Source organism: Nuphar pumila, chromosome 13 (genome assembly GCF_984573655.1).
Source record: "Nuphar pumila chromosome 13, dmNupPumi1.hap1.1, whole genome shotgun sequence".
Lineage (NCBI taxonomy): Eukaryota > Viridiplantae > Streptophyta > Magnoliopsida > Nymphaeales > Nymphaeaceae > Nuphar > Nuphar pumila.
Window position 1 is genome coordinate 93,285,776 of NC_143261.1, and position 59,710 is coordinate 93,345,485.

General features: G+C 36.2%; 1 protein-coding gene across 1 annotated transcript; it reads left to right on the top strand.

Annotated features, from left to right (window-relative positions):
- Positions 1-12,211: 12,211 nt before the first annotated feature.
- On the top strand, positions 12,212-27,548 carry LOC149819227 (protein phosphatase EYA-like). Its single transcript, XM_089984975.1, has 6 exons — positions 12,212-12,381; positions 13,843-14,139; positions 14,239-14,406; positions 23,598-23,691; positions 26,665-26,856; positions 26,981-27,548. Exons 1-6 carry the CDS (start codon positions 12,349-12,351, stop codon positions 27,235-27,237), a joined length of 1,041 nt encoding a protein of 346 aa, XP_089841101.1. The 5' UTR covers positions 12,212-12,348; the 3' UTR covers positions 27,238-27,548.
- The last annotated feature ends 32,162 nt before the right edge of the window (positions 27,549-59,710 follow it).

The window sequence follows — 59,710 nt, forward strand, 5'->3', positions numbered from 1 at the left end:
ACAGAATGAAACCGAAACTTTAACTTTATACTAAAGTGATAAAAAAAACTTTATTATATCATAGAACATCCAAATACAAACTTCCACTAAACCTGCATATCATAAAATGATAAAACACCCATTCGAGCAGTATGCTCGTGAAAGACCTTTGGTGACAAACCTTTGGTAAGCGGATCAACGATCATAGAGTTTATGCCAATATATTTTATCAATATCTGATCATTCTGCACTCTTTCTTTAATAACACAAAACTTAATGTCAATATGCTTTGACTTCGATGAGCTCCTATTATTATTGGAATATAGCACTGCCAAATTACTGACACAAAATAACTCTAGTGGTCTTTCAATATTATCCAAATTTTGCAGTCTTGTGATAAAATTACGTAACCGTATTTCATGATTTGATGCCTTATAACAAGCTACAAATTATGTTGTCATAGTGGAACAAGCAATGAGTGTCTGCTTAGCACTCCTCCAGTAAATATCTCTCCCAGCCAACAGAAAAATATAACTTGACGAGGATCTGTGACTGTCTTAGTGTCCTGCAAAGTCAAAATCAGAATACCGAATGATCTTCAGCTGATCTGACTTCCTGTATGTGAGCATGTAACCTTTTGTTCTTTATAAATACCGCATAACCTGTTTGGCTGCTTTCTAATTATCCATAACTGAGTTACTAAGATATCCGCCTAACGTCCTAACAATGTACGGTAAATTCAAACACGTACACACTTGAGCATACAAAAGACTCTCCACAACAGATGCATAGAGAATCTGTTCCATATCCTTAATTTCAGACTGGTGTTTGGGGCCCTGAGCGAGACTAAACTTGTCTCCCTTAACAACAAGAGTATCACCTGATTTGCAATCTTTTATACCAAACATATCGAGAATCTTTTTGATCTAGCTCTTTTATGATAATTCAAAAATACCCCAAGAACAGTCTTGATGTATTTGGATCCCTAATACAAAAGAGGCATCACCAAGATCTTTTATTTCAAATTTCTTTGTCAGAAATCTCTTTGTTTCGTGCAGTATGCCTATATCATTACTAATAAGCAATATGTCATTGATATATAAAACCGAAAAAATATATTTACTCCCACTGAACTTATGATATATGCATTCATCAACCACATTTATCTCAAAACTAAATGAGAAGATAACTTGATAAAATTTATGATACCACTGACGGGAAGCCTGCTTAAGTCCATGAATGGATTTCTTTAATTTGTAAATCATTTTTTTTGCATTGTTTGAGACAAAATATTCTGATTGGATCATATATATTGTCTCATCAATGTCACCATTAAGGAATGTAGTCTTTACATCCATCTGATGCAACTCCAAATCATAATGAGCTACAAGTGCCATCATAATCCTAAAAGATTCTTTTATAGAAATCAGAGAGAAAGTTTTTGTATAGTCAATGTCTTTCCTTTGAGTAAACCCTTTTGCAATAAGATGTGCCTTATATCTTTCTATATTAGCCTTTGAATCCCTTTTGGTTTTAAATATTCATTTGCAATCAATGGGTTTCACACCTTCAGGTAATGGGACAAGATCCCACATGTTATTGTCGCTTATGGATTTAATTTCCTCATGCATTGCATCAATCCAATTTTGAGAGTTAAAACTTTGTGTGGCTTGATGAAAGTTGATTAAATCATATTTTCTTAAGCCAGTATCACCCTCATATTTTTGTAGAAAGACAATATAATCATTTGAAATTGCTCTTCTCCTCTCTCTAGTGGATTTCCTTAATGACACTTGTTCTTGAGGTTGTTGAGTTTGTACTCTAGGAGTAAAAGCTTGATTTTGGATAAAAAAATCTAAAGCATTGCCTTGATTCAGATTTGTGGGAACGATATCAGTAATAGAAATCTGATCATTGTCAACCACAATTGTAAGAACAAAAAGAAACTCTTCTTCAAAAGCAATGTCTTTTACTTTATCACTCTCCCCAAACTCAGCACTCTAAAAGAAATAAGCGTTTTTCGTTTCAAAAAAAGACTTATTCATAGGGTCATAAAACTTATAGCCCATGGACCTTTCAAAATACCCAACAAAATAGCAGATAATCATTTTAGAATTCAATTTTTTTCATGGGCCTAGCCTCAACTGAATATCCCCAAATATGAAAATGCTTCAAACTATAATTTTTGCTTATCCATAATTCATATGAGGTCTTAGTTACTACTTTAGATGGTAGCCTATTTAATAGATAAGTTATAGTCGTTAATGTCTCTATCTAGAGGGACTCTGGTAAGGTAGAATGAAAAATCAAATTCCTTACCATATTCTTAAGGGTATTGTTTCGTCTCTCAGCAACACCATTTATGCTAGAAGTACCTAGCACGGTATACTGAGGGACAATCACACTTTTCTCTAGGAATTTAGAAAAAGGTCGTGAACGTTGTTCACCTGGTCCATCATATCTACTATAGTACTTACAACCACGGTCAGATCTAACAGACTTAATTCTTTTGCCAAGTTGGTTTTCAACTTCAGCCTTTAAAGATTTGAACACATTAAAGAAGTGAGACTTTTCATGAATTAAATATAGGTACCTATAATGAGAATAATTTTTTATGAATGTAATAAAATATTGTTGACCATTCCAAGAAGCCGTAGGGAATGACCTACAAATATCTATATGAATTAGTTCTAAGATGTTTGTTCTCCTTTCGGCACTCAATTTCTTTATGTTAATTTATTTTCTTTTTATACACTTAACACAAACCTGAAAGTCAATGAAATCAAGGGAATCAAGAATTTCACTTGTCACAAGCCTTTCAATTCTTTGTTTAGAAATATAACCTAAGCGCTTGTGTCATAATATAACTGAATTCTTATTTGTTAATTTTTGTTTTGTACCATGAAAACTTAAATGCAATGATTTATTATATAAGGCAACAATATTAAGCAAATAGAGGTTATTAATTATAGATAAAGAACCAGTCTCAATAAGATTTTAATAAAGAAATAATTTAAATTCATTATTTCTAAATAAATAAGTATAACCATATTTGTTTAAAGTGAAAATAAAAACCAAATTCTGCCTAAAAGATAACACAATAATGTTTCTTTCAAATCTAAATAATTTTCAGTCTTTAAAAGTAACCTAAATGTCCATATTATCTCAACTTGAACTGATTTGCCATCGCCCACATAGATTAATATTTTAACATCAATTGGCGGTCAGCAACTTAGGTAACTCTGCATTGATATACTTATGTGAGTGGTAACACCATAATCCATCCACCAAGTGTGTTCGGCCACAGAAGTTAAATTAACCTCAGAACAAACCAAAGTAAGGAGCGTACATTTCTTCTCACGCTAAGCATGATACTTGGTACAATCCTTCTTCATGTGACAGTCCCTTTTGCATAAGAAACAACTAGACTTTGGGTCGTAATATCTTTTATGTTTCTTCTGCGATTAAGGGTCTATTGCAGCTTCCTTAATCATTTTATTTTTCTTAAACTTGTCATTAGAGGCTACTGCCAAATGATCACTTTCTTTCTTCTCTTGCATCATCCTATCATCTTCTTGCACACAGTGTGAATGAGCTCATTAAGAATTCATATATCCTTCTAGCAGTTATAACTGACCTCAAACTGACCATATTGTGTAGGAAGGGGTATCAAAACTAAGTGCATGATCTAGTCTTTAAACAACTTTAACTTTAATTCCTTTAGTTTCGAAGCAAGATGGGACATCTCCATAATGAACTCCCTAATATTTCTTTTACCTTTATATCTCATATAAACAAAATTCAAAAGGAGAGTGTTTGTCTCAGCCTTTTCATTTTTAGCAAAATATTTTTCTATTTCTTCAAGAAAACCTTTGGCATTAACCTCTTCGGACATAGTACCTCTGAAGGATTCAGGAATTTCACGTTTCATGATCATGAGACTCATGCAATTAGATCTATCTCATAACTCGAAGTTTCTTTTATCTTCAGTGGAACTTCTATCCGTAAGAGCAAGTGGTTGATCTTCTCGTAGTGCAATATCCAAATCCATGCATCTAAGAGCAATCATAACGTTCACTTTCTAGTTTTTAAGATTAGAACCACTCAAAACAGAGATTGAATTAATATTTGCAGATATCGTAGAAGCATAGGTATTAATTGAATTAAGAACAAGACAAACTCACAATTAACATATATTTTTACATGCATTAACATAAAATAACATATTTAAACTGTGGTAAACCCCATCACAAGATACCCAACACAACATTAACATTTAGTCTTTGGAAAGAAATGTCAACTTGTAAGTAGTACTCTCAAAACAATAATCAAACACGAACAATTAGTCTTGACAAACAACGCGCCTTTTCTTTGGACCGACTCATTATCCACATAGAAAACCGTACAATTGTCTCATATTTATTACTGAAAATATGTATTTGGATTTGGCCAAATGTAATCTTCATTTGGGCCGATCACTATTTGCATGAACCTCAAATACGTAAACATCATAATATTAAAAAATGAGTTAATCTATACAATAGAGGTTACTTTGATAACATATTGATTCAATCAATTCAATTTAGAATATCGGACCCTTAATTTTGAAAAGAACACCATGGTTTAAATACGCCATACATGCATATGAACAAAAAGAAAAGCATAATCATAATCTGTATAGGGCCAAAAAATAACTGAAGATGGCCCTCCGAAGGGACCCTTAATGCACACCAAATAGCCTTAATAAAATCCTCATAATTTTTTTTTATTTATTATTATGGCTAGTGCACGGGTCTGACCAATCGAACCTGGCCGAACCCACCTGCGGGTCCAGAACTGGTCTGACCCGAATCAGGTCAGACCCAGTAACCCATAACCGAGTGCAAGCCTGCGCAGTGGATCTGGTCTTGACCAAGCCCGATCTGCACAAAGTCGCACCTGACTCGGTTGAGCCCCTTAACCGAATGGGGCTAAACCGGGTCATCAGGCCTTTCACCCCTTAATGCGACCTTAGTCGGTTCGACCAGTTGAATGCCAAACTGACTCTAGTTCGATTGGCTGAAGGTCAAACTGACCTACAACAGATGTCCGAAATGACCTATTCCGGTTGAGCAAACTGAAGAAGGGTGCCAAATCGGCCCAAATCTGATGGATGAATCGCCCTAGCTCGGTAGAGCTGGCTGAAGGGGCGCTGAATCGGCCTTGGATCATTGGCTGAATCGCTCGAGCACAGATGAACAAACTGGCCCACCCGACGACCAAACCGTCCAGCCCGACTAAGTCAACTAATGGGCGCCAGATCAGTCTAAATCTCAGTATCGGCTCAGACCCAAGTCACCCTTGTGTAACGCTGAATCGATGAAGATTGCAATGACTCGGGTCATCAGATCGGTCTGGAAACCGAACTGGTCCTAACTATATGAGGTCAGAACATAGATGATCACAGGGTTGTCGCCAACCTTGAGGCACTCAGTGACGGTGGCAAGCGTGAGCCGGATGCCCCACACAGCATCGTCGATCACGGCCAGCCCTGGAAAGTCATTAGCAGTGGCCTGAGGGTGAGTTGTATGCCCCAAGTCACCGTTGGTCATCGACTGGTCGGCCGAGACCCAGTCGATCTGGCAAATAGAGTGCGAGCAACATCGTCGGAAGGCGATCTGAATGTTAACACATCTCCCTATGGTCGACGATTCAAAAGGAATGGGAAACCCCTTTCATCCAGCCATCAGAAATGCGCTCTCCCGCCATCCAACAAGGCCAAAAGAAATCGGGGAAGGGCTGAACGACCCTTTCATCTAATTATCAACAAAAGAGAAAGGTCTGACGACCCTTCTCGTCCGACCAACAACAAAAGAAAAAGGCCCAACAACCCTTCTCGTCCGACCAACAACAAAAGAAAAGGGCCCAACGACCCTTCTTGTCCGACAAATTGAATAGGGGAAGCCCCTTTGTGCCGGTTGTGGGGATCCAGCGTTCAGACGAGGGAGGGACGAACGGCCTTTCCGCTCGTCTGAAAACCCCTAAGGGGAGGGTCGATCGGCCGTCCCAGCGTCCAGTCACATCTGGACAGTGTGAGAAGGGCCGATCAGCCCTCCTTCGCCCGTGCCCCGGCCACGATCAAGATAGATCAATGCCACAAACGAAAAGATATGAAATATATTTAATAAAATCAAATCTTTCAACGATTCAACGGGAAACAAGTCACTTTGATACCATTTGGTGGAATTTAAATTTACCGAAAAACTAAAAGAACCATCAAATATGTTTGAACTAAATCGTTGAAACCAAAACATAAATCGAATCTTAATGTGAAAGTATACCTGAATTCATTGGTGCTCTGGTAGATCGTTGACGGGTATGATCTTTCAGAACTTGTATATGTGGTCATTTTCCTTTCTTTAAACCTTATGAGAGAAATTGATTTCTCTTATTGTTGATAGGGAGCTTGAAGAGAAGACCACTATATAAGGTTTGAAGACCATAACCTCATTGTAACTACCTGGGAGTCTATTTTCAATTCAGCCTATTATAGAATTAAAAATTGATAGAAAATCGCATAAGATGTCTCTTCACATAACAATACCACACCATATGAGATACCAGATGGCCCAACCGAATTAGATCACATAAAGAGGATCTAAACCTAAGACAACCTATAACATGTTTTCCAACCGATAAAAGATTTGAATTTAAAGATAAGGCTTTCCGGAGTCGAAACCTGCACCGGTTATCGCCCCAGCTTGCCTATCCAAAAACAAATAACAGCTTAAAAAAAATTATCAGCATTCATCTTGTTCATGTGGCTTCTGCATTTAATAACTTTTTTTTGAAAAGAAAACCATATTCTCATTATACTGTGAATGAACTGTTATGTCCTCATGCATCCCTGGAACATTTGCAAGTATGCTCTGTATCCAATGACTGTGAACTGGTATATTTTGCACATGAGCCCAACGAGACTGGACCCGGATTTGCCTACCGTGCCTAACAGGCCCACTGGGTCCAGCATGACTTCAGGATGTCCTAACTGTTCCATATACAAATTAATGTAGTGGAGGCCATATCCATATCATGGTGTGCATCTGAACCACTCGGTCATCTAGGTCCAGTTCATGTTGCGCTGGACTTGAGCCAAGATTCAGCCCATGGTCGGCTTGAGGACAAGGATGTGGACCGTCCCAGATGGTCACAGACCAGAAGAAGCCTCATTCAACAACCCACAAGGTGTGCCTAATTGTGGATGTGTTGGTTCAGACTCATCAATCATAGACCTTGGGCCGACCTGAAAATTGGAACCCATCTCATAAGGACTCAAACAGGTCAGAATACTCGTCTCATGCTTGATTCGGCACTGTCTGACTTTTGAAGAGTTGGTCTGGTCATAAATCTGGATCCAATTCAGATCTCACAACGGAGTCTCCAAGTCCAGTGATGATCCGAATCCTTGCAGTACTGAATGAAAATGTAAAATCCATCCATTTTCATCTGAAAAATGGGTTGATTTGACGCGACTACGCCCGTATCTATATGTTCCTGATTCTGATCCAAATGAAGCTAGATCTGACACGACTACGCCCGTATCTATAATATGGGTTGGATTCTATCTGGACCTGGGTCGGAACTCCGACCAATTTGCATCTATGTTTGGTTTTCCCAATGGGCATGAATCTTGACCCAGACTTCCAATCCAACAAGACTTGCTAGAACCACATAGTTGACTCCACAGGCTTATTGGGTTGAGCAGGTCGGGCCCATGTTTTAGTTGTATGAAGGCCCGAATTTTTATAAAAGGGTCCTAAAGTTCCGACTCAATTTGATCCTATATCCACTTTTACCAAGTTTGGGTCTCTTCAGGGTAGCCCTAGTGGGTGGGAGGTTTCACATTGGGCCCACATTTTCTGTCATTTCCAAGTACTTACCATGGAATCTCAAAAACATCCAGAGACAAAAGGTTTTAGAAAAACCTTGTTGGGGCCCTCTAAGAATAGTGAACCTCAACAGCTTATTCCCCTGAAAGATCTGGACCTAATTCTAATACCATTTATCTTTTGTGCCCGCTTTTGGAAGTGGTAAAAAATTTCACAGAAAAATAAAATATTAGGATGAAACATTTTTCATACAAACAGCACGAATGGAATGGCTAAGAAAAAAGTTCACTATCATTTTCTTGCCTCTTTATACATAGAGGATCTTTGTGTGTATGATTGGAAAAAATTGTAGGACCTGAAAAATTGTTATGTGAACAACACTAATGCCGTCCAGATCCCATTAAAACTCCGAAGTTAAGTATGCTTGGGTGAGAGTAGTACTGACATGAATGAGTCCTTGGGAAATCCTTCTATTGCACCCATTTTAAAAAAAATCTCAAAAAGAAAATTTGTCATATGAAAAAATCATTTAATTGTTTGACATAGCATCAGAAACAATATCGTGGCGGGTTGCGAATCGGCCAATTCATATTGTATTTGCACAAAATCAATTAGATATGGGCTAATTCAACCCTCAGCCGATTCTTAATATTTTAATATCTTTTAAAACTTTTCATGCACAAACTCCTGTCACTTTTTTTCTCACTTCCAGACGTGAAATTCATGATTTCATACTGTTTGCTAACTGACTGATGCTTTAAATCCAGCGGCCTAAATCAAGACTGACCACCCCTAAGGAGTTAGCTTAGTTGGAGCGAGCCTGGGCTGGCATACCACCAGTTAGGATTCGATTCCCACGGGTGCCACTCTCTTGCATAAGCCAAAGCCCAGCATAGGCCATAGGGGTAAGGGTCCTAGCCATGGAGTTTACACTCCGGAGGATAGTGACCAAGTCTCCATACCCCGGGTTGCGGTTTTCTCATGTAAAATATAGAAAAAAAAAACAAGACTGACCAGTTTTTTTGGCTTCACACTTCACAAGTACTCAAACACTCACATGCACATGTGCGTGACCTTTTATTTTTTCTCTTCTTTTCTTCTTTTGCGTTGACAGAAAAGCTAAGATCATAAAACCTAACCAAATTATAAGACCTCAGATAAGATGGTATGGATCTACTTTGGCTCTACCTAATAGAAGCTTAAATTTTCCAAAATTTGAGTAGTTTTTTTCATAAATCAGACCCTATAATATGATCTACAATCATTATTTAGTGAAAAACAAGTTTTAGATCATGTGATTATAGCATACATGTGTGTTTTTAAGACCTTCAAAAATCAATGTCTCGCAATGTACTAAAATTTCACGACTTAAAAATACCAACTTTGGTGTCCAAAAAACATGTTCTAAAATTGGATTCATATCAAATAAACTGTGTTAAGTACATCTATAAGATCTGATTGAGAAGATGCAGCTTAAAGCTATGATTTTTAGTAGGTGGGAATAGGTGCTCCAGGAGCATTACTCTATTACTCCACCTACACTAATAGGACTATGCTTGTTTGATAGGAGTTGTCACCTTGTGTTAAAATCCCAATGGTATTGTTGCACAACTGGTGGGGTCTGCCTAACCCCGGCTTTTCTATAAAAAAAAAAACTATATGTTCAAAATGATTTGGAGATAAGGTCTCTACTATAATTCAACAATAAAATCTAAAATCATGAGCAACATACACATATACACGCACACATGCACAAAGTTTGTTGACGAATGATTAAGAGATTCATCATCCATTGTATGTGATTGTTCAATGAATCCACCTTAGTTGGAAGGGATAGCTCATTTCAAAATGCTTGGGGCAATCCATGATTGTACAAGAGAGCTCACTTCAAAAATGCTTGCAGTGATTCAATGATTGGGGAAAGTGCAAACCAATTAATGTTGGGGACTTGACCCTAACATATTTTTTATGAGAGAGAGAGAGCTAGACATTTTTTTTTTATGTTCAGCTCTATATATATATATATATATATATATATATATATATATATATATATATAGAGAGAGAGAGAGAGAGAGAGAGAGAGAGAGAGAGAGAGCCTCATGGTGTGTCTGACCACAGTTTTGGTATTGGTTTACATGGTGCCTACTGCACAAGAGGGACTGTTTTGGAAGACTTCAAACTGTTATTATATTGCATTGGGAATTAAATTTCTACATGATCCCATGGGGGCTTCAATGCAGTGCTACATGACAACCCAAAAAAAAAAAATAGGAGTGTGTGGGCCCCATTCCCAATACCACTAGGAAGATGCCTTGTAAGAAAAGTGAGGTGCTATGTTATATTCAATGCATTAATTCATGTCTCTATTCTACCTCTTGGCTAGATGAATTTACTAAAATAAGCCTAGATACTTGAGAGGGAGTGGTTGTCAACAATTGTGGTTGTTTTTGTGCACATAAATATCTATTTTAGCCATGAATATGTCAACTTTTTCAAGCTTGTTGTATCATGAAGGACCCCACTTGTTTTACTTGTGAATTAAGGAAATAATAAGTGAAAGAGACCAACATAAGGTTGATAATAACCTAGGTTAAATGACGTAGTGTGGGTTAATTCTTTATGTATTAAGAAACTATAAAGACAAAAAAGAAGAGGCCTTTCGACCTTAACTTTGAATTAATAAAGTATAAACAAAATAAAAAATGCCCAGAGTCATATAGGATTGTTCCATATGGCAGATAAGGTGAGGATGGGCTTTGGAAAGCAAACCACCTAACCCTATCATTCTCTATCCTAGAAATCGTGTGGACCAAATTCGGTGATGCAAATCCAACAACTTGGTATTGATAAGTTTGAAGGCACAAACTTCTAGCTCAATCATGCTGACTTAAAAGCCTTGATCAAACCTTAGAGCTGAAAAATGATTAGGAATATGGGTTTGGGCATAGGGATATGGATCGCCATGTTCATGAGGGTATGAAGTGTTTGGACATAGGTGTGCATCTTGTGATATCTCACTAGAGGTGAATATTATATGTGGTCAATTTCAACCAATAATTAATGCTTGGTCACTTGTAGATGTGGGAAGCAAACATTTCAAAGAAATACATGTATACGAACCACAAATATAGTTTAGATGGTGTGGGTCGAGGTGGATACCAAGCCACTCACATCAAACTTGACCTCATCCCACAAAAATTTTGTGAAACATCATAAGTTTAAGTCCATCAAGTCTTTTGTTTTGGGTTTCTAAGCAATCCGGTGATAGCCCTTGTGAGATTCGAACCCGAGATCCCTTGATTAAGATAGTGTGAAACAACCATCTAGCTCTTTATTTTTTATTTTTTTTTAAAAGCAAGCTGGGGTTAGACAGACACCTACCAGATATCTCTTAAGCCCCATGTGGCAGAGGGATTCGAACCTGGGCCTTCAGCTTGGCACAGGACCCCGCTTACCACATGAAACTAAGTAACCAACTTACCAATAATAGGGTGACTATCACTCAAAAGAATTCGGAACTACCAATATCACATTTTTTGTTTTGAGATACTCTTGCCAAGGGATTATGTTGTGTGCTTTTAATCCATATTAGTTTTCTTGGAGTCAATGAAATAAGATTGCCAAAAACAAATAAAATTCTTAAAAAAAAAAAGAAACATTCGAAATTTAAAATAGAATTTTGATAAAAATGAAACCAATAAGAAGCCATTAAATTATATCACAGCTATTTCATTTTTCTAAATTTTGGTTTATATATATCATTTATACCTAGAACCTATGGCAGAGATCCATACTCCTAAAAAATTATGAAGTCCATTATTGTCTTTGATTGCCACAAGCTCATTACTCACTCTCTCCTTTTTTTTTTCTGGACAGCACTAAAGGTCAAATCTGAAGATCCCAAATCGGCCTTTTTTAATGGAAAATAATATTTTGATTTTTTATTCAGTGTGACAGTATCTGCAATAGCTGCTACAGTATGTATCTCTAGCAAAATAAGTCCAACAACAATACTGTGCCAGCTGTACATTTATAAACCTTTTCTTCCAAAATCTCCCAACATGCTCCTCATTTTATACAACTTGCAACATAATACTATGGGAACTTGATTTTAAGATGCTCCTTTGTGTGAACTTCCTATTTATTCAGAAGAATCCATAACAGCACATCCCCAAAATCACGAAGTCCATTCCTGTACAGTCACTGGTTGTTTCTGTAATTTTGGGCTCTCCTCATGTATCGGGATTCGGGGGTGTGCCCACATTGAGAAAAGGACCAAATTGCCCTCAGAGCAAACCCACCCCCTCCCCCTCTCCTGCAACATGTCTCAGCAAGAAAACCGCGGCTGTCCGTGCATATTCGTTTGTGGGGAGCGTCTATAAAGCACCCCTGACGCCCACTCCAACGCGGCCCTTTTGCTGAGCCTCTCCTCTTTCCTTTTCTGAGCCCATTCCTTTCGTCTTTGTAGCGATTGGGTGTCCAAAACCACTAAAGAAAAATGGCTCAAATCTCGGAACAGAAACTGCCAGAGGTAAATATCCTTCATAATTTCGATCACCCACTTCCTTTTTTCGGTTAATTAGTCTATTATTGAGTCTCTCTCAATCGATGACATCAAAGAAAGCTCTCTTTCTCTTAGGTTAACAAGATCAGTAAAGATGGGGACTTTTTTTTTCTCTTTTTCCTGTGTTTTCTTTGAAGTTTGTTTCATCATTCATGGTCTGTGATGTTTTGGTTGAGAATTTGTGGGGTATCTGATATTTGTTTTGATCAAGGATTTTGGTTGTTGAATTTTATGTGTTTTGGTGGTTGGATGTATGTGTGTAGCAGTGTAGATGCGTTTAGCTTAGTTAGGAATTGTGATTTTTTTTCTCTTTTCTTTTTGGTGGTTCTTAGTTTTTTGTATTGTTGGGATTTTGGTATTTGTCCTTTAATGGAAGATCCTTGGAACCAATGTGCTTTGATAATGGTGGTGATGTTGGTTAGAATGAACCACTTCCCACTTGCATTTGTTTTTGTTTATACTTTTTGGCGTTTTTTCCCCTTTCCCCCTCTTATACAACACTGTGACTGTAAATTAGTTATTATCATAATGTTGGGGTTTTGTCCTAGTGGGCTCGATATGATCCTTTTCAGTTGGGATCTTTTGTACTTGCCCGTCAGATTTTGTTTTTATGGTTGCTTTCGGTTTTTACCTTTGATTTTAAAATCTATTGGTCCTATTTGATTTTGTATATTCTTTACCTATGAATAGGATCTATGGGATCTTTGGGTATATTTTTCACAGCAGATGCATGAATGTTGGGTTGTTGCCCACAGTCATCAATGTTGATTTTAATTGGCGTTAAGAGACCTTTATTGAGGCTATAGCTTGTGATTCCAACAGGACTGGCAGCATCTGAATGCATATATTGCTTATATTTTTTATGATTGCAATTGTACAAATCTGCTTTATGCAGAAGAGATTATCATGTGAGGACGAAAGATTGCCAGTTGCAAGATGTTCTTTTGATCCTTAATTATGAAAGTTGTCCTTTGTTGCCTTTTATTTTTGCGATTCAAGGCAATTCCTTGGGTCCTGTATTTCTTCATTCATTTGAGCAGGAGAGGAAGATATATCATCTGATTAGGATTTTGATGTTCAGATTTTGACGTTAACCATCTGAAACTGAGGTCAAGGGCAATTAGTGTTAGTGTGTTCCAGTCTTGTATATGTTGCAGTTTTACATCAAAGCTTCATTTGTATCTTCTGGTTAGTGATGGAATCAGCTGGATAAGTATGAAGAAGGGATTTCTTGGATACTTTGATCAAATCTATTAATTGGAGTTCAGCTATTGTTTTATTTGTCGCATCTTATTCTAGGTGAACATCTTATAGATGCAAGTGATGTTTCTATATTTTTTTATAACTAAATTTTATGTTTGTCTAGCACATGTGCTGGTTTAATTCAATCATGTTCTTTACCTTACTGCCGTTGCACCCTTGTTCCAGGGCATGCATGAGCATCTAGCTGATGCACAAGACAATAGGGAAAAACAATCTCTTCCTTGTCCTGATCTAAGCACAAATGGTTTATCTGCTATGGGGAAGAATGGTATGGTGGATCAGAAGAGGACTATATACGTATGGGACATGGATGAGACTCTTATATTGCTAAAGTCCTTGTTGAATGGGACATATGGAGAGGCTTTCAGTGGTTCAAAGGACATTAAAAAAGGAATCGAACTTGGGAAGTGTTGGGAGAAGCACATTTTGCACGTCTGTGATAGTTTTTTTTTTTATGAGCAGGTTAAGCTTTTTTCTTGTTTCTTTTTCCCCATTCTTCTAAGCAAATTGTTTTAATTAATTGGTTCTTGAGTTCCTTTTTTTTGGGATGTGTTGAAGCAGATTGAGGACTTCAATGAGCCGTTTCTTGATAGTTTGAGCGAGTATGATGATGGTAGAGATTTGTCAGATTACGATTTCAACAAGGATGGCTCCAGTCATTGTTATGATGATGCCAACAAAAGGAAGCTTGCATACCGTTACCGCATCATAGCAGAAAGATATGCACAGGTGTTGATAGAGAATTACTCTTTTGCATGGGCATTTTCTTTTTGTAAGTCATGCTTGTCTTGCATAATAAGTTTGTTTCCTTGAGACAAAGTTGATGTGATTCTCATAGTATGTCTTTCTTAAGATAGTTCTAAGGTTTTGAGCATGAGGCTAGACTGTAGCTTTGAACTGCCCAGCTATATATGTTCATGGTTGTAGCACCTTTACGCTATGATAAGTATGGTATGTATTTCCTCTATTTAAATATTGGTAAAATGAAATGTGCTAGTATCTGGATTTACTTCTAGAACTATATCATGTATCCAGGTTACTAATCTAGGAAGCACAGACTATTGAATACTGTCACACATCTCTGCAGGTGCTTCAATTATATGGGAACTCTAGGAAAACATTTAATGTAGTGTTAATACAGTATACAGACAGAGGAACAAACATGTTTTTTTCCCTTTTATTTTAATCCTTCAAATCTTCAATTTAATTGTACAGGCCTACCTTCTATTGGAATTGGAGTCTGCTGATCTGGTTTAATAGCTTCCCTTTATACCAAATTAGTTGACAAGATTTGGTTGCTCTTAGATCCTAAAATCAAGGGGTTTATGATTGACTGATGTCCATAGGAGAATGTCTTACAGTAAAAAAACCAGTGAAGGTTGCCAGGGAGAGTTTGCAGGTGAGACTAATAAAATAGTAAGAAGCTAATTTACAAACTAACTGCCAGTTCAAGTATTAAAAAGTTCTTGATCTAGTTAACCTGTTTACTCATCAAACAAGTAACTTGGGATAAGTGAATAACAATTTGAAAAGGATAAAGTACTTTTGAGATAGTATAAGAAACCACACACTCTCATTGTAGTTAAAGTTTTCTGGAATCAATATCATATGACTAAGAGGTTAAGGAATTGAACTAATGCATCCAAGCCTACATATTATGTATTGACCCTGTGGTGCAGACCGACACGATTCGGTTCACAACCAGGACCCCAAACCAACTATTCTATTGCGGAAACTTTCAAAACAAAAATTTGAAAATACGTCAGTGACTGATACTACTGAAATTCAACTCAGTAGATCACCAAATTTAAAAATATGATTAACAAAGGAAATGTAGGCGACATAGATGTCTTTCCAACGCTTCGAAAATCATATTTTTTCGATATCAATGCTGATAAATGATATAAATAACAGGACTGACTGACGCACCAGAAAAACAGTCACCCGAAAGACTGTATTCTCTGTTTCAGGTCCGTTTTCACAGACTGTATTGACAAATCTGCTGACGGACAAAACACGAAAGTTGTAGATATTTTCAATAGATTTTCAACGAATCTAAGAATACAAAATTCTGACACCGGGGTGTCGAGATATCGCACCAAGAGACTGACCGATAAACCAGAACACTGTCACAGAATGCCGATGCTCTCTATTCGGGTCCGTTATACTGTAAAGACAAAATCTGCTGACAGACATAATACAAAAGATGTTGGAAAATTCATCAGTTTTCCAACGAATCCAAGCATGCATAAATCAGACCTATATCTAAGGAAATACCCTTCGTTTACTGAGACTGGGTCCGACGGACCCGAAATCCGAAAATGTAAACAACAAGTACAAGGAAGATTATTATATGCCAATTTTATCTTATGGTGTTTAATGTTCGACCTACACAGAAAAACACTTTTAAAGGTGATTTCTACAATGTCAATATCCCTTCTTCCTTAACCCAACTCCGGTTAGATCAAAATAAACAAGCAACACACGATAGATATTCACCTAAGTCACAGGGACTCGGCAAAGCAGGTGCCTCACCCGCGTCGACGCGACATGATGCGGGTGCGCGTGCAATTGCGGCATCAGGTGCGGTCAACACGACCCTAGGTGTGGTCAACACACTTAGGGTCATTTTGGTCCAATTTTTTGAACGTTAAAAAAAACCCGATGAAAAAGGAAGATTAGGGCAAATTTTTTTTCCCTGATGTCCTCTCCCGTGCAGCTCAGCTCGAGTGCTCCCGACGCCTCTGCCCGACACCACCTCCTCCTCTCCCTCGTCGCAGGTACCCTCTAGCTCCCTCTCTCTCTCTCTTCTTGTGTCGGCAATGGAGGGGCTGAGCCCCCCCAGCTCCCTCTCGCTCTCATGTTGGGTCGACAGGGGAGGGGCTGAGCCCCCCCCCCCCCCCCCCCTGCTCCCTCTGATTTCGGCAGGGGAGGGGCTGAGCCCCCCCTCTCGCTCTCTTGTTGGGTCGGCAGGGGAGGGGTCGAGCCCCCCCCCCCCCCCCCCCCCCCCCCTCTCGCTCTCTTGTTGGGTCGGTAGGAGAGGGGCCGAGTCCCCCACCCTACTCCCTTTGATTTCAGGGGAGGGGCCAAGCCCCCCCTCTCGCTCTCTTGTTGGGTCGGCAGGGGAGGGGCCGAGCCCCCTTGCTCCCTCTGTTTTCGGCAGGGGAGGGGCCGAGCCCCCCCTCTCGCTCTCTTATTGAGTCGGCAGGGGAGGGGTTGAGCCCCCTCTGCTCCCTTTGTTTTCGGCAGGGGAGGGGCCGAGCCCCCCCTCTCGCTCTCTTTTGGGTCGGCAGGGGAGGGGATGAGCCCCCCCTGCTCCCTCTGTTTTCGGCAGGGGAGGGGGTCGAGCCCCCCCTCTCGCTCTCTTGTTGGGTCGGCAGGAGAGGGGTCGAGCCCCCTTCTCTGCTCCCTCTTATTTCAGGGGAGGGGTTGAGTCCCTCCCTGTTTTTGGCAGGGGATATATATAATATATATATATATATATATTATATATTTTTATATCAAGATAATGTTTGCATAATTAATTTGAAATTTTGAATGTATTTTTTTTGTGTTTTCAAGATAAAAATGATGGATAAAGGGAAAGGACTTGCGTCATCCTCATCCCAACATTTAAGTTATGCTGCTAGTTTTGCTGATAGTTGTAGTGAGACTGATGAGGTGGGGCCACTATGGGTACATGTAGATAAACTTGCAAAAACTGGCGAAGGAGGTGGTGGAAACAAGAGATTTCGATGCGAGCTCTGTGAAAGAGATTTTGTTGGGTCTTACACAAGAGTGAATGCTCATTTGTTAAAGATACCAGGACATGGCATTTCAAGATGTAGAAAAGTTGATGAGGCAATGCGAAGACAATACAAGAAAATACAAGAAGAATATGAGAAGAGAAAGACAATGACCGATTCTTGTGCAGTTAATGTGCAATTTGCAAGCCACTAAGAAGATGCTGAAAAAAAAGAAAAGTCAATGTAGGAGGTAGAGGAACAATACAAGCAGTATTCAATACATATAGAAGAGAAGAATTTGATAGAAAAGTTGGGAGGTATTTTTATTCTAATTCACTCCCATTTAATGCGGCTAGAAATCCTTATTGGAAGGATTTAGTAACATCCTTGGCAAATTGTAATTTGAGTGGTTATGTACCTCCAAGCTCAGAAAAAATACGAACCACATTTCTTGCAAAAGAGAGGGCAAATGTGGAGAGGTTGTTGGAGATTAAAAAATATTCATGGGAGCAAAATGAAGTTTCTATTGTGCCTGATGGATGAACATATATTCAAAGGCGTCCACTGATCAATTTCATTGCTTCTTCGCTTAGTGACCCAGTATTCTTGAAAGCAGTCGACGCATCTGGAGAATATAAAAATACAGAGTATTTGAAGGGGTTGTTTATAGAAGTCATAAAAGAATTGGGTGATCAGAATGTTGTACAAATTATTACAGACAACGCTCTAGTTTGTAAAAGTACAACGTTGAGTTTGGAGAGTGACTACCTTCATATTTTTTGGACTCTCTGTGTAGCACACAACTTAAATCTAACCCTAAAGAGCATATGCAACCCCAAAGAAGAAGAAAATTCACAAGCATATGCTTTATGTTCATGGATTGAAGATTTAGAAAGAAATGTCAAAGCATTAGAAATTTTGTTGTTAACCACCATCGTGCTAATGCTATATTTAATAGGCATTCTGACTTGAAATTGTTGAAGGTCACTGAAACACGTTTTGTGTCTATCGTTGTGATGGTGAAGTTGATTAAAAAAGTGAAGAATGTTTTGGTTAGCATAGTGACTGATGAAAATTGGACATTCTATCGTGTTGATGATGATATCAAGGCTCAAGAAATTAAGAAATTAAAAAATTTATTGTTGATGATGAGTTTTGAGACAAAGTAGTATACTTTCTTCAATTTACCCAACTTATTTGGGAAATGTTGAGAGAAGTTGATAATGATGACTCATGCTTCACAGAGTTGATAAAATGTGGGATAATATGATTGAAAAAATACAAGCTGTTGTTTTCAAGCATGAAGAAAAAAAATCCTGCATTGGATGATTCAAAATGTTTTAATCATATTCATTCAATTTTAGTCAGAAGATGGGATAAGAGCAACACTCCTTTGCATTTCATGAGACATTCTCTTAATCTAAAATATTATGCAAAAAAGTGGCAAGCCGGTGGTATTGGTCGTGCCCCTCCAAATCTAGACCCAGAGCTATCAAGACATAAAAATATGTGTATGGTAAGACTTTTTCCTGAAACATATCTTCTAAATCACATCATACAAGAGTTTAGAAAATTTTCATCTTCGAGATTATATGGACCAACATTATTCGCGAGAGAGGAGGATAATATAGATCCTATCAGATGATGGTCAACATTTGGATCAAAAACACTTCTTCTCCAATGTCTTGCATTACGATTGCTATCGCAACCTGCTAGTTCAGCTTGTTGTGAAAGAATTTGGAGCACATATTCTCAAATCCACAATGTGAAGAGAAACAAACTCACAAGCAAGCGTGGATCTAGTATATGTTCATTCAAATTTTCGACTACTTTCGCGAACTAATGATGAATACAGGTACTAATTTGCTCTCTTAGTTATTTGATTATTTATTTTTTAATTTTTTATTTAAATATACTTTTATTGTATTTAACATTTTCAAATTGAGTTTGTAACGCAGACAAGAAACATCCAAAATTTGGGATGTAAACCTAGAAGAGTGTGACTTCGAGGGAGACCATGATTTCAATACGACAAACATGGATTTATTTGAGCCCAGTCTTCTTTCTAATGATGCATTTGATGATGAAGAAGAAAATTATTAAGATCCATTACTCTTGGTATCTAATTTAGTTTTTTTCTGCTTTACTTATTTGATCAATATTTAGGTTGATTTATGCAATTGCTTTACTTATTTGATTGATATTTAGGTTGATATATTGTATGCATGATGAATGATATTATGACAATGTTAACTCGTGAATTATGATAATGTTAACTATTAAAACTTCAAAATTATATATATATATATATACATTTTTGCCCTGCCGCACCCCCGCATCCGCACCCGCACCAATGTGACTTAGATATTCACCCTTCACAAGATAACTTGAAAAAAAATTCACAAAACCGATTTCTTTCAAAACACAGCAAGTTCTAAATATGATAAAACACAAAATCAGAACTCAATCAAGAACTTTCACAATGAAATATCAAACCCAAGATTCAACCACATTCACAACACAAGTTCAACGAAATAATCAAGTTTTTAGTCAAACCGAAATAGATGAATGTTGGTTGACTCAAACACCACGTTTTCTTTGAAACAAGGGTACCAATGATGAGGTTGCAGTCCACAACTGCCACACGGTATTCTCACAGCACGGTGGTTCACTCGAACAATAGCGACGGTTCCACGAACAAGGTTCATACGCACAAGGCTCACACGAACAAGCTTGAAACAATGAAAGTTTCCAATCTTCAAGGACTCTAATGGCAGCAACGTCACATGGTTCAGCAAAGACACCAAGGTTCGCGGCAGCAACAAGATGGAATCGCCACAGCAAGGTTCTCTGCACAGCAAGGCTCCTCACGGCAGCCTAAAAGATCGAAACTCCACCACACGGCTAAGGTTCTTACAAGAAAGTCGACCTCCCTTCTTTCCTTCTTTCAGAATTTTTTTTTTCAAAGATGGCAAAAGACTCCCCAACGTTTTTTTCCAGAATGATTTTAATAGACTTCAAATCCCAGCTCTTTCCAAGACTCCAAAACTAGAGCTAGGATTAATGCTATCTCTACTTTAGAGGAAGCCTTAAAGAACTTCTTCAAGTTCTAGGCCTTTTCAAATTGGATCTGCATTGGCCATTTTGAGAGAGTGCTTTTATTTGGGCCAATGTGGATCTGGACCCACACTTAAGACACCTCTAGAAAAATAGTGTAGAGGGATTTAAGAGCCTCTTGGAAATTCGTTGGAGGCTATTATGGCTTCTTTTGGCTAACAATTGATCTGACTGTTGATTCCCCTTGCTTTAGGTCTGCACGAAAGAAAAAGATCTGCTCGTCAACATAATTAATCACATCCAAACAAATAGGATATTCTTTCATGTTGTATTCAGTTTCATGAAATATTTTATAACATTTGTGCTGACAATCCATGATCCTTCTTCTTGTACAAAATATATAGGAGAGACGAAGAAGATGCAGGGTTATTTGTCTGTGAGACTGGTTAAACATGAGCTTGTTAATAGGTCTTTGGGCCTCAATTACCAAGGAATGGTGATGTTACAAGTAAAGCATGAGGATTGGTACTCCACTGCTCTCATTTCATCATCACGCATTTATTTGTTTTTTTCAAAAAAAATCATCACAACTATGTCAAAACATGAAACCAGTTCCATGAGCTAGTCACCAGAAAAACCTAATCTTTCTCGTCATTGTAAATGATTACATATAAGTGGGACTCTGTATTTTTCATTCATATCATGGTCTGTTTGTTTTCTCCCTAACCTTAGGCTGTTCCCTTTTAAGAAAGTAAAAAGGTGCACCCTGTCAGAAGAAAAATGGGCAAACACACAATCTGAGAAAGGTACTATTGATCAGAAGTCACTGGACCATCTGACAAAAGAAAATAATGTGACCATGTTTTACTACAGAACAGCTAAATGAAGGAATTCTTAATTCTGGTTAAGGGATTTCATGCTATAACTTTTCTTTGACAGTCATAGGCGAACATTAGATGCCAAGTCTTGAAAAATATACATCATGCGCTAGCTGAAAATTTCACCATGTTTAGGTGGATTACCATATCAGATATGTGAAATTTCCATTTTTCCCTTTGTGGAAACTATGATGAGCATGAGGGACTCGTAACCTTAATGTGATGGCATTGCTTCAAAGTTAGATGACTCATGTTATGAAAAATGGGTGGACATAAAATGGATGAGTACAGGGATTAAGAATTTTCACTGCTGAAGGGCAAAAATGCAGATCTATCCATGGCCATGTTAAATGCATGTTTCGGACAATGAGGTGACTTATGGATGACCAACAGCTGAAGGAAAAATGCTTGAGTTGGGGGCCAAGAAGGCCAGGATCTCAGATTGTTCTGTTTGAGAAAGGAGAAACATGTCTAGCCCAAGAAGTAGCAACATGGTTAAGAGATCAAACATTCTCCAAATAGTCCAGATCCCATGATGATGAGACCAGGCACCAATAACACGTGGACAAGGAATAGGAATAATGAATATTCTAGAGAGGCATTCAACAACTGTACTTGCAAGTTATGTACCAGGTTTATCTCCTTCAAAATATTGGCAGAAGCCATTTAAGTTGGAGATGAATAAATCCTAGATACTGGTATATTTAAGAGGTCAGATAATCAAGTCTCATCTGGCTTGGTGGAATCCAAGTAGAACTCCATGAGTTTACTATCTTAACCAAGAGGTCTCAAGTTCCATTTTTTCAATTTTGTGGAACACTATTGTATATCTCAACTTTTTTGTTTTGAAAGGTGAGGCTTATTTTGACATGATTGTGCTATTGAGGTTTTTTTCCTTTCCAGTAATTCGAAATTGAATAAGTGATTGTTTCATGAATAGACAATGCACTGCTTCTTTAGGCAAGTAGAACTAGTTCAAGTATGTTGCATACATCTTGAAAAGCATTGCATGCATATGCAAAGCACCAATCTACCTTCAACGACGTGTAAGAATGATTAACTGTGAAAACCATGTAACAGTCATATCATGTACTAGTAGGAAAAAGAAAAGAACAAATCTTCACACTTGGGTTTTGCTTTCACCTTGTTTTGTTGCCCATCTTCCTGCTTAAAGTATCCAGGATGACTGCTGAAAAGTATCTATGTCCATCCATGGTAATGATATATAATATATTTATAAATTTTTAGCACCTTGTTTTGATCCCTGACAAGAACCATGAGGCGTGTGCAAAGTAATGGCACCATGTACTAAATAATGACAGTTACATTATCTACTAACTTTTTTTTGTCTGCATAATTAGTGTTTTTCTTTTTGAGAATCCTGTGTATACTATTGCTAGTTATTTCAACTTTGTGGCATTTTTTTCCTTTTGTAAAATCACCAATAATTGAAGATTGGAATAGGTCTATAGGGAAAAGGAACTTAATCACAATGCTAATGATGCAGACAGCATCATTGGTGGTGTCATCAAGTTGTTGTTTTTTCCTATTGGCCTATTCAAATCTGCAATTATTGGTGCTTTTACAAACCAAGAAATGTAACAGAGAACTGAAAGAGTCCTATTGTTGTTAATGTATTCTCTTTATGTTTGATTTTCCATTATTAGGAAACAAGAAAAAGGTCTGAGAACAAAAACATGGACAAAAGCCAACTCTTTTAGGTTGCAACTGGCTCAGAAAAATAATCTTTAAGTTGGTTCTTAACCCAAACTTTGCTGTAGTTGAATTGGCAAGTATTGAGTCTTCAAGTCGCTTGTAAGCATCTGGCTAGCTGCACTTGATATGTTCCTCTGAGATGATGATGTTACTCTTTTAGCTCTGGCCTGTGGTGACAAGTGGTGCCTCTTGCCGAACACACAATTCTTGCATCAATATTTATGCTTATTACTACCCATGAGCTTGCTACATGTTTGATGCTTCCATTGCAATTAATTTCAATAGCATAGCTCATCTAGCATCCTCCAAAAAGGGTTTAAAACATGTGGTCCTTCAAGTGGAGGCTCTATGCATCATGCCCAATTGCAAGGCTTCTCACACCTTTGGTTTGACCTGTAAATAACTCCATCATCTTCACAGAAAATAGTTTTCTGTGTAGCACCATGAAAACACAGAGCCAGCAAAGCTTTTTAGTGTTTCTGATAATATTGTGGATGGTCCCCTTCACTTTTGGTTTAAGTCAAATAATCGACGATTACTGCAGGGGTTGCATGGTGTTCTTGATCAAGAGGCGATTAAACTATGGGATGATCTTTACAATTTGACTGATAGCTACACTGATGGATGGCTTTCCTCTGGTATGTACCTTTACAAGGATGTTACTTTAATACTACAGTAGCAGAAAGTTTGCTTGACAGTTTCTGTATGTAATTAATGTGCCCTTTACAGGATGGTTTATACTGATATTTAGCATTTAATTCTGCAGTAGAGAAAGACTGCAGTAGACAAAAAATAGTCATTTAAGTAATGACCAATAAAGTAATAAAGTAAAATTCTTAGTTGTCAAAAGCTGCACCTAAGCTCTGCCTAGGCGGGCTAAGCGCAGGGCCACCACTTAGGCTTATGAGTCTAGGTAGTAGGACCCTTTTTTTTGAGCTAGGCTGTCCCTGCCTAGGCCGCAAGTACATGGTTATCATTTTTTTTACTGCCTAGGCCACAAGTACGTCATTCACGTCTGGGTCTGGATCTGGATCTCAGGATCCAGACCCAATTCATCTTGTTTATTAACACATGCTCATTAATGGCATGTTGTAATATTTGTATAACATGTAATGGGTATTTTCGTACCCTAATCACTATACAAAAGCCTACTTAATGAGAAGCAAAACACGCAGACCCTTAATTGGGTTTTCTCTGCAGCCCTTAGAGCCTCTCTCTCCTCGTTCGTTGCTTTCAAAACCATGCCAAAATTTTGGCGTAGTTGCTTTCCCAATCCTCTACCTTTATTTGATGTTCATTGATGACTTTAACACGATTAGTGTTGTGAAAAGCGTTGAGGCGTAGCGAGGCGCTCCACCAAAAACCGAAGCGTAAAGCGTAAGCCTTAAGATTTTTTGTTTGAAAACTTTAAAAAAATTATAAAAAATATCTAAAAATACAAATAAATAAAGAAATGCTTTATTGATGAAATAACAACCAATAAAAAATAGAAAATCTCAAATAAATACTAAAAAATATGAGATTAACATATAAAAGTAACTAAAAACTGATTACATAACTGAAAAATATGAAATTAACCAAAAAAGTTAAAATATACTAAGAAACTGATTACATAACTGAAATAACTGGAAAATATATGAGATTAACCTACAAAAGTTAAAATATATGAGATTATTCTAAAAAAATATGAGATTAACATATAAAAGTAACTAAAAAAATGATTATATAATTGAAAAATATATGAGATTAACCAACTAAAGATAAAATATACTAAGAAACCAATTATATAACTGGAAAATATATGAGATTAACCAAAAAAAGTTAAAATATATGAGATTATTCTAAAAAATATGAGATTAACATATAAAAGTAACTAAAAAACTGATTACATAACTGAAAAGTATATGAGATTAACCAACAAAAGTTAAAATATACTAAGAAACTGATTACATAACTGAAATAACTGGAAAATATATGAGATTAACCTATAAAAGTTAAAATATATGAGATTATTCTAAAAGATATGAGATTAACATATAAAAGTAACTAAAAACCAGAGTTACTAGTCGAGGAAGCGGGAGCGGGAAGCAAGGCACTTTCAAAAATTTAGGAAGCGGAGAAGTGGGGAAGCGTGGGACCACTTAGAAGAAAATTATGAACCATCTCGGAAGCGACCTAGGAAGCGAACCGGAAGCGAGGGGAAAGCGAAAAAAATGGAAAAAATGGGGAAGTGTGGGGGAAGCGCGCTTCCCGGGAAGCACGCTTCCCCACGCATTTTGGAAGCACAACGTTTCGCGCTTCCGAAGCGCGTATCGGGGAAGCACGCTTCCCCATACGCCTAGGCGCTTACGGTAACTCTGCTAAAAACTGATTACATAACTGGAAAATATATGAGATTAACTAACAAAAGTTAAACTATATTAAGAAACTAATTACATAACTAAAATAACTGAAAAATATACGAGATTAACCAACAAAAGTTAAAATATAGTAATATACTAAGAAACTGATTACATAACTAAAATAACTGGAAAATATATGAGATTAAGCTACAAAAATCTTGTCGATGTCTCAGAAATCTTTTTGTAATTTTTTTTTTGCGCCTTGAGGCACAGAGGGCCGTGCCTCAAGGCGAGGCGCACCTTTTGCGCCTCAAGGCGTGTTTTTGATAACACTGAACACGATCATCTACAACAAAAGTTTTCTTAACACCTTCAACCTTGGTGAGCTTTAAAGATTGTTCAAGAGTAGTGCCCATCACAAAGCCTCAAAGTTTCTTTTCTCTAAGGTGATTTTTCATAGTCGAAGTCCACGTCAAGTAGTTGGGTCCATTGAGTTTGAAGGAGAGCTCCACTCTTGATTTTTGCTCCACGACAAGAAAGAGAAGACAACACACCTTAATATACCATGAAATGGGAGATCACAAGAGATATTCCTAAATACACAATAACAAGGCCACCAATGGGCAAGATACATAAAATTACAATGTGCTTAACCACAATAGCACAAAAGAGAATAAAATATTTTATTAAAGAAATGCTCTACAAAACCATACAATAGAGAGGGGACGAGATACAAAGGGGAGCTCCACATAGCTGTTGGGAGCTCCCTAACAGTCACATTTGTGACCATTGGGTAGAATCCCAACAGTCCCATGAAAGGATGATTTTGTCCATGGTCAAACAACCTAAATAAAAGAGAATAAAAAATAAAAATGAAAGAAAAGTCCCCAGTGGATTGTGCTAATTACATATGACAAAAAAGACAAAAATACCCTAGGGTTATATCAATTTACAACTATATATATATATATATATATATATATATATATATATATATATATTTGAACAAATATGTTTGGGTATAATGGATGAATATTCATTTTGTAAGGGAAGAAAGCTATATGTATTCCTCATAAAATGGACTACAAATTTGAGGTTATAAGTCTTGAGGTTCTCCCATGTGAGCTTCACTTGTTCTTCAAGTCTGTGTTAACCTTCCTCTGTATGTTAACTTAGATGTGGCTGCGCTGAGGCTGAAACAGTAGCATATGTGTGGTTATGTTTTCTTATCCTGTTTTACTATTTAATTTGCTATTTCCATTCGTGCAGCTCGGTCTATTTTGGCACAGTGCAGAGGAAATGTTCCAGCAAAACCTCATTACTTGTCAAAAGATGGTGCGGAAAACATTGATGAAGGAGAAGGTAGATGCGTTAATGTTCTTGTTACTTCTGGGGCACTAATTCCCAGTCTTGTGAAGTGCTTGCTCTTTCGGCTCAATAATTTTATTCCAGCTAGAAATGGTGAGTTATATGTCTTAGCGATAAGTTGTATGTTTAGGCTAGTTATTCAAATTTAATTTTAATAACGATGCAACATATTCTTCATGTCTGGTTTATAAGTGTTTTTTTCCCTTCTGTTTCTCAGTTTACAGTTCGTGGGATGTGGGGAAGCCCCAATGCTTCTCATGGATCAAAGCCCACTTCAACAATCCAAACAATCGGTTTTGTGTGATTGGAAATGGGATCGAAGAATGTCAAGCTGCTGAGGTCATGAACTGGCCATTTGTGGAGATTGATATGCGGCCGACTGGTGACCACCGGTTCCCCGGTCTGTCTATGAGAACTATCAAGCTCTATACTGAAGTTGTATATGGAATCTCTGATGCTGAGAATGATGAATGATGGTATATCTTTACTCTTGTAAAGATAACATGGAGTCTAATGTCCTCAATCCTTAAACAGGAAAGATCTGATGATCCATCTGGATTTTTTGCTCAAGCAGGAGAAGCTTTGTATATCCCCTTGAGATCTTTAGAAAATGTGTCATGTTTCTTATACGATATCATTTTCTAACAAGGATCTGTATCTCCTGTTGGCAGTTTAGAGCTCAAGATGAGCACACATTGTAAGAGGACACCCAGTTGGTGCTTATCAACTAGTTGTCTCTCTCTCTCTATTTTCAAGTTTTAATTGAAGATTGTATTTGTTTCCAATGTGGATTTGTGGTTCACCACACATTTGTCTTTTCTGGGGAATTTATGGGTTGGATGTAGGCTCAACCAAATCTGAATTTCTCGGGTATGTGTTAAAATGTGTACTCGTACACATATGTATGTTGAAATATAATCCTTAAAATGTACATATATATATTTTTATATATATATATAAAGATACGTATACATATATATGTATACGTATCTCTATTTATATATATATATATAAATATATATATTTTCTCTTCCTAAAATACCCTCAAGGGTATTCTTGTAATTTGTCATTTTACGCATATTCCAATTGGAATATGCATTGTAATATTTTCTTTATTTTCTTTTTTTATTTTTGATTTTCGTACCATATTGGGGGCCTCCCAATAGCGACGTTGGGAGCTCCCAACGGTCACAAATGTGACCGTTGGGGGCTCTCCAATGTCTTCTTTGGGAGCCCCCAAGGTGGTCCCTTTGAGTGTGTATAAATAGGGGCTCTCCCCTTTGTATTTTCTACTAGTTGGAGGAGCTTTTGCTCCATGTAATGGGTGTTACACCCTTATTTTCTTCAATGATAGTAACTTATGCCTTATAGGCATTTTTGCTCCTTTGGGTTTATGTGTTAGCACATTATGTGCTTGTACTTTCCCTTTAGTAGGTATATTCGCTGTATTGGTTCATTATTGAACCTAAGATATTCAAAGCCGCTTCTTTACATGGTATCAGAGCAAGGTTGGGATCGAGTTGCTCTTTGTTGCATTGGGAAACGTGCTATTCAAGAAACTTTAAAGAAGAATGATGAAGTTCTCGTTTCTCTCTTTTGCTTATTAAAATTATTTGGTATGTATTATTGTGCATTATGAAGAATTAGATATGTTTTTGCATATGTGTTTCTCTCTTTTAAATATTTGGTATGCATTATATTTTTTTAAGTATTGTGCATTATAAAGAATTAGATATTGTTTTGCATATGTGTTTTCCTTGTCATTATGAGTTTGGATTCTTAACATTCCATCAAACCTTTTATATTATTCTCTTTCGTATGTCTTTTCTTGAAAAATAAGTTTTGTTTTAAAAAGAAAAAGAAAAAAAGGAAAGTTATGTTAAAAGTAAAATGTTTGTGAGTTATGTAGCATTGCTCATAATTATTTCATATTAAAAATACGTGTTTATCCCCTAAAATGTCCTATATGAGGTTTTTTTATAATAACATGTGTTTTTTTGAAAAATGATGTCTTATTTTTCTACCTAATGAGTTCTTTTTCATACGAGCAATGTTTGATTAAGAAGGCATTTTTATAATATCGGTTGAATTAAGTTTTAAAAATGATCTCTTGAAATATGATTATTCTCTTTTCATTCTTCAATTCAATTTCAAGAATATGTTTTATTATAAGGAGTTGGTTATAATATATTTAGTCATATAATATTATGATTTTTTGTCATAACGCAATCCTAGTATTCTCTTTGGGATTTTCTCCACTTTAATAAAGTTTTCCCTCTTCTTTTCGTACGTACCCTCATTTGAGAATTTTGTTTGTTGGATCTCTCTTTGAAAGGCCTTTTTGATCCTTGTGAATCTTCTTATGAGTATATGTTCTTGGAGAAGACTTCATGATTGTTATAAACCTTTTTTTAATTTCGGTTTTTATGAGACCTTTTAAATATTACCATTTTTTGAAAGCTTGAGGGTCTCAAGCATTTGCCTCTTTTATGAAATACATGCATTATTGCATATTTGCCTTTATTATGCTTTTTGTGTATTTTGTTCAAGTGATTGTGAGAGTGTCTTCGTACACTTCTTTTATAAAATATTTATGCTTGTATGCGTATTGTTTATTCATAGACATTTTGACATGGTACTCTCTTTTCAATAAAGAGAGGTTTTTATTGCCTTCTTTAGGGCTTGTGTTTGTTTTTATCCCTTAATGGACTTGTAAGATTGTTTCTTTCTATAAATGCTTAGTACATGTCCTAAATTTGCAGATTTAAGATTATTACCATTTTACATCTTGATATACATATAATTGCAAATTATAAAGGCTTGATTTGTTTCTTGGATTATTCCAAATCCTTTCTCACACATGACATAGCTAATATTTCATGTTGTGTTTATTAAGTCTTTTTATAATGATCATGATTGAACATAATTTTATATATATGCAACATTATTGTTATATGGCATATTGTTGTGATTAATTATGTTGGACCTTTGAATCATCCCTCTTTGTAAAATCACATATTTGGAAAATGTTTTCCCTAAGAGTTCATTGCCTTTCTATGACATTTATCTTCTATCCATCACATATTATATGATGCATCAATTTTTTTTTTATGACCTTATTGTTATATTAGAGATGATTGTTGAGGTGAGTTATGGGCACCTTGTGTTATATCATTTTAGATTGTCCACTTGCCATATTATAGATGGTGGTTGAGGTGAGTTATGGGCACCTTGGGACTCTAGAATGATTTGGTATATGATCTCTAATTATGAGTGTGTCACTTGTTTAATTTTGGTCATTGATCTTATGAATGCTCTTATTTATATATAAATGTGATGGATGTATGATGTTTGACACCTTAAATGTTTTAAGGTATATTAAAATCAAGGTTTTAGGGATTATTGCCCAACCTTTTATTGTTTATGAAAATTATGAGTGCGGTTGCACATTTGTGATTTCGTGTTTTTGTGCACAAGTATTCCATATGTTCTTGGTGTGCGTATGTTCACACATTTATTCTCAAGAATAGAGTTCTATCGGTTGTAGTATCTTGTTGAAGATACTTTTACATAGTTTATTCCAAAATGTTATTTTTATGGGTATTCTTTTTGAAGAATATTGTTCTATTGATTCAAGGTTTTATTTATATATATTTATCATTACAAATTTTATTACCTCAAAAGTCTTCTCCTTTTATAACTTTTATCTAAATGTCATCATATGTAGACAAGAATTTTATTACATCTTTGTGTGTTGGTAGCCCTTTATTGGCTGTGTTTCTCTTGGTCTAGTAGCTAAACACACTTGTCTTGAGTGTTATTATATGTAAACAAGACACGTTGATTCACACCATGGTGTGTGATCTTTAGTCCATGTTGGCATTTGTGTTCTTGTTCTAGTCGCTGAGATGTATGCCCATGGTTGGCTTCTTTCACTCAATTCAAGTACCATTTTATGTAGACAAGAGATGTATTGTGTTTTTAGCCCATGGTTGACTTGATACTCTTGTTCTAGTAGCTGAACATACTTGGTCTTGAGTGTCTTTTTACGTAGACCAAAGATGCTTTTGGTCCATGTTGGTGTGTATTATCTTGTTCTTGTCGTTGATACACTCATTTCAAGTATTATTATATGTAGACAAGAGGTATTTTTACACATCTTTGTGTGTGTCTTTTGGCCTTTGATGACATTATATTTATATTCTTGATCTAGTAGCTTATACACTTGATTTATAGGTTTTGGAGGACTAATGAGATAGTTGCTTGTAGTGGATAAACTATTATGAAATTTCATTCATACTTTGCTTTCTTTTAGATACAAGTAAATCATATCTTTGATATGCATATTTTAAAATCAAATCAATATTTTGGCATTTAATCTATATATTAAGTGTTTATGGTTGTTTTGGTCACTTCTTGATATGCAAAATGAGTTTTTTTGTCATTTGAGTGAGATTTTCCTAAAAGTGTGAGGTTCTCTACTCAAATAACACTCATTATTTTGCCTCTTAAATGGAATTAAAATCTTTTTGAAATCTTGTGCTTCATACACTCTTTTTATGCTCTTGAAGCATTTCCCTCTTGAAATAGCTTTCAAAGGAATTGCTAAAATCAATAACCCTTGTCTTTCTATATGTTTGGAGCATGTTCATTAATGTTTCTTTTAAGTATTGATTCATTTCATGATAGTATATGCATATGCTCATTATGACCTCTTAGGTCCTCATTCAATAAAGCATATGTAGCTTATGTCTCTTCGTAGGCTTATTGTGGTGTCTCTTAGTGGACCATTTTGTTATTCCCCATTATGGGGTTGTGTTTGTCCAATGATGGACCTTATGAATGCATTATGCATTCTTGCATTTCGTTTACACTCACTTTTTAACATGACATATGGTTTTGAAACGTTGGTTTTCTAAATTTTATTTTCATGCTAAAGTAATTATCTTATCATGTGCTTCAAATTTCTATGCACAAGTTATAATTTTGCACCTTGTTAGGAATGTTCCATTTGAGTAAAGTGCAAAGATATTTTTTACTTGTTCTTTGTTGTTATTCCACAGGATCTTGGAGATAGGATAAAAGGAAGTACCCTGGATGGATCGGGAAATGTGTTCACCATTAGAAGACTCTTGGAGGAAGGTATTTACAAGTTTCAATAACATCCTTACCGAAGCCTCTTGGAGTGTTGCGACTTTTTCAATCTTTTTGTTTCCCCGCAAAGATTGATGGGGGTGTTAAAATATGTGTACTCGTACACATATATGTATGTTGAAATATAATCCTTAAAATGTACATATATATATTTATATATATATATATATATATATTTTCTCTTCCTAAAATACCTTCAAGGGTATTTTTGTAATTTGTCATTTTACGCATTGTAATATTTCTTTTATTTTCTTTTTTTGTTTTTGATTTTCGTACCATATTGGGGGCCTCTCAATAGAGACGTTGGGAGCCCCCAACAGTCACAAATGTGACCGTTGGGGGCTCTCCACCGTCTCCTTTGGGAGCCCCCAAGGTGGTCCCTTTGAGTGTGTATAAATAGGGGCTCTCCCCTTTGTATTTACTAGTTGGAGGAGCTTTTGTTTTTGCCCCTTTGTGGGTTTATGTGTTAGCACATTATGTGCTTGTGCTTTCCCTTTAGTGGGTATATTCGCACTTCATGTGTATTGGTTCATTGTTGAACCTAAGATATTCAAAGCCGCTTCTTTACAGTATGGACTTGTTGGGTCCATCTTATCAGGTCTAAACTTGTGGGATGAGTTAGAAAACCATTCACTAAATGGGGCCAATTGTTTAAGAGGCTCTCATGGCTGCACCAAGCCAGCTAAAAAGCTCTGTTTGGTTGGATATCTCTGCAGAGCTGCAGTTATTATATCCCTAATAAAGTCCATGCCACTTAGATTCTCTTAAAAATGACAATGGTGACATCTATATTGAACTTGGTGCATCTACTTAAGCCTATCTACTTCCACAACCAGCAAAATATCATTGTTTCGACTTTTCTCGAATAGGGCCTCTTGATAGAGCAACTTCACCAACTAGCCTTCTGGCACATTTCACACCGGTGTTGTCAGTATCGTTGCAAAGCGGCCAATTCGTATCATACCGGCAAAGGATTGATGCAAAACGAGTGTGACATGGGGTTAAAAAATGGCTGATTCAGCTCGATTTGGTTCAGAACGCTGATTCCCTGGTTCGGGGTCCGATATGATTCTGAAAACATTGATTCACACCATGATCAGCAATAAATTTGAAGGAAATTTTGCAGAATTCCACCTAAAGTTATTTCCAGAGCCAGTTAGACTAAAGACCAGTGGTTGTGGCATGGTTAAGTACAATGAGCTTGCAGTTGCATAATGCTGTTTCTGATTATATACTTTTAGTCTCATTCCGTATCGTGTCACGTCCTCTTATATACTATTTTTTAATGAAAAATCACACATGAATGGCGTGTCCCGTGTTCTTGTTGTGACCTGCTAGGTATATCATCCACTGATGGTTGAAAATTCACCTTTCAAAATGCTAGGTGTCATCAGGAAATTGTTTCAAATTGAGCACTGTCAGAAAAAAATCACGTAAAAAACAGTCTTTTAGTAACAAAAAGTTTTCAGTTTTCACATGTGAAAAAACTGATGCGGGCTTCTACAATTTTAAAGAGAGGGAGGTGGGTATCAGGAATTAGGCTAAATGGAGGTCCCTGTTAGTAAATTTTTTGAAAAGTTGAATATGAAGCCAAACAGATGGGCTGGGGAATGAGTTTTGCTTAAATGAACAGGAATGATGAGTTCTGAATTCTTTGATTTTTGAGGATTTCTTTCAGCAAAGACTCTTTTTTTGATTAGCTGCAAAACAATCTTGAGATACATTAATTTTTAAAAGAATTATGAAACCATTTGTTTGGCGTATTTAAAATTTTAAAATATTATCCATATCAACAACAGTGAAAATACATCAAAATCATGTCAGATCATAATAGAGCCTTGACGTATAAAAGGCTGATACACCAACCGGGGGCTCTGCTTGTCTGGTAAGAGCAGCTAGTGCACGTCACCTTGTGTTGGGACGTTGCCAGTTTCAATCCCAATGGTATTATTGTATAACTGGTAGGGGTCGAACTAACCCCAGCTTACCTTTAAAAAAAAAGTTTTTATTTGGGATAATTAGTAATATTGTTGACATTTGTGTGTGTGTGAGAGAGAAAGAGACTATCTCATTGAGTGCCACGTGAATCATCAGAATTTATGTTTTCTGTCTTTTTGTTGTTTTTTTAGTGCACATATCTGGATATTTAGATTTGGATCAAACTCGATACCCCTGGCTCATTGACAGTCTTTAAGTGTAAATTTACAAAGGACTAGGAAAGATCATATATAGTCACATGAAACACATTAATGTTAGATGAGATATGAGGAATCCTCCAAGAACCAGGTCACTTACCACCTCCCCCCCCCCCCCCCCCCCTTTTTTTTACTGGGAGAAACTGCTCCATGATCAGAGACCTAGTCGCGCTGGCTCTGCCTGTCATACTTCCGGTCTGTTCTGCCCCCCCCCCCCCCCCCCCCCCCCCCCTTTTTTTTTACTCGGTGAAACTGCCCCATGATCAGAGACCTAGTCGCGCTGGCTCTGCCTGCCATACTTCCGGTCGCTGTCCTGGCAGCATAAAACTCCAAGAGCCTGCAAGGTTAATTCTAGGTGGGACCATCGATATCTGTCAAAAAAAAATTTGATTATCCTCATGTGAGGTGACAAATTGCCGACTTTTTTGGTTATTTCTGGAATCTGTCAGAAGTTTAGACATTTTAGGATTTTCAAAGAGTTTGCTTGGCTAGTATGTTCTCCTCTATTTGCTGTATTGGTTCTGGAATACTTTAATCATGTTAACTTAGTATTACAGCCAATATTGTAATGTCTGTCATGCACATCCTGATCAAGAGTGTCCATTTGCTTCAATTACTGGGTATGCCACCACTGGACAAAGTTCATGTCCTTGTCACTTTGTCCTGTCCCTCTGAACAATTGACGTTGCAAATGGACGGGCCTCCTCTTGGTGACAGCCTTCTTTAACATCATATGACTGTCTAGTGTTGGACTTCCTGCTCCATGGGTTAGAGTAGGGGTGGGAATCAGGCCAGGCTGCTGACTTGCCACCTGTGGTTAGGGCTGGGCATTTGGCGAGCCCGACCCAAGGTCTCTTAGGGCCCGACAGACCCAACCCGCCAGCCCCAGGCTTACAGAAACCAGAACTAACTCTTGTGGGGTTTGAACTGGGCATGTGTCTTATCAGGTCTGCCCCTTTAAGCCCAACTTGTAAACTGGCATGGCTGGCCTGGGTTCCACTGAGATGTTATTTTGGTCCTACCTGAGCTAGACCTATGCTGGGCTGGGCCCAACTCTTATGGGACTCCGGCTGCAGTAGCAGCCCAAACTTGACCCATGTCAGGCCGGGTGCCTGAGAACAGATCAAGTGATTTGGCATCCTCACCATTCACAATGTACACAAAGACCATGTGGGATTGAAGCAATGGATGGTGAATTTTGAAATTTGTTGTAGTTTTGAAAAGATTTTTAAATGAAGAACTTGTGAAAACCAGACATCAAATAATAAAAACTGGTTCTCACTAGTGGTAGAGACCGTGTCGAACTCAGAGAACGGGAATACTTCGTATTCAAACAAACAACTAAACTATTCTTTATTACCAAAAATGGAAAGTACGAAGAAAATTAAGCTACTTAGCTATTACAATGAATGAATACCCTACACAGAGTGCATAAAAAAACTTTATTACAAACCCTTAATTAAATTTTAAAATAAAAGCAAAAAATGTCTTCTGCGCTCGTACTTCGTGTCATGTGTCGGACACGTGCCAAAGAATATTGCTAGCTTTCTTCTGCTCCACGCCTTCCTGCACAACACGAAAACACAAGCAGCGAAAGGCAAAAAACTAACACTATACTATACTAAAAATATGAAATACACAACAATATGCAAAATGAAAGATATGCAAAACGTAAAAATCAAAAATATCTAAAATGCCTAACATGCATAAAATGTGATGGCTAAAAACTTAAATGTGCTACTTGTAAAAATAGAACTAAAGTAAAACACTTAAAATGCGAAATGAACATCATCGTAAAAAAAAAAATCAAAGACTAAAGATTTTTGCCGTGAACACGCTTTAAAAACAATCCATGAAAAGCTTCTTTTAAAAAAAGCCCTAAAAAATTTGATTTTCAAAACATAAGCATATCATAAAAAAATTTGTTTTTAAAAGCACATTGTGAAAATCGCATTTAAAAAGGTTTTAATAAAACAATCAGGCACCTTGCCCTGCCCCCATGGTTATAATTATTGTTATTATTATAATTATTTTGATAATAAGGAGAAACCATTATGGTCCAATGCCCCTCTATGGGTCAAGGATACCCCCATTTGGCTGTGACTAGGGCAGGTAATCAAGCCAAACGAACTGATCAGAGCATGTTTGGGAAGCCCTCATTGACCAGTGGACTGAGCTCATCACTCGGTTTGTGTTCATATTTAGCCAAGCCAAGCTCAAGCCCAACTAGTCCCTGAATGAGACGAGCTGGCACATGAATATATATAACATTAAAAATTGAATTTTTCTGTATATATAACTTAGCATTACCCAGGTGGTATCCCATGTGGTAAGTGGGGTCCTGTGCCAAGCTTGAAGGCCCAGGTTCGAATCCCTCTGCCACATGGGACTTAAGAGATATCTGGTAGGGGTCTGCCTATCCCCAGCTTGCCTTTAAAATATATATATATAACATTTAAAATGCATATATTTTGTATATTATGCTTAATAATGCATATTTTATGCATATATTTTTTATGCATCCATTTTCCTGTATATATGTTTATTATATCATACATAAAAATAGATAAAAGTTATCTATATGAGCCAAGACAAGATGAACACCCTGTATCCAGGTTTGACTCGTTTAAGCTAAACGAGCTGCTCAGGACTCGGCTCACCAACTATACGAACCCATCGAGCCAAACCTAACTGAGTCATGAGCTGCTCGGTTCATTTACCAGCCCCAGCTGTGGCCTTGTTTCAATGCCGACAGTGTAAAACTCCACGAGTACTCCCCTTACGCTTAAATTAAATTAATTGCAATATCTCCCTTCAATCGGTCCAATCTTGTTGTGCTTCAGCTAATTAAACTGTTTTTTCATAGCATCTCATTGTCATATTGAGAAAAGGGGCCTCATGCATGTGGAAGGCATTTGGAAGTATAAAGAGCTCTCATTCTTGATACCTTTTGGCCCACATGCACCATCCACAGCATTTGATCGACACTGAAGTCTCACTTTTGAGTTACATGGGGCCAACAAAGTGCACATCCTGGTGGGACCTACATGGTGAACTGAGTTTTGCCTGACCAAATCGAGTAGTTGGGTGAAAATTTCCTATAGTTGGATAGTATGCTTAATAATGCATATTTTATGCACATATTTTTTATGCATCCTTTTTCCTGTATATATGTTTATTATATTATACATAAAAATAGATAAAAGTTATCTATATGAGCCAAGACAAGATGGTCGTTTAAGCTAAACAAGCTGCTCAGAACTCAGCTCACCAACTATATGAATCGATCATGAACGAGTTCATGACCAGCCAAACATAACTGAGTCATGAGCTGCTTGGTTCATTTACCAGCCCTAGTTGTGACCTTGTTTCAATGCCGACAGTGTAAAACTCCACGAGTACTCCCCTTACGCTTAAATTAAATTAATTGCAATATCTCCCTTCAATCGGTCCAATCTTGTTGTGCTTCAGCTAATTAAACTGATTTTTCATAGCATCTCATCATCATATTGAGAAAAGGGGCCTCATGCATGTGGAAGGCATTTGGAAGTATAAAGAGCTCTCATTCTTGATACCTTTTGGCCCGCATGCACCATATGTTGGATCATATTTCTGATCACGCAGTTTCACAATCAACATCATGACATAAAACAGGAAATACAGCAGTATGAAAATCATGATTGACAGTCGATCGAAACAAGAACAGGGAGCCAGCATGACGGTTTTCGCATAAAACCAAAATCCAGACAACAGCATATGAACAAACAGATGCATAAAACACAATAAAAACAACGAAAGCATGTTAATACTGTGTAAAAGGCTAAGGCAAATGAAAGTACTCCCCTTAGAGAAGATTCACTCCCACATACAGTGCAAACAGGGTCCAGCGTCCTTCCCCCAGAATACAATAGCCTCGACGATCAGAACCGGTGCACGTCGATGGTAGATCGTCCTTCGAAAATAACCTCAGGAACTATAATTGCAGACCTCACAGTTTTAGCAAAGCAAGAAAGAGAGAGATGATATAGTGTACATTCATCCCATTGAAACCTCTCTAACCACGTTCATATAGATGTGGAAGAGATCTATTTGAAACGGCATGACTCTTGAAGAGTTGCTCATTTTGAATAGACATGACCTTTGTAAAGAGTTACCAGATTTGAACAAGTGTGACTCTGCAAAGGGTCACCAGTTCTGAACGGGTGTGATTTTGCCAAGGGTCACCAGTTCCAAAAGGCATGACTCTTTTTCTTTATATACAAGGAAAAATAGAAAATCGAGGCAAAAGGATACATTGGTCTTGATTGGATATGGCCCTAAAGAGCCAATTACCCGAACTCGAGCCTGACTCAGCTCAGCACGGCACGACACAGCGGGCGGGCACGCGCGTGTGTGTGTGGTAGTCATCCCAACCCCTTGTTCGTCGGAGCAAGTGTAAGAGTTTACATATGGGTTATAAAGCCCACAACAAACTCAAACACCATCAATATGGGACTATCCCACACCATCAAAACCAATTTTTTTCCAAAAAGGAAAAACACCTCACGTTTCTTCTTGGAATTTTCTCTCCCCTTCCTTCTTGCACCTAACATTCCCCCACAAATTTAAAGAATGAAATGGGAGGAAACCAAGATGCAAGATGGGATAATCTGCAGCATGACATATCATGCTTTCAGTAATGGTATCTTCCGGTTTGAACCACTACCTTAGTTGACTAACTTTACCCCCATAGGAACGAAGTGAACTGAAGTCTTGAACTTGAACCTTTGGTATAGAAGTGTCTATTAGCAACAACATGATAAAGATTCTGGTTGTAATCTTTAGGGGCGGCGCGTTAAAGGCCATGCGTCTGAATCTTGTTTCATGAGTGACTTCAGGAATAACCCAATTCCTTAAACTGCGGCCACACAGTCACACTCACATAGATGAGCTTCTACAGAGATGTACTACTAACATCTCACCTAAAAGACTTTGAACCCATTCAGAGTTTTAACTCTTACTTAACTTGCAGCTACAACACCTTTCCAGAGTAATCAGAAGAAGAGACACAGATACATAGTATCTCATAAATAAGGTGCTATCCAGTTCACCCTACAACTTGTTATTACCACATTGAACCTACTTTGTGGGATCTCCACTCAGATAGGTTGGGTTGCTACTGCAGATGAACTACTGATGGGTTTCAGTCCCATCCCCTCTCTGGATTTAAGGACTAATGACTTATCTAGTTCTTTCGTTAATGGATCAGTTGTGTTCTCTTTGGATCCAACATAGTCCACAACAACCACTAACTGAGACACCAGTTCCCTTACAGATTTTATTCTGACTTGGATGTGTCTTCTCTGCTTTTGGTTATATTTTGTGCTTTTGATTTTTGCAATAGTGGCCATATTGTCCCAATGCGCATATATAGCAGGAATTTGTTTGCTCATTAAAGAAAGTTCATCAAGAAGTCCCTTCAACCATTCAACTTCCAATCCTGTGACATCTAAAGCACATAGTTCAACCTCAAAAGTAGACCGAGACAAGATGGTCTGCTTTAGTGATCTCCAAGCGACTGCATCGCCACCCAAGGTAAATACATGCCCTGTCACACCATAACTCTCAGAGTTCATGGCTATCCAGTTTGCATCACTATATCCCTCCAGAACTGTAGGGAATCTCTTGTAATGCAAACTCAAGAAAATGGTTCCTTTCAGGTATCTAAGTACCTTGTCCAATGCCTTCCAATGGGTGTGATTTGGACAACTTGTGTATCTACTTAATTTTGTCACGGAGAACGAAATATTTGGTCTCATGCAATTTGCAAGATACATCAAACTTCCAATAATCTAGGAATACCTTAATTGAGACACAAGAACACCAGTCGTATTCTTATGAAGAGGAATAGAAGGGTCATATGAAGTTGCTACAGATCTCCCTTGGTTATAGCTAAATTTCTCAAGTACTTTCTTAACAAAGTGAGATTGAGAAATGGCTATCCCCTCAGCTGAACGAGTCAGCTTTAAGCCTAAGATCACAATTGCAACACCCATATCCTTCATATCAAACTTACTACTAAGAAACGACTTTGTCTCATTCATAATTCTCATATTGGAACCAAACAATAGAATATAAAATAATACAATAATCACTTTTAACTTTGCAATAAACACACTTATCAGATTCATTGACAACAAAGCCAAATGATAAAATAACATTATCAAACTTCTCATGCCATTGTTTAGAGGCTTGTTTTAGTCCATATAATGACTTAACAAGTCTACAAACTTTGTTTTCATTATCAGGAGCCACATAACCCCCAGGTTGATCCATATAGATATCTTCTTCAAGATCGTCATGCAGGAAGGCGGTCTTCACGTCCATTTGATGGACCGAAAGATCATAAATAGAAGCCAGTGCAATAAGAACCCTAATTGTGGTCATCCAAGTAACCGGAGAATAGGTGTCAAAGAAATCTATTCCCTCCTTTTGTTTGAACTCCTTGGCAACCAGTCTTGCCTTGTACTTGTCAATGGATCCATCTGATTTCAACTTTTTCTTAAAGATCCATTTGCACCCAATAGTGGAACTACCACGAGGGAGGTCAACCAGTTCGCAAGTGCCATTAGAGACAATGGAGTCCATTTCACTCTTGATGACATCTTTTCAATGCCTTGCTTTAGGTGAAGCCATTGCATCTCGGAAAGTGGAAGGATCATCCTCGATAAGGTAAGTGATAAAATCACTTCTCAAATCCTTGGTAATCTGTGGTCTCTTACTCCTTCTTGGTTCAACCACTTCCTCAGACTCAATGGGTCTGGGATGAGAAGAAGATGGTTCTACCCACACACCTGTCATCCTTTCCACATGTTCAGGAATGGAACCAGAAGTTGAAGGTATATCTAAAGAAGAAAGATTCTAAGGTACACCAACTTTCATGGGAAATACATCCTCAAAGAATATAGCTTCTCGAAGCTCAATAATAGAGTTTACATCTATACCAGATATCTCAGACTTAATTACTAAGAACTTGTAGGCATAGTTGTTCTCTACATAACCCCAAAAGATCGCATCTACTGTTTTAGGACCCAGTTTCTTCCTGTTGTGCTCTGGGACAAGTACCTTTGCAAGGCACCCCCACACTTTAAGGTATTTCAAGCTCAATTTTCTATTTCTCTAGAGTTCAAATAAGCTAGTGTCCTTATGCTTCTTAGGAACTCTATTCAGAATATGACAAGCCGTATTCAGAGCATCCCCCACATATAGGTAGGTAATCTAAGACTCCCAAGTAGAGCATTGATCATGTCAGTTAGGGTTTTATTCTTTCTTTCTGCAATCCCATTAGATTAAGGAGAATATGGAGCAGTAAACTCATGAACTATGTCAACAAATTTGCAATATTCATCGAGTTTATTAGAGGTATATTCTCTCCCTCTATCAGACCTCAGTCTTTTAAGTTTTCTACCAGTTTGTGTTTCTGCTTCATTCTTAAAAATAAGAAACTTATCAAAAGCTTCATCTTTTGATTTGAGCAGATACACGTAACAGTATTTAGTGATATCATCTATAAAAGTAATAAAATACTTTTTATGATTTCTGGTTAACACTCCATTAAACTCACATATATCTGTGTGCACTAGATCCAATATTTCAGAATCTCTAACAATCGTATGAAAATGTTTCCTACATTGTTTTGCTTGCACACAAATTTCACATATTTAGTTTTATCAATGAAATGCACATGAATCATATTCAAGTTCATCATGCATTTCACAAAATTGAAATTCACATGACCTAATCTATTATGCCACAAATCAGATGATTCTATGTTATATGCAACATTAGACAATGAATCAAAAGAAACATCATTTTCTAATTTGTTACTGCAAACATGTTCAACACGGAGTTTAAACAAACCATCATCTAAATACCCCTTGCCAATAAAGGTTCCAGAATGTAAAATAACAACTTTATTACATTCAAAGTTAAATTCATAACCCTCTCTAACAAGACATGAACCACTTAGAATGCTCCTTCTAACTACAGGCACATGGTGCACTTTGTGTAAAGATAGAACTCGTCCTGAAGGAAACTTCAGATCCACGCGCCCAATCCCTAACACCTTAGCAGCCGTTGAATTGTCCATAGTCACGGATCTGCCTGCATCAGCCTGGTATGAGACAAAGACAGACTTATCAGCACAAACGTGCATATTAGCCTCAGTGTCAACCAGCCACTCAGTTGGCTCATAAACGTGATAGATTTGCGGGTTAACAGAAACATACCCAGTACTAGTCCCAACGACCTCAGTCACCATGTTAACTTGAGGTGTTCCATCTGTGGTTTCATGAGCTTTGGCCTTCTTGGAAGGACATTCCTTAACCCAGTGCCCAACCTGCCCACAGTTTCAGCACGGTTTGTTCTTTGCCTTTTTCTGGATTTTGGTCTTAGATTTAAACTGGTTTTTCATTGCAGATTTTGGTTTTTGTTCTTTGCCCTTAAAGGATCCAGTCATCATGTTCACTTTAGGTTGTTCAGTTGGCATCACGACCTATTTCTGGCTTCTATGCTCTTCTTCAATGGCAATAGCTACCATAAGATCATCCAGAGAAATCTTTCCTCTACGGTGCTTGAGAGACGTACCAAAGTCTACCCAAGACTTAGGAAATTTCTCCACGATGGTCATAACTTGAAACTTCTCAGGAAGTTTCATATCAGCCTCAGCCAGACTATGGAACAACAACATAAACTCGTGTGCCTGCTCAGTGACCGACTTGCCCTCAACCATCTGATATTTCAGAAACTTGGCAATCGAGTACTTTTCAAGACCTTGGTCTTCGGTATTGTACTTTTTGTCAAGTTGATCCTATAGAGCCTTAGCAATGGTAGACGAGAAACAATATACATCGAACAACGTGTTGGACAGAGCCAACAATATAAAACCATGACATATATTGTCCTTTTCTTTCCACTCTACAGCCGCAGTGACCGCAGCAGGGTCAGGCTCAGTATAAGAAACTGAAGGGCAATTGAGTTCCAGAACAGACAACAACCCTATCGTAGTGAACCAGATTTTTATGTGTTGGTGCCAATGCTTGAAATTCTGACCGGCAAACTTTTTTGACATACCAGACATGTCCACTTTTGGTATAAAAGCGGAAGAGGTCGACATGCTTAGAATCTTCTCTAAGACTATTGTATCATATTTCGGATCACGCAGTTTCACAATCAACATCATGACATAAAACAAGAAATACAACAATATGAAAATCATGATTGACAGTCGATCAAAACAAGAACAGGGAGCCATCATGACGATTTTCGCATAAAACCAAAATCCAGACAACAGCATATGAACAAACAGATGCATAAAACACAATAAAAACAACGAAAGCATGTTAATATTGTGTAAAAGGCTAAGGCATATGAAAGTACTCCCCTTAGAGAAGATTCACCCCCACATACAGTGCAAACAGGGTTCGGCGTCCTTCCCTCAGGATACAATAGCCTCGACAATCCGAACTGATGCACGCCGATGGTAGATCGTCCTTCGAAAACAACCTCAGGAACTACAACTGTAGACCTCATAGTTTTAGCAATGCAAGAGAGAGAGAGATCTGATATAGTGTACATCCATCCCATTGGAACCTCTCTAACCACGTTCATATAGATGTGGAAGAGATCTATTTGAAAGGACATGACTCTTGAAGAGTTTCCCATTTTGAATAGACATGACCCTTGCAAAGAGTTACCAGATTTGAACAAGTGTGACTCTGCCAAGGGTCACCAATTCTGAACGGGTGTGATTCTGCCAAGGGTCACCAGTTCCAAAAGGCATGACTCTTTTTCTTTATATAATCTAAGGAAAAACAGAAAATCAGGGCAAAAAGATACATTGGTTTTCATTGGATATGTATGGCTCTAAATGGCCAATTACCCGGACCCGGCTCGGCTCGGCACAGTGGGCAGGCATGCGCGTGTGTGTGTGGTAGTCATCCCAACCCTTTGTTCATAAGAACAAGTGTAAGGGTTTACATATGGGTTATAAAGCCCACAACAAACTCAAACACCATCAATATGGGACTATCCCATACCATCAAAACCAAATTTTTTCAAAAAAAGGAAAAACACCCCATATTTCTTCTTGGAATTTTCTCTCCTCTCCCTTCTTGCACCTAACACCATCCACAACATTTGATCGACAGTGAAGTCTTACTTTTGAGTTACATGGGGCCAACAGTTGGATAGTATGCTTAATAATGCATATTTTATGCATATATTTTATATGCATCCTTTTTCCTGTATATATGTTTATTATATTATACATAAAAATAGATAAAAGTTATCTATATGAACCAAGACAAGATGAACACCCTGTATCCAGGTTTGACTCACCAACTATACGAACCGATCATGAACGAGTTCATGACGAACCAAACCTAACTGAGTCATGTGAGCTGCTCGGTTCATTTACCAGCCCTAGCTGTGGCCTTGTTTCAATGCCGACAGTGTAAAACTCCACGAGTACTCCCCTTACGCTTAAATTAAATTAATTGCAATATCTCCCTTCAATCGGTCCAATCTTGTTGTGCTTCAGCTAATTAAACTGATTTTTCATAGCATCTCATTATCATATTGAGAAAAGGGGCCTCATGCATGTGGAAGGCATTTGGAAGTATAAAGAGCTCTCATTCTTGATACCTTTTGGCCCACATGCACCATCCACAGCATTTGATCGACAGTGAAGTCTCGCTTTTGAGTTACATGGAGCCAACAAAGTGCACATCCTGGTGGGGACCTACATGGTGAACTGAGTTTTGCCTGACCAAATCGAGTAGTTGGGTGAAAATTTCCTATAGTTGGATAGTATCTTACGTTAGAGAAAAGTTCAAGCTTGACCAAGCCTCACGTTTGCCTTGGCAAGCTTACATCTAGGTAGTCTTGAGAAGCCATGGATTTGGAATAATAAAGATTGACTAAAATCTGGTGTCTTAGTGAGTGATCAGGTTCACTTGATCTAATTGACTCGATCATACTCACAAATATCACCGATATATTGAAAAGTAGTGATATTTTCAAGTGCTGATACAGAACTAGAACATTATCATCAAAATATCACCTGTTCTGAAAAATCACAGATCAATCAGTAAAACAATTTCTGGTAACCCTCTCTTATATATAGTAATGGGTACGTAAATGGGTTTTTCTGCTATTTCAGTATTTTTTTTGCAGTTCCAACCCCATAAATGTGTTGGGCATGGTCGATTTTAGAGGAATCTATACCTGGATTATGTGTTTTCGATGAAAAAAATAATATTTGGAGCCTAAAAATTTTACAAAGATTTTAGACCTTTGATTTTTCGAACATTATAAAAACCCACCCATGTGTCGGAATCGAACACTTCAAGAGCTGATCCCTATAAAATCAAGTACATTGATGACATCTATACTGTCAAATTTTAAAAATAAAACAAAAAAACCTAAAAATTTTATTTAGCATGTTTTATTTAGTGTATTTCATTTAGCACGTACCCATTACAGATGTGATCTATGTACTAGTGCTAAACCAATTTGGTGCTAAACCGTGTGCTAAATGGGTTTTGGGGGCTTTTCTCATTTCATTTTTAAATTCTGACAGTACATATGTGATCTATGTAGTTGATTTTAGAGGGATCAGTTATAAAGTTTGAAAAATCAGCCGTCCAAAATGTTTGTAAATTTTTTAGGCTCCAAACATCATTTTTTTCATGGAAAACACATGATCCTGGTTTAGATTCTTAGTAAATCTACCATGCCCAACACATTTATTGGGCCGAAATTGCATAAAAAGTAATTGAGAAGCCCGAAAAACCCATTTAGCACACGGTTTAGCACCAAATTGGTTTAGCACAGACCCATTTTCCTATATATATATATATATATATATATATATATATATATATATATATATATATATATAAAGAGAGAGAGTAATGGTTCCGTACTAAACCAATTTGGTGCTAAACCGCTTGCTAAATGGGTTTTGTGGGGGCTTTTTTTATTTTATTTTTAAATTCTGACAGTACATATATGATCTATGTACTTGATTTTAGAGGGATCAGCTCTTGAAGCTTTTGATTTCAACACATTGGTGGGTTTTTATAAAGATCTAAAAATCAATAGTCCAAAATCTTTGTAAAATTTTGAGGCTCCAAACATCATTTTTTCATCGAAAACACATCATCCAAGTGTGGATTCTTAGTAAATCGACCATGCCCAACACATTTATGGGGCTGGAACAGCATAAAAAGCACCAGAGAAGCCCGAAAAACCTATTTAGCATGCAGTTTAGCACCAAATTGGTTTCTCACGGACCCATTTTCCTATATATATATAGTTAGTTAGTTAGTTAGGTGGTAGCTGCCTTCCACTTTTCTAGCCTTCTCAACTTTTAAAGTGTTTTTGTTTTTACACTTTTCTTAAATCTTACCATGCTGATGTGTTCAAAATATTTGATTTTATAGGACTCTTGGATTGTTCAATTTCTATATGCAGGTAGATTTTTATAAGGTTTACAAATAAGGGTTTAAGATTTGCATAGCTTAAAAAATCATGTTTTTTATCAAAAGAATATAATCCAAGTGTCATTTCCTAATAATTCGTTTATGCCTGAAAAATAACTTAAAAACATCTTTTGCTGCCAGATACTTTTTTGTGCCTACCACGAGCTTTGGAAAAATTGTTTCTATTTTTTTCTAAAATCTGACCATACAGATGTGATCTACAGGGTTGATTTTGTGGGAATGGAGTTTTGGATCATCCGATTCAAACACCAAGTTAGGTTTTTATAAGAGGCATGCGTGAGGCCCTAATTAAGGCACCTACACACATAACATTTGCTATCCTCGTAAGGAACAACTTAATTGGAACTCATATGGAGAGATTGTTTTATCCAAATTTGACCTCATGGATGTGTTCAGCGTGGTCAAAATAGGAGGAATGGACTCTTTGATCACAGTTTTTTTACTGTAAAGATTTTTTTTTTTGAAGATTAAAAAATAGTATATTATAGGCCATTGATTTTTTAACCCTTATAAAATCTAACACATACATAAAAAAAAAACATTATCCAAATGTCACTTTTTACTAAACTTAGCATGTAGATCACATCTGAAAAGTCAGATGAGTGAACAAATAAAAATGTTACATTTTTTTTACTAGGGAATGCATATATATTGCATTATTTTCTTCATTAATCATCCCTAAGGGCCTTTACCAAGAGAAATGGGACATGGTTAAGTCGATGGGTCCCAGTTGAATGAAACATAATTTAATTAAGGAATTGCAACATTGATCAAACTATCAAAATAAAACGTTACTATTTGAATCTAATCAAACCCAAATAATTTTTTTCTTTTTTTTTTGCCATAATGTACATATTATATAGTTCTATAAATCACTGATGAAAAGGATCTGACCTTCATTACCAGGCTGGTTTGGATATATATGGGCCTACATCACATTTATTTCTAATAAATAACCTTATGAATTTTGAATGTGATTGACCATCAGTAACTCAGTAGTGGGCAAAACAGATTGGATATGGATTGGATTACATATACCCAATTCCAAATATTGTACATCAAGTCCAAATCCGAGTCTGGATCTGAACTAGATAGAATGCAGTAGAGTTTAATCTTGAATTGAGTTTTAAACAGTAATACTGGATCTGAAAAAAATGTTTAAAAACAACGGTTCTACAATTAATAAACCTTATTTTAAGATGCATATTGTAGAATTATGTTAATTTGGATGAGGTACATTTAAATTGACTCCATTTAAAAAGTTAGATTGGATTTCTACCCTGGTATGGGAGAGATTAAATTTTTTTAGCATGTATCTATATTAGATCCTGAAATATTGTGTGTAATTGCATATTATTTTTATATGCTTTATAATTAGTCTATGTTTGGATCAAGTAAGGTCATATAGACCTACTTAAACTTGAATGGATCTAGATATGTCCAGTTGAATAAGTTTAGATCCATGTGAATATTTTTTTTATCCAAAAAACATCATTGAACATGCTTGAACTATTATGATACTTATTGATCATGTTATGAGTTTTGAGGTTATTTAAGTGTTAAGTAAAATATATCAACATGAATCAAGTATATAGATATAGTTTTGGAGTTGTTTTATGACTTAAAACTCATAGTGTAGAATCTATATATGATACAGATGAGTTGGATTTATATGAGATCTAAGAATATTTTATATGATATATTGCATATTACTTTATTACATGTGCTTATGGATAACCTTTGTTTGGTTCTATTATGGACCTATTCTGGTTTCAAATTAGTATAATGACATTTAAGTTTATTTAACTGAGTTATGTGAAACTATACATGTTTTGATTTGGATAATTTCTTATATATTGGTTCACCTTATTGGATGAATTTAGTGATGGATCCGAAAAGGTATAATGTTGGATATGTTGTATGGATCCATATTTGATTCAAAATTTATGGTAGATCTGAATAATATTAAGTCAAATATTTGAACCTAAAAATATATTTTGCACAAGTCCTGGTTTGACTCAAATAGATTCAGATAAGTATAATGTTGGATGTGTGGTGTAGATCCATTTGAATTTGGAATATAAGAATATGGATTTGAACAATGGTTAAATGTTTTGTGATGCATGATTTTGCATGAGTTATTTAAGCTTGCATATAGATCTATTTTTTCTTTATGTATCATGTTTGACTCGATGATAACATCTCAAATTGGTTTTGGATATAGACTCATACAAATTCAATGGATTTGGATATAATATATTTTATGTGGATTCAGTAATGGATCTGAACTTATATGTTAACATATTTATTGTTTATATAGATTATTATCATATTTAATAAGATTAAAGCCTTAGAACGAGTTTATAATGTTTGGCATGCCCAAATGGTAATGGGACAAGTTATATGACTTTCATTTGATTATGGATCTAGTGCATGTCCAAATTGGATATGAATACAATGACTTATGCTATGTTTTAATTATAATGCATATTGTTTCTAGTTTGTGATAGTTAAAAAGTGAGAGCTGAATTATAATTTTGCATATGCATATGGATATTTATTTGCATATGATATAAATAATCATTATGCTTTATATGGTTTGCTTGTATGAAGGGATGATGGGCATTTTTCATGTGTTAAAAGTTTATGCATGGTATGTAACATGATGTTATTCATGTTTTTAGTAAAATTTATGATTATTTAGATCTAGATATATATCGATAAAAAATAATCAGGTGATAATGATGTACATGGATAGTGAGAGTATTAATTATAGTAAAAGTTTGAAAAGTGAGAGTATTTACTATATTTGAAAAATTATATTTTATCATGGATCGATGAGTTGACTAAAATTCATAGTACTCCACTAGTGTGCATGTGGATATGATGATGTTCAAAGGTATAGTCATGAAAGATCAATATGAAACCGCATGACTAATTAAAAAAGTGAGACCTATAAAATAGATATGATGACATTATTATATATGGTCAATATTGCACATTAAAGGATATTATTTAAATTTTGACATGATATATGACATGAGAAACTCATATAGTTATGTGAAACAAGTGCATAAAAGGATGATGTCATTACTTAACCTATACTATATGTAGAATAGATCATAGTTTATATAATGATGCAAAATCCACATAACTATATAGGAAATAACCCATAACATATGTGAAAACCTCTTATTTTTTCAAATGAATGATAAAAATGTAACACCCCAAAATTTTATTATAAATTTTCAAGGATTTTTTTAAACTCAATTTATCTGATTGCAAATACAGCGGAATAGTAGATTTAAAACTTATTCAAACTTTGAGTGAGTTATAATAAACCCAAACACACACACAACTGGATTTAAAGAATTTAATTAAAGTGATTAACTCAAACCAGTACTCAAATAAATTCAAAGTTTTCAAGTCTCAACAAAAATCCAACTTAATATAAAATATCCAAAATAAAGTTGGATCTCCCAAAAAACACCAACGAGTAACCTGCTATCACACCAGCTCATACATTATCTAAAAATGTTAAAGTATGAAGCATTAATCCACAACCCTAAGAGGATACATCAACACACATAAACATGGATATAACCTGAACACAGAAGATAAGCATTGTACATTTTCAGACAAACAACTAAAACATTCAACACAATATATCAATATAAACCTAATTTACATATTTACAACCAATTATGCTTACAGTCAATATTCATGAAAATTATCTTTCTATGCATAATTTCAAAAGTAAACAAACAATTCTTATTAAACTCTATAATCATATAGTAATGCCAATGATTCAACACTTAATATTTTGTTTATCTTTTCTCACCTGAAGGGTATGCACTCAGGGTTCGTAACTTTGATTCAAACAATCCAATGGGGTGTTTGTTATGCCATGTAATTTATTAGTCTCATTAAAACGGTCAGTGGCAAACTCCCTTGAAGTTTTTCACTGTAAAACAGTCCGTAACAAACTCCTGTGACAATCATGTATTGAAGAATCTACCAACTCCTTTGGATTCTCACTGAAGCGGTATGTGAGTGATAGAATCTTCCAATAGCCCATACGAAATTGATTTCTACTCTACAAAGATTTGAGACATATCGGTAGAGCCTCGTACGATCGACGACTGGGAACCAACAAAGACACCTAGCTCTCCAAAACAACAAATGGTCAACCAATCAAGTGTACCTCCACCCTCTTCAAGGTGGTCCCGAATTTTGAATGGGTCACTGAGTGTTATTTAAATTTATGTTCATCAATTAATTTCAAGTGCTCTTGGCATATGGACTTCCAACCCAAGCTCCACTTGGAGAGATTTCATAACACAAGGTTATTTTTAACCCATTCAAATTGCTCACATTACAATCCCCATCTCTGGGTAACTTTAAGCATTGGCTAATTGAGACAATTATGTGATTATATACATGTATTTCTAAGTATTTTATTTTTTTGGTGTTCAACAAGCACTCATGGGTTCCATAGAACACAGGCTCACTTATGAGTCATGTTTATGCGTATACCACATATTCATTGTTATCATGCATACACCAATTTTATATGCTTGCATGCTTACATAAAGGCTCTATGTACAATTTCATTCATGATTATGCTCATTTATCAAAATCACATGTGCATTCCATTCTATCTTAAGATCATGCCTTATGACGCATGATCCACATTCTCATATATGACATATGACTTCTTAACATACATAATTAAGTATTAAGCACATTAAGTTAACATGCATAAAATATCATAAATTATGTTTTAACCATTACTTACCATGCTTAGCAATGTAGATGAATGATTAGGCATTAACACATATAATTTAGAAATTTTGGATCCTTGTTTACCTGTTTTTGAAAAAATTCACCGAAAATCACATAGAGTAGTTTTGGCTCTCAAAATGTAAATGGAATTGTCCTAACATGTTAGAAACAAACCACCAAAATATCAGCCCCAAATTCGTTCACCATAAATCCATGAAAAAATTGTAACAGACCCCTGTCCAAAAAAAAATTACAGAATAGGTTCTATGATTATAGAATTTTTTTTCAACTTATAGAATTTTCTAGGATTTACTGTAGACAATTTTGACAAAATACTTTTTACACGGTCTTCTACATTGTCTTGGTTTTCACTCAGATTTTTCATAAATTATTTTGAATTGTTTTGAATATATTTCTAGATTTTTTAAATCAACTAGTCAAAATAGTCCTGCAAACAGATCAGAAAACTTGTGCTTTGTTTCAACGGATGTTTAACTCTCAACACTGACTCAAAATGAATGAAATAAGATTCTAACATCAATCTCTGAATGTGTAGATCATCTCAATATTTTTTGGGTTCATATTCTAGGAGAAACAAATTTATTTTCAAAACTGGCCAAATTAAAAAGGGACAGAATAAGAGAGATCTCAAAACTCATAATGCATTCAATAACCAAGATCAATGATGATATCAAAACATGATCAACCATAGTTATAGATGTTTTAAACCTATCTATAGTGCATTACAATAATTATTTAGACTTTGTCATGCTAATAACAACTGAAATATCACCATGCATAACCCATAAATCATATTTCAATCATAGATCTATTCAAATAAACATGCATCAATCCATTAATCATATGAAACTCAATCAATACATCAAATCATAGTTTTACATATATACTAACATGATGATTACTAATACTTACATAAAATCAACTAACTAACATGCTAATATTAATTTAACTTAAGCATACAATAAAACCCCCCAACCTGATTTTGCCTAATCCCTTCTATAAAACGATTTTACATGAATTAACATACATCCAGGCACAAATAAATTTTTGAATTTAGAATTCATGCTTGCATCATACTAATCTAGTATTCATACAATAGATATGCTGAAATTAATCAAGATCTATAAAAAAACAGAACCTAATCCTCCTCAAACCGATTTTTGATTAAAGGCTTAAAAATCTAGTTTTTTGCAAATTGGTCTTTCTCAAAAATTGCATAGTGGCATGGATTCAATAAAACAATTTTTTCAAAGTGAAAATCTTTTTTTTTTATGGATGTTCCAAGGTCTGATCCACATTGATTCAAATATAGAAATCAATCATATGCATAACTCATGTGTTTAGATCAATCTGCTTATATATATGTGATTGATGCACCTATCTCGTACATAGTTATGAATCGCCGAAACCTTTCATCTCCCAGCTTCAACTTTGAAAATAACACCTCAAAGCTTCAACTACAGTAGTTGTTGGATGAGCCTTTTATTGGAGAAGAGTGGAGATAATAAGAAGAAGATTTGAGAAGAGAGAGAGAGATGCCCCCTCTTATTTCCTCTTTTTATTTATCCCATGTGGGTCTAGCTAAGACAAGGCCAATGGCTTGCCTTGGCTGTCCACACACATATGAAAACAGAGTGGTTCACCCCCCTTTTCTTGATCTTTCTTTATTTTCTCAAAAATCTCAAATCAAACTTGCTATTTTTTTTCTTTCTTACTTCCTTGTTCTCTTTTTTCTTTTGTTTCATATTCTAATGTATCCAAGTAGGTAGAGATGTCCCATGTAGGTCCCCCTAGTTGCCTTGGTGGCCATATGAGTCAAATTTGGACTCATGGCTCCTTTGCTAAGTCTTGACTCATTGTTTTTTATAAGTTTTAATTTTTTTTCTTTCTTTATTCTTATGAGATTTTAAAAGAGTTTAATTTTAGAAAGTAATCTTCAGCTAAAGGGAGTGTGGGCCGAACCTCTTGGATTGACTTACTTAATTAAATAATTAATTAATTAGGATTTATTTAATTACTAAATTCCTTAATTTCTAATTTGAACTTTAGATAAATTTTAAATCTTGGATTTCATACTCAATCTAAATCCAATTACTTTTCAACCTAATTTGGATCCAACTCCACACACTAAATCCAAATTAAAATTAAAATTCTATTTAAATTTGAATTTTCATGTAACCCTAAGTTAAATTTGAATTTTATTTTACAACAACAACAACTACGCCTTCATCCCAAAACAATTTGGGTCGGCGATATGAACCAAAAAAGAAAATCATTCTGGGTCTTCCACATGAATCCTTCTCCTTCATTCATTTCTATCCAATGCCATGTCCTCGGTGAGGTTCAAAGCATTCATATCCTTTCCTATCACCTCCATCCATGTCTTCCTAGGCCTACCCCGACCTCTTTTAACTAATATATTTTTCCCTTTCTCCATCCTTCTAACTGGAGCATCATTAGGCCTTCGCCGAATATGTCCAAACCACCATAAACGATTCTCTCTCATCTTATTTTCAATGGCTGCAACGCCTACCTTCTTACGTATCTCCTCGTTTCGAATCTTATCTTTTATTGTATTTTCACACATCCATCTCAGCATACGCATCTCAGCTACACTCATTTTTTGAATATGATGTCTCTTGATAGCCCAACATTCTGTATCATATAGTAAAGCGGGCCTAATAGTCGTCTTATAAAACTTTTCATTCAACCGCAATGGCATTCTACAATCGCACAATAGTCCAGTTGCACTTTTCCATTTCATCCACCCAACCTTTATCCTATGATTTACATCTTCATCAATTTCTCCATACTTTTGAATGATAGATCCCAAATATTTGAAACAATTATCCACCGGTATTTTTTGCTCACCAAGCTTCACTACACTCTCATCAGTACTTCGTTGCTTACTAAACCGACATTCCATGTATTTTGTCTTACTCTTACTCAACTTAAAACCTCTTGCTTCCAATGTCTGTCTCCATAATTTTAACTTAGCATTAACCCCAGCTCTAGACAAATCAATCAAAACAATATCATTAGCAAACAACATACACCATGACACATTTTCTTGAATTGATCTCGTAAACTCATCCATCACTATAGCAAATAGAAAATGGCTTAAAGCAGATCCTTAATGTAACCCAACCGTTATAGAAAAATTGGTTGTCACCCCTCCACAAGTGCGAACATTGAATTCTATTTTAACTTTAGTTAAAATCGAACTCACTTGCGATTAAATTTCAAGTTAATAAACATAATAATTCTAATATCAATGCATACTTGAACAAATAAAATCTATAAATACGACATAAAAATTATCTTTATTTATTAAAATAATTGCCAAAAAATTATGAGTATTATAGAAAAAACCTACATGACTACAAGAAAAATAACCTATAGCATGTGAAAAAAATATCACACTTGATTATATGAAATTGATGAAAAATGCATATAACTATGTGAGAAATAACTCATAGCATGTGCTTGAATATAAATGATGCAAAATTTACATGATTATATGATAAATAACTCATATCATGTGAGAAAATATTATACATATATATTTAGGTAACCTTTGAAATTGTGCATGACTTATTGAATCTGTGTTTTGTCATGAAGTACTATATATATATATATATATATATATATATATATATATATATATATATATATATATATATATATATATATATATATATATATATATATATATATACTGGTTATGCTATAATATGGTTATTAATCCTAAATGACCAAGTGAGAGATATTCAATGTAGCCAAACTTACAAAAGCAATCATATGACTCACTAACATGGTGGGCTCAATTAAAGAGATATGGAGTTACAAACCCTACGTTAAGGTATCCAATGTTGGTTACAGAATTTATGGGTAGGAATTTATGGGCAGAATTTATGGTTACCCAAGGAAGGTGAATAAATCATCTTGCCCTGCGTGCAATAGAGATACAATCTAATGAGGATGAATTCTCTTGACTGCAGGCTGTTTCCTACAGATTTTTCAATCTCCATCTTCTTCCCCTTCTCTCTCAGTTTTCTACTCCCTGGCTATGCTCCCACCTGGGTTACCGATTACCGAAAACCAACATGACACAGTTATAATTAATCAAAATTATTTCATTGGAATAATGTACATGTACTACATGTTTGCGAAAGCCTAATTACCATCTTGTCCAAAGAACAGGTTGGAATATGGAATCGTCCAAATCTAATAGAAAACGCCAAATAATCAAGCAGCTGGAGCTATAATGCGTGTACCCTGCTTATGAAAAAGTGGCATTTGGTGTCCCTTGTGATAAAATGGTCCAGCTTATGACAAGGTATGATTCATTTCCATGTTCCCTTGGTTGTAGCATCACATCAACCACACGCCCCTTCAATACTTTGCCATTTCTTGAACTACGTACAGCATTCCTACCATGAGTAGAAACACTAGAGTTCATGACCCTCCATTTACCATAGGGATGCACTTCTCATATTTCATAAACAAATGGGCTTTTCAGCTTCAACCAATTGACAAATGGACACAATGTCCTCCTGCGCAGTGAAAGGAATTATCATAAAGAATTGAAGTGGTTTGTGATATATATGCGCTTTCACAAATCGTAGTTTTATGTATTTTCCAAACGGTAGATGTAATCGATAGGCGTCTTATGGATTGCTAGAATCTGAGGTTTTGCCGGTGATCCAAAATCAATGGCGTACCAATGTTTTTCATATCACAAAAATATGTTTTTCATTGAAAAACATGATCTAAGAGTTGATTCCCACTAAATTGAGCATGCTAAACACTTATAACGGTTTAGATCTATCATAAAACACTTAAAACCTATGAGACAAAACTAGAAATGGGGCCTAAAATGTTCAGTTCTCTCTCTCTCTCTCTCTCTCTCTCTCTCTCTCTCTATATATATATATATATATATATATATATATATATATATATATATATATATATATATATATATATAGTGATGTGTAGCTGCGCAACCCTTAAGCAAAAAAATAGGTATTTTTCCCACTTTTATACAATTAGGTCAGAAGTCTGTCATTAAAGGCCCCAGCGGAAACTGGGGGGGCTTTAATGATAGATTTTTTACTGTGCTAAAAGCAAAAAACACAAAGAAATACCATTTTTGAGCATTTTTTCCCGTTTTTTCCAGGACGCCCATCAAAGCTGTGATGGACAGCCCTGCCTTTTGCACTGATAGCTGCACACCTAAGGGTTCCACCACTACCACTTTATATATATATATATATATATATATATGTGTGTGTGTGTTTGTGATTGTGTTTGTGTGCATGAAGAGAGAGAGAGAGATTAAAGGTGGCAGCGAAAATTATCTTGTAACCTTTTACAAATATGAGATCAGCCAGCCAATCATTTTACCATAAAGTTGTGATCATACAAGCGAGTATTCACCTAAAATGCTTTAAAAGTGTATTTGGGCGAGGGGAATAACTTATAATTTCCTTTTTCCATTGAGGGAAAAATTCATAGAGACCCATATTTTTTCTTGAAATATTCAAAAAATCCATGTTTTTTAAGAAGAAATTTTTACAACTCATCTTTCCAATGAAACTGTCTAATGGAAAACTGAAGATGTTTCATGGTTAAGATGCAAATAAAATCTCTTCAGTAACCTTGTCTTAGAAATGTCTGATTTGCTTGTTATCATACAACAGGTGCAGTTCAGTTTTTTATTGTACATAACTCAAAGTCAACCTGACTTAAAACTGAGTGAGATTCATCTCAAAGTGTCATTGAACAGATGGGCTCTGAAATGTCTTCTCAAAAAACTTGGGATTGTTTGGAAATATTAGAAAAAAATGGGTTCTAAATGAAATTATTTTTGGGAAAAAGACACTTTGGGAGTCATCTTGAAGCCCACTGCAGTTGACCCACATGATGGGTTTTGAATTATGAGATAAAGAAAGCCTTAAAGAGTCTTCAATTCAGAATTTTAGGATTCATGAAAATTTTAAACATTGTAAAAAAATATAACAACTTTTCCTTAAATACTTTTAAAATTTTAAAAGTGCCTTTGCTCATTTTTTTTTTTTTTTGTTAATATTTACACAAAGAAACCACCCCCAGGATCAGAGAAGTAGCCACGCTAACTTTGCCTGTCGTACTTAGGGTCGCTATCCCGGCAGCATCACAATAAAACACCCAGAAGCAAGGGTACATTTGGAGTTGGCTGGGAAGGTAAAGTGGGGGCCTTTCATAATTTCGCAGTGGACCCGGGGGACCCTCGCCCCGTTTAGACCAGGGATGGACATGAAACAAGGGTGGAAGTGGAGATGGAGGTTAAAATCAAAGCCCATGCGGGGATGGAGTGGACTTATGCTTTCCTCCGCCCTGCCTCATCTCTGTCCTGATCCCTACCTTTGCCCCGGCCCGTTTTCAATCCTTCTTTAGGGATGGCAATGGGCGAGCCTGCCCTGCCTCGCCCCGTTTGAACAGGGAAGGGAGGGCATGAAATGGGGATGGAGGTTAAAATCAAAATCCATGCAAGGATGAAAGGACAGGATTTTGAGACGGTGTGATTAAGTGTTTACAACCACAAACCCCACAACTTGTGGGTCCCACTTGTACTGAGCTACATTACAAGTGGGGTTTGTGGTTGTAAACGCTCTATCATCCTCCGTCACTGAAATTGAACATGTCGGTTTTGCAATACGAAGAAAAAACTAAATTTTTTCTCCATAAACAACCCAAATAAAAAAATAGCTTTTCACAAGCTATTTTGGTCGTCTTTATTGGACACGTTTTTGTTTTTGGAATGCAGGGGTTGGGGATTTGTTGTAGATCTCTCTCTCTCTCTCTCTCTCTCTCTCTCTCTCTCTCTCTCTCTCTCTCTCTCTCTCTCATCAAACGCTAGAGTTGAAATTCAAATCTATAAGATTAACTCTAGTCTTAAAATCTTAAGAAGTCAAACATGGTCTAAGTGCATGGTTTTCCATTAGGAAAATAGACCACCGTCCCTAAGAAAGTAGCTTTGATGTGCTTCCTCTGGACAGAGGGTGGAGAAAACATTCACAGGTAACCTTTCTCACATGTGAAAATCAATATATCTTGTTTCTTCATTCTGCCTGAAAATGAATCACATGTTTGAAAAGTTATAAACAACTTTCTCACTTAATTAAAAATGGCCTACTTTCTAAGATGAGAAAGTGTAATTAGCAGGCTTGGAAGCGTGCCTAAGAAAGGTGATGAAGAAATATTGATGGGTTTTATTCCATTATATTCGCATCCAAAAGTCTATGCAAATAATCCTAATAACAGTAAGTTTCACTTTTTTCAATTCCTCTACTCCCTTCAACACTAAGCTCCCAAACAAAGATCTTTGGTGGTTCTCCCTCCTCTTTTTTTGAAAGGCAAGCTGGGGTTAGGCCCCTACCAGTTATTCAACGATACCATGGGATTTGAACTTACAATGTCTCAACACAAGGAGACGTGCACTAGCAGCTCCTACCAAACAAGCAGAGCGCACCCCTCCCCCGCCCTTTTTTTTTACACAACTAAACCAATGGATCTTTAATATAATGCAAAACCAAAAAACCTTTGGTCAATAAACCCTCCACAATTACCACCAAGCTTGCTCTTGCAAGTATGTGTAGGATCTAGCCTTAGCAAGGTCCATCTTTTAACGGGTGAAGAAGCCTACCAAAATAAAGGGGGTAATGTTAGCTATCTTTATGGGTAAACAACTCCCTAGAAAAAACTTTTTTTTTGGTATATCTGATCTTTCATATGTGATCTATTATGTTTGGTTTAGTAGAAGCTGGTCTTTAGATCACGCTTCTCTTACATGTATCAAGGATTTTATGATTTGAACAATCAGTGACCTACAATATACCAAATTTTTACTCAGTAAATTGTATCTTTGCATCGAAAAATTAAGATAAAAGGGCCCTTTCTTACTATTTTGACCATGTAAAACACAACCTCAAGTCAAATTTTATCAAAACTTCTTCTCTCCTTAATAATAATAATAATAATAATAATAATAAACTACTTTTAAATTTCAACCAAGAGGTTGCTTACCTACCAAGGTAGCAAATACTTGTCAAAACAAAGAGCTAATCTAACATTAAACTAGTTGTGTTTTACATTTGAAGGATTCAATCTTATTAAAATGACTAAAATATTTTTTTAAAAATAATATTTTAAAACTATATTATTATTTTATTTGCATTATAGGTTTTAAACCAGAAAGAAATT

What these genes read in the sequence shown, in the direction of transcription:
- LOC149819227 (XM_089984975.1), top strand. Translation starts at nt 12,349, where the DNA reads ATGGCTCAAATCTCGGAACAGAAACTGCCAGAG. An exon ending in TGATGGATGGCTTTCCTCTG is followed by an intron (nt 23,692 to 26,664) that starts GTATGTACCTTT and finishes CCATTCGTGCAG; the next exon opens with CTCGGTCTATTTTGGCACAG. An exon ending in TTTTATTCCAGCTAGAAATG is followed by an intron (nt 26,857 to 26,980) that starts GTGAGTTATATG and finishes TCTGTTTCTCAG; the next exon opens with TTTACAGTTCGTGGGATGTG.